The sequence below is a fragment of the Mya arenaria genome, chromosome 10 (assembly GCF_026914265.1).
Source record: "Mya arenaria isolate MELC-2E11 chromosome 10, ASM2691426v1".
NCBI lineage: Eukaryota > Metazoa > Mollusca > Bivalvia > Myida > Myidae > Mya > Mya arenaria.
In genome coordinates this window covers 228,703-300,791 of record NC_069131.1, presented here as the reverse complement: position 1 = coordinate 300,791, position 72,089 = coordinate 228,703, and the positions used below count along the sequence as shown (strand labels likewise).

At 37.4% G+C, this 72,089-nt stretch overlaps 1 protein-coding gene across 1 annotated transcript; it reads left to right on the top strand.

Moving 5' to 3' along the window:
* The first annotated feature begins 20,692 nt into the window (after positions 1-20,692).
* On the top strand, positions 20,693-50,961 carry LOC128206686 (sodium-dependent glucose transporter 1A-like). Its single transcript, XM_052909299.1, has 7 exons — positions 20,693-20,767; positions 30,294-30,425; positions 35,002-35,141; positions 36,914-37,043; positions 46,770-46,925; positions 48,192-48,353; positions 49,064-50,961. The coding sequence occupies exons 2-7, from the start codon at positions 30,302-30,304 to the stop codon at positions 49,897-49,899; spliced, it is 1,548 nt and encodes a 515-aa protein (XP_052765259.1). The 5' UTR covers positions 20,693-20,767; positions 30,294-30,301; the 3' UTR covers positions 49,900-50,961.
* The last annotated feature ends 21,128 nt before the right edge of the window (positions 50,962-72,089 follow it).

Below are 72,089 nucleotides of genomic sequence, written 5' to 3'. Positions count from 1 at the left end.
GATCTTAATTATGTTTACTGTCTCGTTTGCGATAAATTGTTTCAAGGGAACCTTGTAACAAACGTTTGCTTGTTTTGTTGATAAAAAAGGAAACGAATTTGTGCAATTATTCAATTATATGGTTTGTGTTTATATGTGAAGAATCGTTTTAATGCCTGTAGTTTTTTTCCAGTTCGGCCCTTAAAGTGTTGTTTAATGCTAGTATTTTTGTTCAAATTCGGCCACTGAAGTCTTACAATTCAGACCGCACGATTCGTTTTAAATAAGTGACTTAATGGTTTATATCTTATCACATTTATCTTCTTAAGAAAATAAAGCGATACACAATTATATCATAGTATTTGATTCCTTTCATAAAGCTGTCGATAGTTTCTGATAAATATTGTTTCAAGAGGGGCCACTGGACAATGGAGAGCCCACTTGTATACAGTTTAGCTTGAACACTGAAAACATATTAGCTCAAAGTTTATCTTTGCTAACATAATACATATGTTCTGAATTTAAGAATAAATACAATGTACTTAAACCTTTTTTAAGCCGCTAGCAGGTCAAACAAAATTAATCAGCATGTTATGCTTTAAGTTAAAATCTTAACAAATGTCCTGCTATTTTTCGAAATTATCCTATTTTGGCGCAGCAATGACCAAATGGTTATGTCGGTTAAACACAACCAACAATGATATGATTAAACACAGCCTACATTGATATGATTAAACAGAGCCTACATTGATATAATTAAACACAACCAACATTGATATGATTAAACACAACCTACAATGATATGATTAAACACAACTTATATTGATATGATTAAACACAACCTATATTGATATGACTAAACACAGCCTACTTTGATATAATTAACACAACCAACATTGATATAATTAAACACAACCTACAATGATATGATTAAACACAACCTATATTGATATGATTAAACACAATTTACAATGATATGATTAAACACAATTTACATGAAATGATCAAACACAACCTACATTGATGAGATCAAACACAACCCACATTGATATGATCAAACACAACTACATTGATATGATCAAACACAACCTACATTGATATGATCAAACACAACTACATTGATATGATCAAACACAACTACATTGATATGATCAAACACAGCCTACATTGATAAGATTAAACACAACCTAGACTGATATGATGGTTCATTTTGTCATTTCGCATGTATTTAAATGTGCTTCACGAATGGATGCTCAATTAATTGCCTACCAGGTGGCGATTATAAGAAATTACGTCATGGACTCTTATATTGCGGTTTTGCCGGCGCAGATGCGTTCCTGATTTGACGGCCCCACATGGAGCTTTGGTGCCGGCGCGTTTGCGTTCCTGACTTGACGGCCTCACAGAGAGCTTTGGTGCCGGTGCGGAAACGTTCCTGACTTGAAAGCCCCACAGAGAGCGTTGGTGCCGGTGCGGACACGTTCCTAACATGAAGGACCCAAAGAAAGCTTTGGTGCCGGCACGTTTGTGTTCCTAACTTAAAGGCCCCACAGAGAGCTTTGGTGCCGGTGCGGCAACGTTCCAGTCTTGAAGACCCCACAGAGAGCGTTGGTGCCGGTGCGGAAACGTTCCTGACTTATAGGCCCCACAGAGAACTTTGGTGCCGGTGCGGAAACGTTCCTGACTTGAAGGCCCCACAGAGAGCTTTGGTGCCGGTGCGGAAACGTTCCTGACATGAAGGCCCCACAGAGAGCTTTGGTGCCGGTGCGGAAACGTTCCTGACTTAAAGGCCCCACAGAGAGCGTTGGTGCCGGTGCGGAAACGTTCCTGCCTTGAAGGCCCCACAGAGAGCTTTGGTGCCGGTGCGGAAACGTTCCTGACTTGAAGGCCCCACAGAGAGCTTTGGTGCCGGCGCAGTTGCGTTTCTGACTTGAAGGCCACATAGAGAGCGTTGGTGCCGGCGAATGCGTTCCTTATTTCAAGGCCTAGCGACGTTGACGGCGCGGATGCGTTCCTGACTTGAAGGCCCCACAGAGAGAGTTGGTGCCGGCGCGAATGCGTTCCTGACTTGAAGGCCTCACATAGATTTTTGGTGCCGGCGCGGATGCGTTTTTGAATTGAAGGCCCCACAGAGAGTTTTGGTGCCGGCGCGGATGCGTTCCTGGCTTGAAGGTCCCGCAGAGAGCGTTGGTGCCGGAGCGGATGCTTTCCTAACTTGAAGGCCCCACAGAGAGCGATGTTGCCGGTACGGATGCGTTCCTGACTTGAAGACCCACTGAGAGCGATGTTGTCGGCGCGGATGCGTTCCTGACATGAAGGCCCCACAGAGAGCTTTGGTGCCGGTGCGGAAACGTTCCTGACTTATAGGCCCCACAGAGAGCGTTGGTGCCGGCGCGGAAACGTTCCTGACTTGAAGGCCCCAAAAAGAGCGATGTTGCCGGTGCGGATGCGTTCCTGACATGAAGGCCCCAAAGAGAGCTTTGGTGCCGCCGCTGATGCGTTCCTGACTTGAAGGGCCCACAGAGAGCTTTGGTGCCGCCGCAGATGCGTTCCTGACTTGAAGGCCCCAAAGAGAGCTTTGGTGCCGCCGCTGATGCGTTCCTGACATGAAGGCCCCAAAGAGAGCTTTGGTGCCGCCGCTTATGCGTTCCTGACTTGAAGGCCTCACAGAGAGCTTTGGTGCCGCCGCTGATGCGTTCCTGACTTGAAGGCCCCACAGAGAGCTTTGGTGCCGCCGCTGATGCGCTCCTGACTTGAAGGCCCCACAGAGAGCTTTGGTGCCGCCGCTTTTGCGTTCCTGACTTGAAGGCCCCACAGAGAGCTTTGGTGCCGCCGCTTTTGCGTTCCTGACTTGAAGGCCCCACAGAGAGCTTTGGTGCCGCCGCGAATACGTTCCTGACTTGAAGGCCCCGCAGAGAGCGTTGGTGTCGGTGCGAATACGTTCCTGACTTGAAGGCCCCGCAGAGAGCGTTGGTGTCGGCGCGAATGCCTTTCTGACTTGAATGCCTCACATAGAGCGATATTGCCGGCGCGTATGAGTTCCTGACATGACGGCTTCACAGAGAGCGGTGTCGGCGCTTTTGCTTTTGTTATGCGTTAATAGGCCTCAATATCAACCCACATTGCCCATTCCCATGTTCCTTTTCCGTTTTCGCAGAAGGGATCTCTCTATGATACAAGTTCAATGCATCGACAGGTCATTTCTATAGTTAGGGACAGCCACCCCGACCGCACTTTTTGGAGACCTGAGAATGTAATTTGATTTCACGGAGCAACAATTTAGACTTGGGGCAACAACTTATACGCCCGTTGACATGGAGCAACAACTGTGACTAGGAAGAATGTATTTATGAAGCTGCTTTAAAGCTGTACTCACACGGATTGAACGATTTGACAACTCTTTTTCATTTTTTTTTGTTATGGAACGAGCCAATGACAAAAAATCAGATCGTAAATTGTCATATTTAAGTTAATTTTTTTATGTTTTATGCATTTTTTTAAACCGTTAGTAACGCTTTTAAACATTTATTTTCGAACGGAAATATGAAAAACTGCGATCTGATCGTTTGTCAGCAGTCTTATATCACTGGTTTGCAGATATTTACGCAAAAATTGGCTCATTCCTAGACAAAAAGGGAAAAAAATTGTCAAAACGGTAAATCTGTGAGAGTGCAGCTATAACATTATTTTAAACGATACTCATACTTACTAGCCTAGTTGGTACGATATATATTAGATGATTAGACATTTATGTTTCTCTCCTGCACGTTCATAACTTTTCTTGAACCATTTTTCTTCTGCGCTCTTTTGGGTATTTGTGGTTTCGATACTTTCGAAGTCACATTCGTAAACTACACGAATGTCATGCACAAGCTTCATACAAATCCATGCCCATGTATTCTATATAATTATAATTGTATTCATATTTGACTGTTTTACTGAAGCATATTTAAAACCTTGCGTCATTGAAGCAGAAGCCTGGCACAGGTGTGGTTGGTTGGCCGTAGATAGCCAAATCACACGTAAAAAAATATTTATGTACATAACAACTTTAAACAAACACAGTCAAACAGTTATTTAACGACAATAAAATAATTGACTTGAAATTCTGTTCGTGACATGTTTTCATAAAACATGAGTATATATACTCGACCAAAAAGTCTTGCGACATGGTATATAACTGAAAAGTATATATTCAAGTCCATTTTTTACGTATATTATATTACACTAAAAAGTGTTAAAAAAATCCTTCATCGTCGAAATTGTCTGACTTTCTTTGTTAATGTTCCAACAAAGTCAAATTTAAAGTAGGCGTAAATCGATTTAATGACGACAATAAGGTTACCTTAATGATTTGACAGCATTAACAACACTATGTTAAGAATGTTTTGTATGACGGAGTATCCTGCATTCATGACGTCAACGTCTAGCCACATCTGTTAGTTAGTGTTTTAGTTATGTACGTTGAGACACGAAGCCTACAAACTACGCAAAACTATGATTTGTAACGCTCTGTCTAAAATGCGTGTGAAAGCCATGGTGTGTTGACCAAGGAAATAGTTTGAATCCTGAATGAAACGACGAAGGGCGAGCGCCCGTGTGGGGTCTGAATATAAAGACGCAAAGCGAGCGTCTGTGACCGGTCTGAATGTAACGATGATGGGCGAGCGCCTGTGTCCGGTCTGAATGTGACGACGAAGGGCAAGCGCCCGTGTCCGGTCTGAATATAAATACGCAAAGCGAGCGTCTGTGTCCGGTCTGAATGTAACGATGATGGGAGAGCGCCTGTGTCCGGTCTGAATGTAACGATGATGGGCGAGCGCCTGTGTCCGGTCTGAATGTGACGACGAAGGGCGAGCGCCCGTGTCCGGTCTGAATGTAACCACGAATGGCGCGCATCTGTGTCCGGTCTGAATGTAACTATGATGGGCGAGCGCCTGTGTCCGGTCTGAATGTGACGACGAAGGGCGAGCGCCAATGTCCGGTCTGAATTTAAAGACGAAAGGCGAGCGTCTGTGACCGGTCTAAATGTAAAGACTAAAGGCGAGCGCCCGTGTCCCGTCTGAATGTAAAGACGAAAGACGAGCGCCATTGTCCGGTCTGAATGAAACGACGAAGGGCGAGCACCTGTGGTCGGTCTGAATGTTTCGACGAAGGGTCGAACGCCTATGTCCGGTCTGAATGTTATGACGAAAGGCGAGCGCCTGTGTCCGGTCTGAATGAAAGGACGGAGGGCGAGCATCTGTAGCCGGTCTGAATGTAGCGACGAAGGGCGAGCGCCTGTGGCCAGTCTGAATGTAGCGACGATGGGCGAGCGCCTGTGGCCGGTCTGAATGTAACGACGATAGGAGAGCGCCTGTGTCTGGTCTGAATGTAGCGACGATTGGAGAGCGCCTGTGGCCGGTCTGAATGTAACGACGAAGGGCGAGCGCCTGTATCTGGTCTGAATGTAGCGACGATGGGCGAGCGCCTGTGGTTGGTATGAATGTAGCGACGATGGGCGAGCGCCTGTGTCCGGTCTGAATGTAGCGACGATGGGCGAGCGCCTGTGTCCGGTATGAATGTAGCGACGATGGGCGAGCGCCTGTGGCTGGACTGAATGCAGCGACGATGGGCGAGCGCCTGTGTCCGGTCTGAATGTAGCGACGATGGGCGAGCGCCTGTGGCCGGTCTGAATGTAGCGACGAAGGGCGAGCGCCTGTATCCGGTCTGAATGTTATGACAAAGGGCGAGCGCCTGTGACCGGTCTGAATGTTACGACGATGTAACATGTCCTGTCTGTATTTAATAACGAAAGGCGCGCGCCTGTTTCCGGTTTGAATAAAACGACGAAGGGCGAGCGCCTGTTAACGGTCAGAATGTTACGACAAAAGGCGAGCGCCTGTGTCCGTTCTTAATGTTACGACGAAGGGCGAGCGCCCGTGTCCGGTCTGAATGTAACCACGAATGGCGCGCGTCTGTGTCCGGTCTGAATGTAATGATGATGGGCGAGCACCTGTGTCCGGTCTGAATGTGACGACGAAGGGCGGGCGCCCGTGTCCGGTCTGAATGTAAAGACGAAAGGCGAACGTCTATGACCGGTCTAAATGTAAAGACGAAAGGCGAGCGCCCGTGTCCCGTCTGGATGTAAAGACAAAAGGCGAGCGCCATTGTCCGGTCTGAATGAAACGACGAAGGACGAGCGTCTATGTCTGGTCTGAATGAAACGACGAAGGGCGAGTGCCTGTGTCCGGTCTGAATGAACCGACGATTGACGAGCGTCTGTGTCCGATCTGAATGTAACGACGATGGGCGAGCGCCCGTGTCCGGTCTGAATTAAACGCCGAAGGCCGAGCTCCTGTGTCCTGTCTGAATGTAACGACGATGGGCGAGCGCCTGTGTCCGGTCGAAATGTAACGACGAAAGGCGAGCGCCTGTGTCCGGTCTGAATGTTTCGACAAAGGGCAAGCGCCTGTGTCCGATCAGAATGTTACGACAAAGGGCGAGCGCCTGTGTCCGGTCTAAATGTAACGACGATGGGCGAGCGCCTGTGTCCGGTCTGAATGTAACGACGATGGGCGATCGCCGGTGTCTGGTCGGAATGAAACGACGATGGGCGAGCGCCCGTGTCCGGTCTGAATGTGACGATGGGCGAGCACCTGTGTCTGGTCTGAATGTTACGACGATTGGCTAGCGTCTGTGTCAGGTCTAAATGAAACGACGATGGGCGAGCGCCCGTGTCCGGTCTGAATGTTACGACAAAGGGCGAGCGCCTGTGTCTGGTCTGAATGAAACGACAATTGGCTAGCGTCTGTGGCCGGTCTGACAATGGTTGAACGTTGGGAATGTATGTTAACGGCAATGACAAGCAAAGATGTGTCTTCGTCAAAGTATTGGATGGATTTTGAGAAGCATATACGCCCATTTTAAATGTCAACTTTATGTTACAACTTGCAACGCCTTGCCACAAACACAAAATAATGCGTAAATTATACGTACGTATTTCAAATTTGATGGTGGTATTAATTTTAATGATCAAATATATGTAAAATAATATGTTTTCTCCTAATAACCTCACAACCATGGTAAAATTTTGAAATTTGGCTGTTTGATATTAAAATACATGTAACGTGGAAAACTTTTTAGGCAGAGCCGTACACAAATCAAGTATGTTTTAGACGCTTTAGATATTAAATAAATATTATCACACCTTTCTGGTTGATTTGATGTAGGTTAACAACATTCAATGCGAGATAACTGCATTGTAAACTGCACGTAGCGTTAGTAGCTGTTAGCTCCCTTCGCTGAAATATATTTTTAAAGTGATATGGATTTAATATACACATGTACATTTATAACTAGGTTTTGTTGTACAGATATAGTAACTATAGTAGTTCCAATAATAATCTTATAATCTATTCTCATATTTCATCGTGAGAAGTAGAGCATGGAACACAGAAGTAGTGCATGTGTAGGCCATCCGCGGGGAGGGAGGCCTGGAATAAAGTGGCTCCGTCTACGTCCTTACGAGCTATGGTTGAGGCCGCCGAGGCCGGTAGGTTCGATTGGTTGCGTTTCATTTATTTAGTTTAAAAGATTGATAAGTCGTACCCATGTGCAAGTGCTAAATATACATGAATATATAATATTGTTCCGCCGCCGACCAACATTTCCAGGCTATTGTACCGGTCTTATGACAATATATTTATGTGCGTTCGATGTGTAGATTCTGCAGTTTTTTCTTAGTACGCACAAACCAGAACAAGATGTCAACTTAAGTCAAGACATTTATTTCCAAGTCGTACTTAAACATTCAGATAGTTGCAACATGGCGAGTTATACGGATAAATAAGCAGCAAATGAGTATCCTCTCCGAGCCCCAGAATCCAGGAATAAGCCTTAGAGTAATGGTATTTGAATTAAAATCAGGATGGCAATTCAATGCTCAGAATAATATAACGGTATTTCTCCGGATATTTAGTATAATATTCGTAATGGTATATATTTAATGGTAACAGTTACCTAACTAACTATGCGGTTCATGTCCGGATGATCCGGGGAATAAAATTTACGAGAAGCCTAAATAGAAGGGTGGTTACAAGAATTTGTGAAGATTAACAAACCGTCCCTGGATTTGTGGGGTAAATAAACAAAAAGTAGGGTCTCCGGTGACGTCATTGATTAGATGACATACACCGGGGAAAAGAATCGAGCACAGCCATTTCCATCATGCACGGACATTGCCGATTACCACTTCGGCAATCCGTGGTTCTAACGGAGAAACCCGGGGATAGAAAATGGCGCTTGAAATGCTAAACTCTTGGCCCCAATATCACGAAAATACTGAAGTCAAATCTCAGTCTCAGTTTCAAATCTTTTTATGAAATTACAGCATTTCATTAAAATGTTACTTCAGGATTTCTAACAATAACATATCAACGAACACTTATGGTCAGGTAAATAGAAATCTTATAAGTAAGGCAGTTATGAAAAAAAATAGCATGATGTTATTTGTCGATTGGATCTACTTTGTGTATGTACGCAGTGAATGGCAAATTCATTTATATATGCTTGTTGTCTTCATGTCGTCCCCAAAGCTAGGCAGACATAGAGCAATCGTGTTGTCTGGCATTGACGGCATTTTCATTTCCATTCCGTAAGTATTTACTACCCAATGTTAAAATGTTTATTGGCACAATACTTTTACTGAGTTATATGTAACCTCAGATCGCTAAATGAGCTCTGAGTTATGACCCTTCGCCATTTTTTTAAGCTTTTCCCATCATTATTTTACTTTAAGCATTGGCTAGTTAGTATATCCGATTCGCAGAATTCTTTATTTCTGTGTTATCTAGTCGACACCAATGTTACTTAAATGTTTCGGCATTTTCTTCTTCGATGAACAGACTTAATAAAAATAAAGTCTAATCATTATATGATTTTTAATAAATTAACATCAACAATACAAATCAAATTAACGCCTCCGGATTGCTCGTTGATGCTGCCCCATGCTGCAAAAAATAAAAAAGAGATTTTAGAAGTTATTTTATAACGTGTTGCATTGATCATTTAAAGAAATGTTTTCAGCATGGCTAAATTTACCTAAATCCATAATAACCACGTACATATGCATTAATTGAATATAATATATTGTTTTCTCCCACCTCAGATAAATAGATCCAAAAATTTAACCATGCTAGAAATTCTTATCTTGCCCACGGGGAAAGATAAAATGCCTATATGGAACTCCTTTTTAATGGTCATCACATTGTAATTACCTCCCTTGTTGAAGACTGTCGTCTGTAGCATAATTGAGACCTTGTCTCGTGGCAATATTTAGAATACTTATTAATTTTTTCTCGCTTCAAATGTCACCATAAATTAGTTTTCACGCACCTTTCAAGAAATAATGCTTCACTTTCCTCGTGACTATGTAAAGACCGATTTGACTATTAACATAATCAAGACTGTCGGTAAACCTCGTTTCCGCAAAACACCCTGCGCTCTGGTCGGTATTAACCTATCTTACTCTCTCGGCCATGGAAGATACAATGTACTTATAATCTACAGTTTGTGATCAGAATCACCAGTGTTATTAATTTATATTATGATTAATCTTTGAAATTATAGCTGATGTAACAAGTGCTATAATGTGTGTTTTTGAAACGCCAAACCTCTAATATATGCATGAAGAATATGTTTATGTGTTCCTTTCCTTTCCTATGATTACAACTCACAAGATTGAACAGAAATTAGACTTAACTCGTGCATTTTCTCTGGTTCCTCCAGTGACAAAGGCTTCAGCTCTGTAAAAAAAAACATCAAACTTCAAAATTCATTATAGTTTTTACTCTTTTCTATGTTTAAATTAATCATTGACTATTCTTTAAAAACGTACCAACACTGTAATCCTGAACATTAAATAATATTATACCACATTTATAGAATTGTATTTATTTTTATCTCTGGAACTCGGAAGTACATCACAACCTTTTAAAGGAACTCGCTGATTTATTTTTTCAAAGTATTGAAGACCCGTAAGAAGCTATGTATGTACTAATTTGGTTGCAGTTTAGGTTCGTGCACATTACAAATTAACTTTTATTAACTCATTAACACTTAATACAATCAACATCATACCCGTGCTCCTGTACAGAGCCTTGGCTTCATCTATGCTTCTTTTGCAACTGGCCAGCTCCTGAAATGAAACGTCTAAATGATTATTCGTAAGACCAGTGGTGATGGAAAATAAGTGTAGGCTTATATTATATTGTAAATGTAACCAATGAGAGAATCAACCGCCTTTTATTTTAAAAAACCGCCTAGTCACGAACTTAAATGTGTAAAGGCATAGAGTTTTTTTTAAGTAATTGACCAAAACACGAGGATTTCATAACAATCGAACATCAAATGGAATATATTAATAAAGGAAACTTTGAATTTATGAAAAATGCATTGTGACAAGTGACCTTCCTCGTTGTGTTCTGGCTTTGTATTCATTGTTTACAATATTGTATTAACAATATAGACATCTTTCTACCTAGCTGACCACATCCGCATTATGTATATTCAGTACCTGCTTTTCGTGTCTTAATTATATATACATGTGTGGACAAGAGGTCTTACATCTTCCAGATACTTCTGGTATTTATCTATGGCTGCAAGCTTCTTTCTGAAAATAACAAACCAAAACGTCATTTAACAAATAAAGTTGCATGTTATTTAACAGGTCGCTGAAGGTGTGATATGCCTACATTGAATATTTGACTTGATTCAAACTGGTGCTGTGAGTGGTGTCATGTATTTGATACTGTCCATGAAAAGTTAATCCCTATACATAATTAGAAATGGCCCTCTGTTTCTCTTACAGACAGCCCCTGCATCAATACATATTTACTGTACATGTAAATGTCACATTAGTAGCATAAAGAAACCAGGGCTCCACGGAGCAAAATCCAAACGCTCGTCTGTTTGGGCCGGATTACACATGTGCAAGGTGTAACTGGTACGTCTGTTTGGGCCGGGTTACACATGTACAAGGTGTAACTGGTACGTCTGTTTGGGCCGGGCTACACATGTACAAGGTGTAACTGGTACGTCTGTTTGGACCGGGTTACACATGTACAAGGTGTAACTGGTACGTCTGTTTGGGCCGGGTTACACATGTGCAAGGTGTAACTGGTACGTCTGTTTGGGCCGGGTTACACATGTACAAGGTGTAACTGGTACGTCTGTTTGGGCCGGGTTACACATGTTCAAGGTGTAACTGGTACGTCTGTTTGGGCCGGGTTACACATGTACAAGGTGTAACTGGTACGTCTGTTTGGGCCGGGTTACACATGTACAAGGTGTAACTGGACCGTCTGTTTGGGCCGGGTTACACATGTACAAGGTGTAACTGGTACGTCTGTTTGGGCCGGGTTACACATGTACAAGGTGTAACTGGTACTATGTGTGTAATATATGTAATGTATTGCAATATAATGCCATGCGTTTTTTTCAAAGTTGCTTTTTAATTTCTGAAATCGATTTAGAGTTATGGCCAAGTTTGTGCACGATAATACATATGACGACTTATGCAATGCCACTACCAGAAGAGCTAAAAAGACAAGATACCTTGTGTTCTCCACTTCCGTCTTATTTTGGAGCTCGGTTCTGAAATATATAAAATTATAGTGTTCATATGTACGCTGGATCTGACCCATCTCATTATTAACAGAAATACGGTACATATCATTAATTTAATAAGATAAGTTTGTTCTTATAAAACACCCACAAATGCAAATCCACAATGGTTTAGAAACTGCACATCAAAGTTATTTAACCTTGGACATTGAGCTTCCAGAATATAATATATTGGTTTGTTTTGGGGGTTTTTTCATAAATAAAATCACCTTTGCAGCCCTAATTCATACACTAGATATATTTGCAATACATATGTGCATACTTAATTGAGGTCGGGTATGACAATTAGGATGTTTCTTTGCGTGCACTTCTTCTAACAAGCTGTTGATATTTATGTAATTTATAGATTGTAGAATAATGAGTTTACAGTATAGCACACATTCCCGGAACTTACAGAATCGTGTATGTAATGCTATGTTCAATATTTTGTTCAAAGGAGAAAATAAAGAATTATCTATTATAAAAGTAATAATTTAACCTGTAAATGATTAGTATTTAATTAATACCATTAAATGTATACTTGACATCGACAATACTTTCTGGAGAACAAGTATTATACTAAGAGAAACTATAAGAATGATATTAACTTAAGTGGTTGTTTTTGATAAGTCGCCGTATCCAACGCTTTCATTGTCTGATATCGATAGCTAAAATTAAGAAAAAATATTGGAAATAGTGGCAACTGCACATTAAGCATAACTTGAACATGTTTACACAATGGCTTTAAGTTTAAGGTGTTTTTCTTCATCCTTCATTTTTTACGAACGGTGTGTAAGACCAGTAAAGTATAATTAATAGCTTTTTATCTTGCGATTAACTCTTGTTATCAACAGACCCTAATATGTGTACCATAAGTATTTGCGGTATAAGTATTCGTAGAACTGGGGAGTTTTAATAGGGACAGCGTTCTTTGTTATGAATCCCAAAGCCATTTGAATAAAGTAAACGCGTATAAACATCAAATGAATATGAAAAAACGTCGACTATTTGAAAAAAAAATATTGCCAAATTATTGCCCCAAAAATATTTTCAACCATTATTTCCAAATGAAGCGGCGTCGTAAATGATTGAAACGAACTGAACTTATTAAAACAAAAAAAACGCTCCGATACTCCTGTCCAGTGCTACTAATCAATAATTAGCTGTAAGTTTCATATGTAACTAGAACATGTGAGAGAAACAACAGACTGTGTAAACAAAGTGCTAAGATTTAATTGCACTGACGAAAGCGAAGATATATACGAAACACACAACGATGAAAAGGATATGAAATAAAATGTACATAAATGCTAATTCTAGCATGATACTTTTTACAAACAGAATGCATGTAATGGTCAACATCATAAAGATGAATTATTTAAATCTTGACTTAATGTTTTTCATCCCGTCCACAACTCATCATAATAACATAATAAATTATTCGAGAAATAAATGGCCAACCTTGAGTTCTCCATAATCAAATAATGCGATGTAATGCTTAGTGCAGATATCTATATATATATATATATACGAACAATAGGGGTGAGCAAATATTACGTACTTTTTTCATGCCCCTAGTATATTCGTATTTCATAGTGACTACTTTTCACGTGACATTTATTGTGGGAATCCACACAAAAGAGAATGATCTGTTATCGCTCGAGCACTCAATGGATTTATAAATGCAATCTAGAATTATGCCAAACTATTGTACCAATAATAAGCGTCTATTTAAATCAAATCACCACCATAAGAACGTTGAAATCGAATGTAGAGATACAGTTATTTTTACTCACATTTAGCTCACCGATCACAATGAAGGCAATATATTTTATGTTTGGTTAGGGTCACATTTTCCTTGCCTGTTGTCTGTCTGTCTGCCTGCCTGAAAGCCCGCCCGCCCGTCCGCGCGTCCGTCCGTCCGTCTGTCTGCCTGTCTGTCTGTCTGCATGTATGTCTGTAAAGAAATAGAAATAATGGATAACTGCAAAAAAAAGAAATATCCATATTTATTTCCCATTTTCCTAAAGACGTCCACTTGAGCTAAAATAAAATATACGGTCGGAACATTATATTGTGATAACAGTTTACTTGCAAATATATCACGCATCTTATTTTTTTAAGAATCTTAATCGGATTCGAATATTATAAGTTTATTGAACTGAATAACTATTAGGAAAGGAAATTACATACGTATTTAGTTACTTGTTTTCCAATCCTTATTATTTGTATTGTTGTTTAAATATCTTGTATATGTAAATTTGAAATAAATGTTTTTAAAAACTAAATGCGTAATTTTCTTCATCACTCCATTTTAAATATTCGCTTATGTGTGGTATTTCTTTAAATACATGTGAATTGCACGCAATATCAAATGACAATATGGCATGATCACTGAAATCATTAAAATGACCAACAGTAAACTTATCAACAAGATTAAGATTATGTTCAATAAGTATTAAGTAATCGATAACACTTTTATTATTTTTATTATTATTGAAACATGTATAGTTGGCTACGCCAAAGCAAACGGCCGTTTACATTCTTAGTGCAGTGGCCTTTACATAAGTCTAATAGCTTATTTCCATGAGAGATACTGCCCCTGTTCATTTGATATCGAGGTAACACAAAACATATACAGGCAATTTGATAAACAATATGACGGAAAATATCAACTGAGGCAATTTTACCACCGGGTAACTAACAGGCATGATAGAGAAAAAAGGTTTACAACTTAAGAAGTTTGCATGTATAACACTTGTTGATTTGCGAAATATAATTTTCGTTGTTTCAAAATAGTGTATAAGACGAAAAATATTTCCCCTAGTTACGGTCAGTCCGAAAGATAGCGAATGAGTTTTGCACGTGAATTTTGTGCATTTCGAGTATTGTCCATTCAGCCTTCCGGCCGGTGAGCAGACGTGTTTATTACGTCATCTTTTGCTGATGATATAGCGCTTACAGTTTTGACACGTTTATTGCTGATAATCAAATATGATTTCTTTTCAAATGTAATTATCAAGTTTATATAGGTAGATTTCAAACATTACGAAATTAAATTTTCTGATACAAACGTATTGTTACACAGCATGTTGAAAAGTTTGTAACCAAAAATTCATTATGAATGAAACTAGCATGTTTCTCTATAATTATATCATGCTTACGTTAAACGGTACATCTAAATAATTTTTATCTTCTCCTTGTAGAGATTGTGAACCTAAACATGAAACTGGAAGAACTGTTTTAATCCTTTCCCAAAATGGTAGTTTAAGGTGTTTATTTTGTTCTAATTCTTCAAAATATTTAATTTTGGTGCCTTTCAAACTTGCAGTTTTGTACCGGGGGTTTTCAGCGAAAACTGGGTTGTTATACCCAATCACACTATACGAAACCATTTCGACAAACAGAGCGAGGACGCGGTCAAATTATTAATAAAATGCTTTACTAAAGTTTATACTACTACGTCCTCACTGCGTCCCTGTCATGCGCAGTCACTGCGTCTCACACGTTCCAAATACGTTCTTACTACGACCAGGGAAATTGCACCACTCGCTTCCTAAATGCTTATCACGTCCTCATAACGTTCTTATGATTTATTTGTAAATGTGATCCAGGTGGAATTACCGTGCTCTATTTATAACTGGTCCATTTTTCATTCATATCGAATGTTGGTATGAAATGTAGTTAAAGTATTTATACATGATCACTGTTCAGAACCTGACAGGACGTGGTAAGAATCTGATACAAACATGTCTAAGACGTGTTAAGCACCGAAATAACGTATAAACAACCGAATTAGGCCTTCTACAACGTGGCACGAGCGTACCATAGTCGTGGTAAAAGTGTGGAGAGGTTGTGGTGAGAATGCCATTGACGTAGCAAGAACGCAATGACAACCTAGAGTCAACGCCATTTAATATTTCTCGTACAGTACAGAGCTTGTATTACGTCAATCAAGTTCCTACTAGGTTTTAGCTACGTAATCACTACGTGGCCTAGTGGGATGAAAGCATATAATGATGATGTCGTTTGGCGGGTGGACGGGCGAGCGAGCAAGCGAGCGGGCGTGGGGGCGTCAAACATTGGTTTCCGCTGAATAACTAAAGCATTGATAGATAGTAACGCAGGTTGGTATGTAGGTAGCTTATGAGCTAGCTTGGGATTACTTTTGAGGGGGTATGGGTCAAAGTCAAGGTCACTGTAACTTAAAATAGAATATTGGTTTTAGACCTATTACTATAGGCTGCTTCTTTTACCTGACGTATGCAAGAAATTAATAGGCTTTAATTTCTGATTGCCCATATTGAAAACCTGGTCTCGTCGCATAGTGGCGTTTCAAGTTCTATATTCACACTTGAATTTACTAACATACTCGTTGGCGAAGTAAACAAAAACTATTTGTGACATACCGGGAATTGTTTTTGTTTGTGAAACATTTTGAAATTATTGTTTCTCATTTATCGATGTACAATAAGAAACATGATGTATGCATATTTACACATATATAACGAGAACCTAATTCATGCATATTCATGACAGAGGCTCTGAACTATCCTTGAATACGTTGATGATGTTTAGCAATCCGTGATGTCATATTCCGGATTACAATGCTGATTAATGATAAATACATACACATTGATGTATGTTTATTTATTACAGAGGTTTTGATACCGCTTCAAATGGCCACATCCAGAAAATGATACTTCCACATTCATAACTTTACAAAATGTTATTCTTTTGAAAAAATACATATCTGTCACATTCGTTTATAGAACTCAACATAAAGGGAATGAAATAACATTTAAACTAAAATTATACATATTGGACACTCAGCGACACTACTTAACGTCGAACTCTTTGTTCTCCACAAATTTACCACTGTTTCTCTCCGGTACCCCCCCACCCACCCCCACCCACCCCCACCCAATATAGTCAATGCAAAATCCGCAATACAATCAGCAATCTCCTGGCAATGCAATAATGCAACCACCAATTGCCAATAGTCAATGCAAAATCCGTAATATCTTGGCAACGCAACGTAACAATGCAACCATCAATAGCCAAAAGCCAATGTAACATCAGCAATGTCCTGGCAATACAACGCAACGTAACAATGCAACCATCAATAGCCAAAAGCAAATGCAACATGAGCAATGTCCTGGCAATACAACGCAACGCAATCTTGCAACCACAAATTGCCAAAAGCCAATGCAACATCAGCAATGTCCTGGCAATGCAACGCAACGCAATCTTGCAACCACAAATTGCCAAAAGCCAATGTAACATCATCAATGTCCTGGCAATGCAACGCAACGCAATCTTGCAACCACACATTGCTAAACGCCAATGTAACATCAGCAATGTCCTGGCAATACAACGCAACGCAATCTTGCAACCACACATTGCCAAAAGCCAATGTAACATCAGCAATGTCCTGGCAATACAACGCAACGCAATCTTGCAACCACACATTGCCAAAAGCCAATGCAACATCAGCAATGTCCTGGCAATACAACGCAACGCAATCTTGCAACCACAAATTGCCAAAAGCCAATGCAACATCAGCAATCTCCTGGCAATACAACGCAACGCAATCTTGCAACCACAAATTGCCAAAAGCCAATGCAACATCAGCAATGTCCTGGCAATACAACGCAACGCAATCTTGCAACCACAAATTGCCAAAAGCCAATGCAACATCAGCAATCTCCTGGCAATACAACGCAGCGCAATCTTGCAACCACACATTGCCAAAAGCCAATGCAACATCAGCAATCTCCTGGCAATACAACGCAACGCAATCGTGCAACCACAAATTGCCAAAAGCCAATGCAACATCAGCAATCTCCTGGCAATACAACGCAGCGCAATCTTGCAACCACACATTGCCAAAAGCCAATGCAACATCAGCAATCTCCTGGCAATACAACGCAACGCAATCGTGCAACCACAAATTGCCAAAAGCCAATGCAACATCAGCAATCTCCTGGCAATACAACGCAACGCAATCGTGCAACCACAAATTGCCAAAAGCCAATGCAACATCAGCAATCTCCTGGCAATACAACGCAACGCAACCATGCAACCACAAATTGCCAAAAGCCAATGCAACATCAGCAATCTCCTGGAAATACAACGCAACGCAACCATGCAACCACCGGGACGCCAAATATTACGACGTTCCCGGTCTTGTGAAATATACACGCAGCAGACTCGATTTTAGAGTATAAATCCCAATTTGATAGTTAAAGCCAACATTGTTTACATTGGTGATTAAGCGATAAACAAGTGTCAGTTTTGTGTTTGCAAATTCATTTGTTCAGTATTGTTGTTGTATTTAACTGTATCTATGAACTGCAATGTATTTCCAGCAATATTAAATCGGAATTAGTGTGGATAATTGTCAAAACAATGGGAAAACATGACTTTTGCTGTGCAACTGGCTGCAGTCACAACCGATCTCGTAGGGCTGAGTGTCATTTTTACCACTTTCCTAGTGATACCAAATTAAGAACAGCATGGTTGACCAAAGTATCAAGAGTTGTAAAAGTGAATGAAAACGGAAAAAAATGTAACTAAAGAATGGACACCCAGCAAATCATCGAAGCTTTGTAGCTGTCACTTTGAGACTCCCCAAATTGCTAAAACTCCTGTAGCCTAATCCACCTTGCTTTATATTTTGGTACCGTGTTAAATTCAGAGTAAGACCAATCATGTTGTGGCAGTCACTAATGCCACAGTTAAAATTAATAACATCAGAACATTTTCTTGATACATTAGTAAGTATAACATCCAATACCGACTAGGTGTATGATTTGCAGGATAACAAGTAGCCACTTTGACCATGTTAGTCAGGTCGAAATATCACATATATCTTATCTATATTTGTACATTTGTCCTAAGGGCGTAGCTTCCTATAGGCCGTGTAGGCCACGGCCTACACATTTTTCAGAAAAACCGAAAAAATTTAAAATGCCAAATCTGCAATAAAAACTGAAGGCATAGGGGGGTGGGGGGGGGGGGGGGCTTAAATATGAAATTCCGACAAATGAGCTTTCATATATCGGAAACCGGGTATTTCAAATATTCAAGTATATCGTTTTCCTTTGCTCTAAAATACATTTTCAAAGTTGCATATGGTCAGTACTCTGCGCGTTGACGGCATTTCCAATCGGCTTTGTAAAAGTTTGCGGGCGCTTTATTATTTGAAATTGTAAACGGTCTGGCGCCAATATTGCCGGACATAGTCCTACGTATCCTGATTTTGAAAGTCTCACTTTGACTTCAATAGATGAAGATACCAAACAAGAACTGCTAGAAGTGTCCGAACTATGATGGCAACAGTTCAGGACATTGGATTCTTGTTTAATTATTCAGCAAAACGTACCAGTGTTCTAGGACGAGCTTTCCAGAGACGTCGCAACGAAAGAGGAAATGAACCGGTGCGATAAACTTCGCTCGTTATGTGAGACACGATGGTTCAGTCGTGCGGACGCACTCGAAACGTTCTAAAATGCGTTCCCCGTAGTGGTACACGCACTTGAAACTATTAATGAAGACGGAGACGAGAAGGCCGGCCAGTATTTGTCCACTGTACTGCGCTTTGAATTCATTATCTTACTTGTATTGGCGCAACACATATTGGGTACTACCGTGAACCTGACAAATCTTCTTTAGAAGAAAGGCAATGATCTACTACACGGTGTGGAAGAAACAAATGTCATTGTCAAATTGTGCAATGACTGGACGGCTGATCCTGATGTGTGGAATGGACTGTTCATGAAAGCACCGGATACAAGCTCAGGCTCAACTAGGCTTCGACATTCAACCATCACTGCCAAGAAGAGTTGGTCGAAAACAAAACACCAACTGACTACTTCAGAATAACCTTGTACAATGGCTTTAAAGACAGAAACAGTGCACATCATGTATTGCCTTCAAAACTGGACATTCTGCAAGACGACATGCAGCCATCAATTTATGTTGCTAAGGCCGCCCTGATCTCCACGAAACATTTGACACATTTAAAACAGAAATTGCACAATGGAATGTGAGAGGGAGTATCGAGACTACAAGAGACCATGAATTAGACCAACAAGGACCTGTATCCGTGCATATTTTCAATATTCGAGGTTCTTCTTACTATGCCACCTACATCAGCCTCTTGTGAAAGGTCGTTTATTGGAATGAAACGAATATTCTTATCCCTGCGAACGACAATGAAAAGCGACAGGTTGTCATCCTTGGCCCTAGTCCTCAGCCACAAGAGCATGATCATAGATGTTGACCGCGTCATCAATGTGTTTTCGTCGCAAAAATGCCGGAATCTAGAGTTTTTTAATGATCCCGTAAAGTCATATGTGCTGTAGAAAGCGACATAAAATCAATATGGCATTGTTTGTGCAAATACACATATGATTAACTGTCATCAAAATGCATTAATATTGAGTGAAATTTAATTGATAAAATTGTCAATGTTTAATTTCTATGACCTGTCTTCTTTAGCAAAAATATGTACAAAATAAATTTAAGGTAAAAAAAATGATATTGTTGCACTCATTAATGATTTTACAACAACGAAATATACGCTAAAACGCACCTACGATTACCTAGCTAAACAAAATTTCCGGGGGGCGGGGGGGCATGCCCCCCCCCCAAAAGTGGCCTACACATATATTTTCGTCAAGCTACGCCCCTGTCCTTCACAAGGCAGTCATAGTTCAAATCCTAGGAATATATATTGATCATAATTTGCAACAATTTTATCTATGGACTTGTAAAAATCATCAAAATATTCAGTATCGTTCATACTTGGTGGGCGATGAAGTCCTGAGATTAAACACTGAGACCGTTCTATGATTACCCCCAATGCAGATAGATTAAACAGCACTAAATTCTAAATGTTTCTTCGATCGCCTGCTAAGTCGGATCTGAGATAGGCTGCTTTCCCCCACCGTGTGCGTTTTTAAACTCCTATTATTTGAAAATAAATATTGTTCTTGTTATTGGTCGGTTACTTCCCTTAGTTGCAATTTTGACATTTGTTTGATAAAGTAGCGTGAGTAGGTGTGTCGTGTCGCGTGTGTCTGTTCTTCACAAAAACATCAGTTGACCTTCTAAACTTGCAGCTACTTGCATACATAAAGTAAGAAACTGTCGGTGATTAATTTCTTTATAATCAGTGTAAACATCTGATGTGATTTATCATCTGATGTAGCATTTAATAGTGTCCCTGTTGGAAACACAGGCGTCTGGCTCATTGCTTGTTTTTAAAATGTTGATTAATACCTTTTTTGTACGTGTTATGATATAAACAACACATCTGAAGATAATTAATGCATTTTATAAGTGTTTGATGCTTTTTTGTTGTTATTTTACTTTGTAAACAGAAAGTTTTGTTAATTAAAACTTGTTCTTGATGAAACGCTGTCCTAGTTTTTTGTGTCGCCTGAAAAGACAACATAAAGGGGTTACTTTTGTCGGCGGCGGCGGCGTCGGTGGCGGCGGCGCTGACGGCGGCGCTGGCGTCGTCGGCAGCGGCGGTGGCGTCGTCGTCGGCGGCGTCCGCGTCCCATTTTCCCTTGTCCTGGGTATATCTCCGAAACTATAAGTGGTATCAACTTGAAATTTCATATGTAGATAGATCTAATTGAGGGCAAGTGCAGTGCATAAGAACTGTTACTCTTGCTTCCATATTTTTAGAGTTATTGCCCTTTGTTAATTTTCATGCTTAAAGTTTTGTCCGGGGCATATCTTGTAGAATATAAGAGTTATCAACTTGAAACTTCATATGTAGATAGATCTCATGGAGGGCAAGTGCAGTGCACAATAACAGTAACTCTTGCTTTCTTAGTTTTAAAGTTATTGCCCTTTGTTAATTTTCATGCTTAAAGTTTTGTCCGGGGCATATCTTGAAGAATATAAGAGGTATCAACTTGAAACTTCATAGCTAGATAGATCTCATTGAGGGCAAGTGCAGTGCACAAGAACCGTTACTCTTGCTGCCATATTTTTAGAGTTATTGCCCTTTGTTAATTTTCATGCTTAAAGTTTTGTCCGGGGCATATCTTGTAGAATATAAGAGTTATCAACTTGAAACTTCATATGTAGATAGATCTCATGGAGGGCAAGTGCAGTGCACAATAACAGTAACTCTTGCTTTCTTAGTTTTAAAGTTATTGCCCTTTGTTAATTTTCATGCTTAAAGTTTTGTCCGGGGCATATCTTGAAGAATATAAGAGGTATCAACTTGAAACATCATAGCTAGATAGATCTCATTGAGGGCAAGTGCAGTGCACAAGAACCGTTACTCTTGCTGCCATATTTTTAGAGTTATTGCCCTTTGTTAATTTTCTTGCTTAGGTTTTGTCCGTGGCATATCTCGTAAACTATAGGAGGTATCAACCTGAAACTTATTCCGTAGGTATATCTGATTGAGGGAAAGTGCAGTGCAAAAAAAAACGTTACTCTTGCATCTACTGTGAAATCATTAATGTTCGTAGGTCATTAATGTTCGTGGTTTTCGTGGGTTGGGTGACCCACGAATTCAAGATCCCATGAAATATAAACCCTTTATTCACTTTTTCAATTGCCTTGTTACGTACATAGTATATTCTTTACAGAGGTCACAGTATACAGTGTTAAAACCTGTCTCACTGTATAACTTACGATCATTATTCTGTTAATATATTATAACTGCTTTTAACAAATAATGAACCAAATCAATTAAATGTGTTTTATGCAGCAAATGACAGTTATAAGCACGTGTTTAAACGTGTGCTGTTAATGAAAATCTGCAAGTTTACAAGATGTGCGTGATGAGTGTCCATACTCGATTTTTTTATTTAATAAAATAGTTAATCGATTACTAGTATATTGAAGGTTACTAAGCACCGAACGTGACAATATACGCACCTTTTCGGCGTTTTCACAGTTTGCAAAATTCTTAATTGGCATTCAATGGCTTCCCCTATCTGTATTTATGATCAGGGTACATCTTCTTTTATTACATTTATTCCCAATTAAGTCGATAAGTGACATGGGTATATGCACTAATTGGCATGTCGTACCACATTAGCAAGTGTCATAAACCGAGTGACGTAGAAGACGGAAATCACGGGCCAGCGCGTGGATATTATGCAGACGATCTAGGACGATCGCATCTTCGATTTTTTTTTCAAAAATGAAAATCCACGAATTCAAGTACCCACGAAATTGTTTTTTTTCGGCAAACCACGAAATTTCTAAATATGTGCCCACGAACATTAATGATTTCACAGTATATGTTTAGAGTTATTGCCCTTTGTTAATTTTCAAGCTTAAAGTTTTGTCCGGGGCATATCTTGAAGAATATAAGAGGTATCAACTTGAAACTTCATAGCTATATAGATCTCATTGAGGGCAAGTGCAGTGCACAAGAACCGTAACTCTTGCTGCCATATTTTTAGAGTTATTGCCCTTTGTTAATTTTCATGCTTAAATTTTGTCCGGGGCATTTCTCAAAAACTATAAGAGTTATCAACTTGAAACTTTATAGATAGATAGATCTTATTGAAGGGGATCGCAGTGCACAAGTTTATAAATGAATAAAATGCCAATCTAACAGCTATAATGTCGACAGTAAATAATTCGTCAGGGGACACATCCGACTCGCGGAGTTCTAGTTCATATTTAAAATGATTAATGCACCAGTCATTTGTAACCACGCCCCCCCCCCCCAGGTCCGGGGAATAGCAGGGACTTTGACTTTCGGTCCAGCCAACCCCGATGGTAAAATCCCCACCAAATGCCCCCTCACCCCAGGGACCCTAGGTAAGGCCCATTCCCCGCTATATTTTTGCCAACACAAAACCACCACATTCACCCGGCACTGCTGGGCCACCTGGAAGGTAAAAACAAGGCCCATTTCCCGGCTATCCCCGGTATACCCCCGGACCTAGGGGGCCGTGGCTACAATTGACTGGTGTATTTATAAACAAAGCTGCACTCTCACAGATTGAACGTTTTTGACAAGTTTTTTATTTTTTGCCATGGAATGAAACAATTTTTGCGCAAATCTAAGGAAACCAGTTAAATAAGACTGCTGACAAAAAATAAGATCGCATAATTTTTAATTTAAGTTCAAAAATTGATGTTCTATGCATTTTTCTTACACCGTTAGTAACAGATTAAGCTAAAACATTAATTTTTGAACGGAAATATGAAAATCTTTGATCTGATTTTTTGTCAGCAATCCTATATTATTGGTTTGCAGATATTTACCCCAAAATATGCTCTTTCCAAGACAAAAAATAAAAAAAGTTGTAAAAATGGTATATCTGTGAGAGTGCAGCTTTAAATATACAGTACCACTTATTAATAATATTAAATAGCAACGATAAGTAAAACATGAATTGAATCGGAAATAATCGATTTGACATGTTTGATATCGGATTTGAATCGAATCAAGCTTTTAGTGAATTGTTGCAGCTCTACTAATAATTGTGTTTTATAACATGCTGATTGACCATAACTTGCTTTGTTCCTGAAGTTAAATAGTGAACAGAGGAGAGGAGGTCCTTGAGAGGACCCCTTGATAAAAATAGAAAATCATGACGTCACAACAAGTTTGCATATGGGCGTAAATATAAATGAACGATCGGGGAAATAACAAAATAATATTGGATTCATTTGAAATTTTGCAAGACTTATGATATACAGGTAAACAGAAAGTTCAATTTAGATACTGACTATTAATACATGCATTGCAGGCTAGAATACTAGTGGACGTTTATTCATCCCTTAAACTATAATGAGTCATTGAAACATGTAAATGTCTACTGTGTATGTGCATTGAGGCAGTATTTATTTACTACGATGTTTAATAATTTTATAAATGGCATTGTTACGATTTTATGTCCAGTGGAAGCCTGTTTACTACCATATTTGAATGTCTATTCGAAAATGGTATGTACCATAATACCAAACTAGTATCTTTTTCTACTAGTACTAGTATCAGCAGAGATAATGACCCTACATCTAGTCTATGCAAAAACCAAAAAAAAAATACTTACAATCCAAAAAATGTTAATTGACTGAATTCTGTACCGTATGGTATTATTATAAGTACCTTGCATGTAGGGTTTTAAAGAGTTTGGAAGGGGCTGCACCCTGTCCTTTTTTTTGAAGAAACCTTCTGCCCTTATTGAGGCCAACATGGGCACCCTTCTGCCTTCATAGAATTAAATGCTTAAGACTGTCAACCATTTCTCTTGCACAACACAATTCCTTCCATTTTCTGTTGAAAACATAATGTTCATAATCTTCAGTCCAATACATTGCGCCTGTCTTTCCCTTTGCATCTTTTCCTTCTTTTGAAGCCAATCAGATTGCATGGTAAAATAACAATTGGCAATATATTATACAAATAAATGGAACTCAACTCAACTCAGTTCTGAATTTAATTAAGTTTGATTATGGATTGGCAAAGTTCTATAAAATCTCTGAAAATAATTGAATTCATTTTTGTATTTATCAATAAGTGAAAATATTACCGCCAAGTGCAAATGTTTTGAAATGTATTGGTGTTTTTTTATGCTCCCCTTTGAAGAAAAGGGGGTATATTGCTGTGCACATGTCGGTTGGTCAGTCAGTTGGTCTGTCGGTAAACAAAAGCTTGTCCAAGTGATAACTTGACAATTCCTTGACCTTTTGTCATCAAACATGACATGAAGGTTGGGCCTGACCAGTAAATGACCCCTATTAATTTAAGGGGTCATCAGTTCAAATGTCAAGGTCAGAGTGACCTTTAATGGGGAAATTCTATCTAAAGCTTGTCAGAGTGATAACTCAATAATGCCTGGACCTATTGTCATCAAACTTGTCATCAAGGCTGGGCAGTGACCTTGAACACAAAATAGACAATTTCTGGACCTATGGTCATCAAACTTGACATGAAGGATTCGCCTGACCAGTTGATGACCCCTGTTGATTTTAGGGGACCATAAGGTCAAAGGTCAAGTCACAGTGACCTTGAATGCAAAAGGGTTGTTCGAGTGATAATTTGACAATGCCTGCAACCATGGCCCTCAAACTTGACATTTAGGTTGTGGGTGACCAGAAGATGATTGTATGGATTTTGAGGTCATAGAGTTAAAGGTCAAGGTCACAATTCATATTGGTCATTAAAATTACATTACATTTATATATTTTCTGCTGCTAAGAGGATACAAGTTTATCTGCAAATACCAGTCATCATCTGAACATGATTAAAAACTGTACCTACTATACCCACACTTTGAATTATCATAATTTCAAAACTGCCTCAAAGGCATCCAATGTCAATGACAAATCAGCTGTCATTTCGGTCCATGCATATTTCGTTCAATTGTCCAAATATTCTTGACAACATGGCGCTCATGGGGGGCCATAGTGTTTGACAAACATCTTTTGTAAAGCTAAGTATTTATGACCCAAATCCAATGGCACCAATTTGCTCTTTGTGTTATTTAAATCTCCTGAATAATTTTGTGCTGTGTAATCAGGGGATATAACCAGGGGGTCCAACGTGAAATATGTTCGCCGAATTTTAAGTGAGGGAAATTGTGTGAAGCCGAATAAAATGGCGGCGTTGAACTGAATTTTGGTGTTTCAAGGATGTATTTTCACCTGGTAAGTAAGTTATATCACCTTTCTCGCAATATAAATACCCCTACCCGGAGACCACACGTGTAAGCGTCTCTCGGTTTTTTAACCTATGTCTCTAGAGGCATTTACAAAAAAGTTTTTGAATGTATAAGCTGAACGATTGATTGTTTACAAAGTGAAAATAGAAAATTGCGAGACTTGAAACTGTGTTTTCGGCCCAAGTTTACCATTCTTGTACCTGTTTTAGCTAATTGTTATTGAATATTTGCATTATTTATCTTTTCGACCGCTACTGCACTTACATGGGTATTATACGGCCGATTTTTTCATGTTTAAACACCTTTTATGTTGGGCGACGAAGTTTTATGCAGATTTTGTGTGAAGCAGAATCAGAATAAGCGTGCATTTTCACAGATTAAACTGTTTGACAACTTTTTATGTAAGTCCTGGAACGAGCCATTTTTGTGAAATTCCATGGAAGCCCGCTATATAAGACTGCCGACAAAAAATTATATTTAAATTCAAAAATATTTATGCATTTTTTTTTAAATCGTTAGTAACGGTTTAAGCTATAAAACGTTATTATTTATATTTCTGCGATCTGATCTTTGATTAACAATCTTTTAATATCAGTTTACTATTACTTATGCAAATAATTGTTCTTACCAAGACACAAAATGAAAAAAAAAGTTGTAAAAACAGAATATCTGTGTGAGTGCAACATTAATAGCGTTCTTAAGACACATTTTAATATTAGTAATAAAAGAAAATGTGGTACCCGATAAGAACATGCCACATGTTTTTAATGCAAAATTACACACCAGATACACCTGTGTACTATTTTAGCAAGATTGTAAAATTCACCATTTTACACTGACCGAAGATAAATTTATCGTATGGGAAGACCCCACAGCCTCTTTTAATTAGACGATGTTGAGGGTATAAACACTTCACTGCGGTCAATAACTTAAGTTTACTGAAATACGTGTACCAATGTTAAGGTAGTCTTAAAGGGTCTAGAATAAATAGTTGAGTGGGTTATACATTTGCGTGAAATTCCACTATCTATAATCCTGCGTTGATAAGAATACCATATACTCTTAACAAATTATTTTAGACCAGGTTAGACAACATAAATATCAGTACATTTCAGTGAAAGTAAGTCATTGTGCTTTATTATTATTATTATATCATATTATTTATTTCATACATATATTTTGTTATTTAGCGTTGTACCCAAAGATCCATTGCAAGACAACTGCCGGGGTAGGTGGGGTTGGGTATGGGTATGGGTAGACTTAAACTGCTTTAAAACGTATTTCCGTTGGTAAGATAAAATTAGACTGATAACATTGCATTCATTGTATTTGCTGTATTGCAGGACGTTCGTGTTACATCAAGAGTTCTTACATTTATTAACCGACTAATAATTTGATTTCCGAGTTCATATAGATGAATTGCTGGAATACTATACAAGTAATTTTGCATAACAAATACACGGTACATTCAAATTTCCTTTTGTTATAATTATTAACCCTTTACTTCATGTAAACCTAAGCCATTTCAGGCTGCCAGTGTATGGCTTATCAGTTCATATCAGTATCCCTACTTCATAGGAGATTATTGATATTATTGGAATTTTAACCCTCATGTATTACAAACCTATTTTCTTAGTATTTCTTTTGGTTTAATCAATAAGTCATGACATGTAAAGTTTATAGAGATTTAAATTTCCAATCCAGTCATATAAATTTTATTTTGTTATCTAAATTATTTACGCATGATATTCATAAATAAGCAGAAAAATATGTCAAATTTGATGAAAATTAATTTTTATTTCACTTTTATTTATCAAACATAACACAAAATATTATATAAACAACATATTTTTATAATTCATTTAATGCAACCTGAATTGAAACAAAGATGGACAGAATTAAAAAATAATTCACAACAAAGAAGCACGGTATATTTATATATATGAAACAGAAGAAAAAAAAAGTTGATCAACAGTCACAGTACGTATAACTTTCGGTTATTAAACAATACAATGAACAAATAAAGTTATTATTCAACTACTAAATGAGGCCTGCATGTTGTTGTTTTCTAAATTTATATTGTTTATTGCATGTCCAGGTATTGTCATTTGGGTTTGATTTTAAAAATCCTCATTTCTCGTATCCTTGGGTGTGTGACGCTGAGGTCCGAATTCGCCATCTCGACGTCGTACTCAAACTAATTTTAATCGAAGCCAGAATGTTCCGATTCGTCAGACAAACACTGAAATATAAATGACATTATTCAGGAATGTTGTTTTAAACTGAAGTTAACAAGGGCAGAAATTAGCTCTACATTGCATTCTTGTGTATTCGAAAACACGTGTTTCAACAGCTGATCGATGTTAAATTGGGTCATGTCACAGTTTAACAATAGGGATAGTCATTATTTTATAACACATTTGTACTTACTTTCAATTTGTAGAAGCAGATGCACATTTTTATGACCGGATTAGCGAAACAGAAGTGGCACATATGTCCCATATAATGATTTATGGCCTTTGTTTATACAAGCCAGATGATTTTTTGTTTATCCAACATGGCCAACATTTTGACACGTTTTCGAACCATGACCTGTGACGTCAGGCGCGTGATCAATAAAATATAGTTGTATTATTGGTAGTTAATTATAATTTGCAGTATTGTGTAAATTTCCACGAGGAAAACGAGACAGGAATGCCCACAAACCTGCGCAGTCAACGTTTTACCCATCTTTGATACCAGTGACCTTAATTCGCGATTTTCCGAAATTCTTTAAATAGTAACATAGTGTTTTTTTTAGTGCATTGTATTTATCGATGTTTATACTTCATGAATATGAATTCATAGCGAATAAACAAGCATAAGGTATAAAAATAAATGCCCCTACATTACGAATACTTAGGATTACGTATCTATGAAGCTATGGATAAAACGTTAAGATCCGTATCTATGAAGCTATGGATAGATAAGTAAAATTGCGTATCTATGAAGTAAAGGGTTAACATGTGTTACAGCTCATGTCTTAATTAAACTTTTATTAACGCATGTATATTCTGATTCAGCTTCACACAAAATCTGCATAAAACTTCGTCGCCCAACATAAAAGGTGTTTAAACATGAAAAAATCGGCCGTATAATACCCATGTAAGTGCAGTAGCGGTCGAAAAGATATATAATGCAAATATTCAATAACAATTAGCTAAAACAGGTACAAGAATGGTAAATTTGTGCCGAAAACACAGTTTCAAGTCTCGCAATTTTCTAATTTCACTTTGTAAACAATCAATCGTTCAGCTTATACATTCAATAACTTTTTTGTAAATTCCTCTAGAAACATAGGTTAAAAAACCGAGAGACGCTTACACGTGTGGTCTCCGGGTAGGCGTATTTATATTGTGAGAAAGGTGATATAACTTACTTTCCATGTGAAAATACATCCTTGAAACACCGAAATTCAGTTCAACGCCGCCATTTTATTCGGCTTCACACAATTTCCCTCACTTAAAATTCGGCGAACACATTTCACGTTGGACCCCCTGGTAATATCTCTTTTCTTAAGTTGAATTGAAATACCCCTGGAAGAATTCTTAAAGTGGAAATGGTTGTTATCGTCCAACTTCCTTGTTCTTGTCCCATTTAACTGTCAACTTGTTTCATATTTAATTTGAAAGTAGATAAAGGTACTTGTAAATCTTAGTTGTTTGTAACTTAACTCACTAATGGGAAGAAATATAAGAATTGATACATGGTCAGTAAAATGATAATGCATTAAAAAAAATCTAGAAGCTTTATAGGTCAATATTTTTAAACTAGTTTGACTGGTTATTTTATTTGGTTAATTAACCCTAGCCTAATAACGAAATAAATGAAAAATAGGCTTCCAAGCTGACCAAACAACCGCTATCATTGTGATCTGTGTGTTATATGATTAGTTAAGAGCTTGAATTTGGTGTAAATGCAACAATTTGTATCTTAATACCTGTATAATTAATCAATTGATATTGGTAGCTGGCACCATGACCCAAACAGAGTTGGACTGTGATGTTAAAGGGAACGCCATTGATGAGGAACAGAATGTTGGGGCAGTTGACACAGACTCATTTCTGCCAGTTCCAGAAACTGAACTCAAAGGTGTAAAAGGTGAGGTACAGACAATGACAGTTTACATAACACTGCAGATATATATTGAGGTACAGACAATGACAGTTTACATAACACTGCAGATATATATTGAGGTACAGACAATGACAGTTTACATAACACTGCAGATATATATTGAGGTACAGACAATGACAGTTTACATAACACTGCAGATATATATTGAGGTACAGACAATGACAGTTTACATAACACTGCAGATATATATATAACCCTAACCCTGCAGATATATATGGGCAGATTCAGTCTTGATATACGTTCAATTTTGATGTAGACACTAGCTCGAGTATTTTGACAGTAGCTCGAGTTTGTAGACACTAGCTCGAGTATGTAGACACTAGCTCGAGTATTTAGACACTAGCTCGAGTATTTAGACACTAGCTCGAGTATTTAGACACTAGCTCGAGTATTTAGACACTAGCTCGAGTATGTAGACACTAGCTCGAGTATTTAAACACTAGCTCGAGTATGTAGACACTAGCTCGAGTATGTAGACACTAGCTCGAGTATTAAGACACTAGCTCGAGTATGTAGACACTAGCTCGAGTATGTTGACACTAGCTCGAGTATGTAGACACTAGCTCGAGTATGTAGACACTAGCTCGAGTATTTAGACACTAGCTCGAGTATGTAGACACTAGCTCAAGTTTGTAGACACTAGCTGGAGTATGTAGACACTAGCTCGAGTATTTAGACACTAGCTCGAGTATTTAGACACTAGCTCAAGTATGTAGACACTAGCTCGAGTATTTAGACACTAGCTCGAGTATGTAGACACTAGCTCGAGTATTTAGACACTAGCTCGAGTATTTAGACACTAGCTCGAGTTTGTAGACACTAGCTCGAGTATGTAGACACTAGCTCGAGTATTTAGACACTAGCTCGAGTATGTAGACACTAGCTCGAGTATTTAGACACTAGCTCGAGTATGTAGACACTAGCTCGAGTTTGTAGACACTAGCTCGAGTATTTAAACACTAGCTCGAGTATGTAGACACTAGCTCGAGTATGTAGACACTAGCTCGAGTATTTAAACACTAGCTCGAGTATGTAGACACTAGCTCGAGTATGTAGACCCTAGCTCGAGTATGTAGACACTAGCTCGAGTATTTAGACACTAGCTCGAGTATGTAGACACTAGCTCGAGTATTTAGACACTAGCTCGAGTATGTAGACACTAGCTCGAGTATGTTGACACTAGCTCGAGTATTTAGACACTAGCTCGAGTATGTAGACACTAGCTCGAGTATTTAGACACTAGCTCGAGTATGTAGACATTAGCTCGAGTTTGTAGACACTAGCTGGAGTATGTAGACACTAGCTCGAGTATTTAGACACTAGCTCGAGTATTTAGACACTAGCTCGAGTATGTATACACTAGCTCGAGTATTTAGACACTAGCTCGAGTATGTAGACACTAGCTCGAGTATTTAGACACTAGCTCGAGTATTTTGACACTAGCTCGAGTTTGTAGACACTAGCTCGAGTATGTAGACACTAGCTCGAGTATTTAGACACTAGCTCGAGTATTTAGACACTAGCTCGAGTATTTAGACACTAGCTCGAGTATTTAGACACTAGCTCGAGTATGTAGACACTAGCTCGAGTATTTAAACACTAGCTCGAGTATGTAGACACTAGCTCGAGTATGTAGACACTAGCTCGAGTATTTAAACACTAGCTCGAGTATGTAGACACTAGCTCTCGAGTATGTAGACACTAGCTCGAGTATTTAGACACTAGCTCGAGTATGTAGACACTAGCTCGAGTATTTAGACACTAGCTCGAGTATGTAGACACTAGCTCGAGTATGTTGACACTAGCTCGAGTATTTAGACACTAGCTCGAGTATGTAGACACTAGCTCGAGTATTTAGACACTAGCTCGAGTATGTAGACACTAGCTCAAGTTTGTAGACACTAGCTGGAGTATGTAGACACTAGCTCGAGTATTTAGACACTAGCTCAAGTATTTAGACACTAGCTCGAGTATGTATACACTAGCTCGAGTATTTAGACACTAGCTCGAGTATGTAGACACTAGCTCGAGTATTTAGACACTAGCTCGAGTATTTTGACACTAGCTCGAGTTTGTAGACACTAGCTCGAGTATGTAGACACTAGCTCGAGTATTTAGACACTAGCTCGAGTATTTAGACACTAGCTCGAGTATTTAGACACTAGCTCGAGTTTGTAGACACTAGCTCGAGTATTTAAACACTAGTTCAAGTATGTAGACACTAGCTCGAGTATGTAGACACTAGCTCGAGTATTTAAACACTAGCTCGAGTATGTAGACACTAGCTCGAGTATGTAGACCCTAGCTCGAGTATGTAGACACTAGCTCAAGTATTTAGACACTAGCTCGAGTATGTAGACACTAGCTCGAGTATTTAGACACTAGCTCGAGTATGTAGACACTAGCTCGAGTATGTTGACACTAGCTCGAGTATGTAGACACTAGCTCGAGTATTTAGACACTAGCTCGAGTATTTAGACACTAGCTCGAGTATGTAGACACTAGCCCGAGTTTGTAGACACTAGCTGGAGTATGTAGACACTAGCTCGAGTATTTAGACACTAGCTCGAGTATTTAGACACTAGCTCGAGTATGTAGACACTAGCTCGAGTATGTAGACACTAGCTCGAGTATGTAGACACTAGCTCGAGTATTTAGACACTAGCTCGAGTATGAAGACACTAGCTCGAGTTTGTAGACACTAGCTCGAGTATGAAGACACTAGCTCGAGTATTTAGACACTAGCTCGAGTATTTAGACACTAGCTCGAGTTTGTAGACACTAGCTGGAGTTTGTAGACACTAGCTGGAGTATTTATTAAACAATTGAAATTAAATAATCTTTTAGTATTTTGATATAAACGCTTACTTTTTTTCTTTTGTTTTTCTAATAAACATAGAAAACAGTGCTAATCAATCAGTTAGACAAAGGCTGTTTGCAGCATTTTGAGTATTTTGACCTGTTTATTGTTTTCCCAGATGAAAATATGTATATCACAAGTTTTATATGTGCATTTGTTGTTAAAGACTGACATTGGTATCCTTGTATTCATAAAGCACCTTAAGTCATATCATAACATTTTCTTAAGTTAAGTATCTCAATCATCATTTGCTATAATTACTTCATTATATCAGAAATAATTTATAATCATTGATCTGATTCAAAATGTATACTTTCATGGAAAAATCACTTATACCTTTTTTATTTAGGAAATTGACTTTTAGTTAAGAAATGTTTTATGATACCTGAATGGGAATAACAACTTTTGACTGACACTATTGACCCAGGTTAACCTTTCAGTGATCAGCTGCAATGGCCAGAAAATGTTGATTATTTTTTCTCTAGAGACTTTTTATTATTTTTATCATTTCCAAGGAATCAGTCAGATAGTCTATTAAAAGTTTGGGTTGGTGAGACTATATCAGCACTTTCTACACAGAAGCCTTTAGGATTGTCAATCAAAACTGGTTCTCCAGAAGAACCAATGTCAGTCTTTAAACTTGGTTTTTGTCATAGTCGCAGGCCCCAATTTCTTGAAAATTCTTAAGCTTAACATGCTTAAGTAGCTTATATCAATTAGGCAAAGTACATTCTTTGGAATTGGATTAATAAAAAAAAGTTTAGTGTGATTATCATAATGATAATTTCCATCTAAAACATAAAAAATTACTTAAAGAAATAAATATTACGCAAATTATTGAAAGACAACTACAGTGAGCTTAGCTTAATCCTGTTTTAAGAGACTAGAGAAGTTTTGGGAAGTTTGGGCCAGGTGATGATGTTCTAATTAATCTAATGGTGTATTGTTACACATATGGATTTAAGTTTTAATTATTATAAACAGCAATGAGACTGTCTCTTGTTAGTCGTTATCTAGTCAGCCACAGAAAGGTTTGATAGATTTTTGTTTTCAATTTTTGAGAACACTTTCTATAATCATGGTTTTAATCACTTGTTTCAATTTTCTTTCCTGGAATGGCATTTATCAGCAGAAAACAATATGTTTTTTCAAATTATAAAAAAAATGCAATATGGATTTTGGCATATTGTTGAAGTCTTTCCAGGAACCATAACTCTGGATTCAGTATTTTTAGTTATTGCCCGTTGTTAATTTTCATACTTAACTTTTGTCCTTAACATAACATGAAAAGTTTATACTATTCGCAGGGTTCTAAAAAAATTTGGTTGAACTATCATATATAGTAAATTAACTGACCATTTTTTAAGTTTATATATAATTAAATATAAGAATTTTAGTGGTCAAACAGGAACCTGTTAAATAAGATATATTTTTCCTAAGCTTAACTCTTTTAAGAGAACTCAGGGGACATTGGTTTGGTTACTGCAAAATCAATGTGATAAATGTCCTAACAATATTTTTATTGAAGCGCAATTTACATCAAAAACAGGGTTATGCCTGATATTTACAAACTAAACCTTACAATCCTCATTGAAAGTGTGCCGAGGTGATCAAACCAGTGGGTTTACTTGTTAGTGATGAATTGTTATGCAGCCATAGTCATTCAAGCTTGTTTTACAGACCTGCCATCCACTGTGCCAGATGATGAAGAGGCAGTTGACTACAAAAAATTAGATCTCTGTCATCGACTCCGAGTTGATCATCTCTTCAGGAGACGATTTATCCATTCATTTTGGCTGTTCTGGTCATGTTTTGGACTGGTAAATTATTGTTTAAACTTATTTGTCATGAATGTTTTTTGGAGGCTATATTGGGAGGATAACTTATACAAGTTAAATTGTGCCATTTGTCCAGAACCTATGGAGGGAAAAAGTTGATGCATACTAACAGAATTGAACAGACATCCACAAAAGGTTTTTGCCTGTGGCTTGTCCATCACCCGGGTAACAGACTCAAGTTCCATCACCCAGGTAACAGACTCAAGTTCCACCACCCAGGTAACAGACTTAAGTTCCATCACCCAGGTAACAGACTCAAGTTCCATCACCCAGGTAACACTCTCAAGTTCCATCACCCAGGTAACAGACTAAAGTTCCATCAGCCAGGTAACAGACTCAAGTTCCATCACCCAGGTAACAAACTAAAGTTTCATCAGCCAGGTAACAGACTCAAGTTCCATCAGCCAGGTACCAGACTCAAGTTCCATCAGCCAGGTAACAGACTCAAGTTCCATCACCCAGGTAACAGACTAGAGTTCCATCAGCCAGGTAACAGACTCAAGTTCCATCACCCAGGTAACAGACTCAAGTTCCACCACCCAGGTAACAGACTCAAGTTAATTCAGCCAGGTAACAGACTCAAGTTCCATCAGCCAGGTAACAGACTCAAGTTCCATCAGCCAGGTAACAGACTCAAGTTCCATCAGCCAAGTAACAGACTCAAGTTCCATCAGCCAGGTAACAGACTCAAGTTAATTCAGCCAGGTAACCTACTCAATTTCCATCACCCAGGTAACAGACTCAAGTTCCATCAGCCAGGTAACAGACTCAAGTTCCATCACCCAGGTAACAGACTCAAGTTCCACCACCCAGGTAACAGACTCAAGTTAATTCAGCCAGGTAACAGATTCAAGTTCTATCAGCCAGGTAACAGACTCAATATCCATCAGCCAGGTAACAGACTCAAGTTCCATCAGCCAAGTAACAGACTCAAGTTCCATCAGCCAGGTAACAGACTCAAGTTAAGTCAGCCAGGTAACATACTGAAGTTCCATCAGCCAGGTAACATAGTCAAGTTCCATCAGCCAGGTAACAGACTCAAGTTCCATCACCCAGGTAACAGACTCAAGTTCCATCAGCCAGGTAACAGACTCAAGTTCCACCACCCAGGTAACAGACTCAAGTTAATTCAGCCAGGTAACAGACTCAAGTTCCATCAGCCAGGTAACAGACTCAAGTTCCATCACCCAGGTAACAGACTCAAGTTCATTCAGCCAGGTAACAGACTCAAGTTCCACCACCCAGGTAACAGACTCAAGTTCCATCACCCAGGTAACAGACTCAAGTTCCATCACCCAGGTAACATTCTCAAGTTCCACCACCCAGGTAACATACTAAAGTTCCATCAGCCAGGTAACAGACTCAAGTTCCATCACCCAGGTAACAGACTCAAGTTCCATCACCCAGGTAACATACTCAAGTTCCACCACCCAGGTAACATACTAAAGTTCCATCACCCAGGTAACATACTCAAGTTCCATCACCCAGGTAACATACTAAAGTTCCATCACCCAGGTAACAGACTCAAGTTCCATCACCCAGGTAACAGACTCAAGTTCCATCACCCAGGTAACATACTCAAGTTCCACCACCCAGGTAACATACTAAAGTTCCATCAGCCAGGTAACAGATTTATATTCCATCACCTAGGTAACAGACTCAAGTTCCTTCACCCAGGTAACAGATTCAAGTGTGAGTCATATCAGCTTAGAGCATCTTTAACTGATAACTAAAACATTTTTTTTTTCTGACAGGGCTGGATGGTTGGACTGTATGGTCCGTCCTTTGCTGATTTGCGCCAGATTGTCAACCAGGACCTTGAAGCTGGTTCCTGGCTTTTCACCACTGCTGGTATTGGCTACCTGGTTGGCTCCTTGCTTGGAGGTATGTGTTTGATGTAGTGCTTTCAACTTTTTAGCTCGACTATTCGAAGAATATGGAGAGGAAAACTACTCACCCAAGCGTTGGCTTCGGCGTTGGCGTCGGCGTCACACCTTGGTTAAGGTTTTGCATGTAAGCAACTTTAAGTCATTATCTAAGTAAACACATCATGTATAGCATTGAAACTTTAAATATGTATTCCTAACTATCTAACCTACTAAATTAATGAAGTTAGATAACTCTACTTTGTATTTAATGCAAATAAAGGGCCTTTATTATTTGACTAAGAAATTCTGGTTAAAATTTTGCATGTAAGCACATATAGGTTAATTTCCCAGCATTTACTTGATGTATTGCATTAAGACTTTATACAATGGTACGCAACCATCCAACCTACTTAATTAACCAAGTTAGATAACTCTAGTTTGCATTTAATGCAAATAATGGGCCTTTATTATTTGACTTAGAAATTCTGGTTAAGGTTTTGCATGTAAGCACACATAGGTTAATTTCTCAGCAACTACTTGATCTATTGCATTAAGACTTTAGACAATGGTACTCAACCATCAAACCTACTTAATTTATCAAGTTAGATAACTCTAGTTTGCATTTAATGCAAATAATTGCCCTTTATTATTCAACTTAAAAATTCTGGTTAAGGTTTAGCATGTAACCACATTTAAGTCAATATCTCAGCAAATACATCATGTATTTCATTGAAACTTCAGATATGTATTCCCAACTATCTAACCTACTAATTTAATGAAGTTAGGTAACACTTTTGGAATATAATGCAAATTATGGGCCTTTATTATTTGACTTAGAAATTCTGGTTTATGTTTTGCATGTAAGCACACATAGGTTAATATCTCAGCAACTCCTTGATGTATTGCATTGAGACTTTATACAATGGTACTCAACTATCCAATCTACTTAAATAACCAAGTAAGATATCTCTATGGCACCACTAGTTTGCATTTAATTCAAATTATGGCCCTTTTTTATTCATTTTTTAAATTCAAATACATCATGTATTGCATTGAAACTTCAAACACAGGCTCCCAACCATTCAACCTTCTTAATTAATCAGGAAAGATAACTCTATCTTGCATATTATTTAATTTTTGCCCCTTTATTATGCGACTTAGAAATTATGGTTAAAGTTTTGCATGTTAGCACATATATAGGTTAATATCTCAGCAACTACTTCATGTATTGCATTGAAACTTTATACAATGGTACTCAACCACCCAACATACTTGAATATCCAAGTTTGATAACTGTATTTTGCAAATAATGGCCCTTTATTATTGGACTTAGAAATTCTGGTTTAAATTTTGCTTGTAACCACATTTATGATAATATCTCAGCAAATACATCATGTATTGCATTGAAATCTTATCTAAGTTTACAGTGATCCATATTTTGCCAAAACTTTTCAATCCTTACACTGAAAAGCGGCGGAATAGTCGAGCGCGCTGTCTCTGTGACAGATCTTGTTTGTAAAAGAAATGATGTTATTTTGCCATTTTGAAAGAAGGCTTGGCTAGATTTTATGGACCAGTGCTCTTTTTGAAGGATGCATTGACTCAATTCAATGCATTTTTATATGCAAATGATCAAAATCAAATTAGTTGTTCATGATTTTCTGCATATTTACACAATTTCATTTCTTATCTGGAACTATTTTCAAACTTTATAAATCTTAAAGATAATGAGATTGAACACTGAAGTGAACTGAGTGAGTAACCTGTGATATTATTATCAGTGTGTGTATACCACGTGATAAATTGTGTCATAAAGGATAAACAGCTGGCGACTGACTAAACAGCTGGTGACAGACCAAAATGCAGCTTGGTGACAAACCAATCAGCAGGTGGTGACAGAATATATGTTGGTGACATTCTTAACTCCTGGTGACAGACTAAACAACTGTTGGAAGACCAATCAGCAGCTGGTGATAGACTAAAGAGCTGGTGAAAGACTAAAGAGCTGGTGACAGACAAACAACAGCTTGGTGACAGACTTGAGAATTGGTGACATACTAAACTCCTGATGACAGACTAAACAGCTGGTTGCAGACCAATCAGCAGCTGGTGATAGACTTAACAGCTGGAGACAGATTAAACAGTTTGTGACAGACCAAACATCAGCTTGGTCACAGACTCAACAACTGGTGACAAACTAAACTCCAGTTGACAGACTAAATAGCTAGTGGCTGACCAATCATCAGCTTGGTGACAGACAAATCAGCAGCTGGTGACACTGCCAGACCGATCAGAAGCTGGCGACAAACTAAACTCCTGGTGACAGACTAAACAGTTGGTGACAGAACAATCAGCAGCTTGGCGACAGACTTGAGAATTGGTGACATACTAAACCCCTGATGACATACTAAACAGCTGGTTGCAGACCAATCAGCAGCTGGTGATAGACTTAACAGCTGGAGACAGATTTAACAGCTGGTGAAAGACCGCTCAGAAGCTGGTGACAGACCGATCAGAAGCTGGTGACAGACCGATCAGCATCTGGTGACAGACTGATTAGCATCTGGTGACAGACCGATCAGCATCTGGTGACAGACTGATTAGCATCTGGTGACAGACCGATCAGAAGCTGGTGACAGACCGATCAGCAGCTGGTGACAGACCGATCAAAAGCTGTTGACAGACCGATTAGCATCTGGTGACAGACCAATCAGAAGCTGGTGACAGACCGATCAGAAGCTGTTGACAGACCGATCAGCATCTGATGACAGACTGATCAGAAGCTGTTGACAGACCGATCAGAAGCTGGTGACAGACAGATCAGAAGCTGCTGACAGACTGATCAGAAGCTGGTGACAGACCGATTAGAAGCTGCTGACAGCCCGATCAGAAGCTGGTGACAGACCGATCAGAAGCTGGTGACAGACCAAACAGCAGCTTGGTGAAACACTGAACAGCAGGTGACAGACAGATCAGAAGCTGTTGACAGACCGATCAGCATCTGGTGACAGACCGATCAGAAGCTGCTGACAGACCGATCAGAAGCTGCTGCCAGACCAATCAGCAGCTGGTGACAGACCAAACAGCAGCTTGGTGAAAGACTGAACAGCTGGTGACAGACAGATCAGAAGCTGGTGACAGACCAATCAGAAGCTGGTGACAGACCAAACAGCAGCTTGGTGAAAGACTGAACAGCTGGTGACAGGTCGATCAGAAGCTGGTGACAGACTGATCAGAAGCTGGTGACAGGCCGATCAGAAGCTGGTGACAGACCAAACAGCAGCTGGTATCAGATGGATCAGCAGCTGGTGACAGGTCGATCAGAAGCTGGTGACAGACGAAACAACAGCTGGTGACAGACCGTTCAGCAACCTGGTGACAGACCAATCAGAAGCTGTTGACAGACCGATCAGAAGCTGGTGACAGACCAATCAGCAGCTGGTGACAGACCAATCAGAAGCTGGTGACAGGCCAACCAATAGCTTGATGAAAGACTGATCAGCTGGTGACAGACCAATCAGAAGCTGTTGACAGACCGATCAGAAACTGGTGACAGACCAATCAGCAGCTGGTGACAGACCAATCAGAAGCTGGTGACAGGCCAACCAACAGCTTGATGAAAAACTGATCAGCTTGTGACTGACCGATCAGAAGCTGTTGACAGACCGATCAGAAGCTGGTGACAGACAGATCAGAAGCTGCTGACAGACCAATCAGAAGCTGGTGACAGGCCAACCAACAGCTTGATGAAAGACCGATCAGAAGCTGGTGACAGACCGATCAGAAGCTGGTATAAGACCAAACAGCAGCTTGGAGAGAAACTGTACAGCAGGTGACAGACAGATCAGAAGCTGTTGACAGACCGATCAGAAGCTGGTGACAGACCAGTCAGAAGCTGGTGACAAACCAAACAGCAGCTTGGTGAAACACTGTACAGCAGGTGACAGACAGATCAGAAGCTGTTGACAGACCAATCAGCATCTGGTGACAGACCGATCAGACACTGCTGACAGACCAATCAGAAGCTGCTGACAGACCGATCAGCAGCTGGTGACAGACCAAACAGTAGCTTGGTGAAAGACTGAACAGCTGGTGACAGACAGATCAGAAGCTGGTGACAGACCGATCAGCATCTGGTGACAGACCGATGAGAAGCTGCTTAAAGACCGATCAGAAGCAGCTGGCAGACCGATCAGCAGCTGATGACAGATCAAACAGTAGCTTGGTGAAAGACTGAACAGCTGGTGACAGACCGATCAGAAGCTGTTGACAGACCGATCAGCATCAGGTGACAGACCGATCAGAAGCTGGTGACAAACAGATTAGAAGCTGGTGACAGACCGATCAGCATTTGGTGCCAGACATATCAGAAGCTGGTGACAGACCGATCAGAAGCTGGTGACAGACCGATCAGAAGCTTGTGACAGACCAAACAGCAGCTTGGTGAAAGACTGAACAGCTGGTGACAGACAGATCAGAAGCTGGTGACAGACCGATCAGCATTTCGTGCCAGACAGATCAGAAGCTGGTGACAGACCGATCAGAAGCTGGTGACATACCAAATAGCAGCTTGATGAAAGACTGTACAGCTGGTGACAGACCAATCAGAAGCTGGTGACAGACCGATCAGAAGCTGGTGACAGACTGATCAGAAGCTGGTGACAGGCCGATCAGAAGCTGGTGACAGACCAAACAGCAGCTGGTAACAGACCGATCAGAAGCTGGTGACAGACCGATCAGCAGCTGGTGACAGGTCGATCAGAAGTTGGTGACAGATGAAACAACAGCTGGTGACAGACCGTTCAGCAACCTGGTGACAGACCTATCAGAAGCTGTTAACAGACCGATCAGAAGCTGGTGACAGACCAATCAGCAGCTGGCGACAGACCAATCAGAAGCTGGTGACAGGCCAACCAACAGCTTGATGAAAGACTGATCAGCTGGTGACAGACCAATCAGAAGCTGGTGACAGACCTATCATAAGCTGGTGACAGACCAATCAGCAGCTGGTGAGAGGCCAAAAAGTTAGTGAAATACTAAACAGCTGGTGACAGACCAATCAGCATCTGGTGACAGACTAAACTGCTTGTGACAGATCAAACAGCAGCTTGGTGACAGACTGATCAGAAGCTGGTGACAAACTTAACTCCTGGTGACAGACTAAACAGCTGGTGGCAGACCAATCAGCAGCTGGTGATAGAGTAAACAGCTGGTAAAAGACTAAACAGCTGGTATCAGATCAAACAGCAGCTTGGTGACAGACCAATCAGCAGCTGGTGACATACCAAACAGTGTAATGCATCAAGAACATTATAACTTCATGGAAGAATATCCATAATGGTCAGAATTATATAATGATTTTCATGGGGATTTATCGTCCTTGAAATGTTTGTTGATAATTACAAGGATGACAAAATTAATGCATAGCATCTAGTTGGCGCAATAAATCAGAAGAAAAACGTGCATGTAGATAACCAGGTTATTTTTTCAAAGATAACATGGCGGGCATTAGTGACTTTTTGGTGCAATTTATTGCCTTCTAATGGCTGTTTCCCATAGCTAAAAAATGTCCATTTTGTGGGGTTTTTTCCGAATTTGATAAATGTAGACTACATTTATAAATAAAAAAGCAATACATTTCTTGAAAATAAACACATTTTTACTTGACAATACTAACTCTTTCACACGTTATGTATGCATAAAAAAGAAATAATGTATATTTGACATTATATTAGCTATTATTGCCTGATTTTGTATTTTTCTCAAAGTCAGCATTTTTCCCAATTTGCAAGGAACAGGCGGTAAAAAATAATTAAAAAATAATCACGTATGTCCGAAGGACATTATGGTTGATAATATTGTTACAATAGTTTAAGCCCGGAATTATAGATATTCTGGTTTTCCCCAAAAAAATTATACCAAAAATATACATACGTTTAACTTCAGAAATAATCGAGTCAATGGTCTAATACATGAATTTCAATAGCATGAAATTCACCTTTTATTTGTACCGGCATGTTATGTGAATCGCGGGCTTTATATAGACTTTATCAGCCTTACTGATGATAGCTTGTTTCTGGTCCATATCTTAGTGATACAAGGTCAGATTGAAAATGATTTCGTATTTCAACATTTGGGGTCAAATTCAATGATTCATCTAGTTACATGATTATTTAATATAGGTAACACAAATAGTTCTTAGTACTTGTTAATACAGTTTTAATGAAATTACATGAATAAGTGTTTGTTAATTGAAAGTGTTCTACAAGTTGCACTGATTGATACTTTGATCACTCTGCCAAGCATTATCATTATGTGCAACAAGTTAAATATTTTGATATACAGTGGGCACAAATGTGATATTATATTTAAAGCATGTGTTTTCTCTTTAAAAGCAGTGAAACTGTCGCTGCTATATGAAAAACGAGTACCATGGAGAACCGATAAAATGTACAAGCAGAATTTGTGCGATAAATGTACTAACAATATCATTGAGCTGCCATTTATACCCAAAATAAGATTTAGCAACTAGAATTTTACGTTCTTAAGAGGGCTTATAAGTGTCAGCCTTCTTTAAGTGACCCCCTACCCCTCAAATCAGTGTACAGTACACAATTTGTGTTTATTGCCTCTGCGATGTATCAGATTTCAATTCTATATGTTCTGCTGTGCAGTACTGAAGGTTTTATTATAGAAGTGAATAAAACATCTTGTCTTATAGACAAGGACATCTCTTATGTTGTAAGTTGACTGCCCAACTTTTACATGTAAGTAATTTTGTTGTAAAAAGACAAAGTTTTTCGTCATTTCTTCAACAATTTATTATTTTGTCTACTGAATTTCCTTTTTCTGATGCGTTCTTTTTGTTTTATATTTTTTGTATTTTACAAGGGATGTGATTTGTTCGCTGACTTGTGGTTGTCAATGGACTCAAAAAGGGTTTTATTTTTTATGGGGTTAGAGCCTAATAGAGGTGCTGATTAAAAACTTAACTGGTGGTTTTGGGTAACTTCTAAAAATGCTTTTTTTTGCTTCTTGAGGAGAGGGCATTGCTCGTTCGACCCCAATTGGGAGCCTATAAAAGCAGCCCCAAAAGCCCAACAAATTGGTTTCAGCCATTCGCATTTGGATGTGAGGTCAATCAAATTTAAGTTAATGTTCCTTCATTGTTTTTCATTTTATCTAGTTGCCGAAATCATTGAAAGCTTGCATGTTCATTTTACTTTTCAGTGAAGTTTTACGATGGTTTTCGAAGGATGTGTTTTTTCTCCTTCATTAGGCCACACCAAATTGATATTTCGTTCCGCGGATTTACCGCTCCTATTTTTTTGAAAATGTAAAAAAAATTTTTTTTATTTTTTTTGTGCGCCCGCACCTTCATTTTGATCGCCAAGCAGATTTTTTTCAGGTAATAATTTATTAAAAGGTTAAAAATAATCAAGTATAATTTTTCTACGCTAGTTTTCGTGTTTTTATAAATGGAAGTTACCGATGCGTAGTGTTTTTATACTGTATATCGATCGGTTTAGCATGGGTTTCAATAAATTCAATCAAAATGGCGGCTTCCGGTATAAACAATGTGGCTCGAATACAATGTGGCTCGAATTTTGGAAATTAAATCTTATTTTTGACAATAAATATGTTTTGAGCATGCTTGAAGTCATTGTTGATCGTTGCATGCACTAAAGGATCATTATTTAAAGCAATCATTATGCAATAAAGCATGTGTATCTGAGACTGGTAGCGATTTTATTGCGTAATTAGTGACTCGTTTTGAATGGAAATCGGACAGGTCAACTTAACTGTAACATGAGTTATTGTTTGGTCCAAATTGATGTATCAAGCTCATTTTTGATCAAATTCTGACAAAACAACAGTTTTGAACAAATATTTTTTCACAAATAGCGATATAAACACTGGTCTGGATATACCTCAACATAAGTAAGCCTAAGTTTATCACCTTATATTTTGTTTTTATTTGCAGCATAATCTGGGATTGTAATGCACTTGTCAATTGTAACCACTGCCCCGCCCACCCCTCGCCCTTGTTCCAGGAGTATACCGGGGACAACAGAGACAATTGGCTGTGTTTTGACCTTTCAGGTGGCCCTGCAGTGCCTAGTGAATGTGGTTTTGTCTTCATATTGAAAATAGTCGGGAATGGGCCTCACATAGGTATTCGGGGTTGCGGGGCCATTTGGCAGGGATTTTACCAGCAGTGTGTCCCTGCAGGTCGGGTATTTTACCGGGTTTTGAGAGACCGGAAGTCAAAGTCCCCACTATTCCGGACTTAGGGGGGGGGGGGCATATACAATTGGCTGGTGCATAAAAACATCTAAATAATAAAAAAAAGTACTCTGAAAAATACCCTTGTTCTTTTTGTTTTAATAAGCACATGTCATTGCATTTCCTGTGACAATAAAAACAAAATTTAGTCAATGTTATATGGAGTCTGATGTTTGATGATGCCTGTGTAAGTGATCATTTTTTACAAATCCAAAATCAATCCTAAGTTATGTCTAAATACAGTTGCATAATTATGATGTTAAACTGATTCAGGTAGATTTATTTTAGTCGTTTCAAACTTTTTACTAAAAGCAGGGTTATTTACTATTATGAATGATCGTCATATTAAAGTACGTTTTAATTATATAAGAAATTAGATTTATCCATATAATGTTTGTACTAAACACGGATGAATAGTATGTTTTCTGACATTTTCCCAATGTCCATTAGAGGTGCAGTTCAAGATGGCATTACAATGGGTTTTAGGGCAATTATTTTGAACAATCTTTCTTATTTATATTGAATATAAGGAAAAATATATTTTTCTCTCTTCGCTCGCTTCGGTTTTTATGAAAACTGACAAACTTTTATTTTTATTTTTTTTTGCTCGCTCGCTCCAATTTTTTTTGGCAAAAATCCGAGGAACTAAACATTAATTTGGTGTGGCCTTAACATGTTTTTGAACGTAAACTTCTTAATCTACATATAATAATCAATAATGTTTACCTTTTACCAAAGCTTCATAAAAAAATCTAAGGTCTGCCAGTGCTTGTCCTAGAAGCAAAAAGATAAGGACCCCTATGATTTCAGGAATGTTAAGCAGTATGTAGTTTGTGTGTAGCTGCATCTTGTAAGTCAAGAGTGATGACCCTTGACTTATGTTTAAGAAATAACCATAGCATGCATTATTTTTTCATGTGAAACTCCATAATAGTGTGAGCTACTGTCATGAAGGTTTATCAGAATGGTAAGTTGTGCACCAGAGATTCTGTTAAATGTGATGAAGCCCAGATACAGCATAGTTACTGACCCTTGTTTAAATTATTACAAAGCGGTGTTTGGTGAAAATTTTCTTTTGAACATTTATGGATGAAATCATTTCAATTTTTATTTTGGTGAAACGGTTTTACAGTTTTTATTTCAGCAAACATTTGAGGACTAAAGCCACATAGTATTGACACTATTCTTTTTATACAATAATAGTTATGAAAATAAAGGGATGATATATTGTGTAAAAAACTAATATCTAATGTGTTTTGGGAATCAATACCATTGTGCCTACATGTTTGTTTGTTAAAAGTTTGCTGTATAATCTATTATGTCTCTGACAATGACTGACCCAACATTCCAGAAATGCTCTCTAGGATTTTAGCATCTGTTTGCAATGCTCATGTTGTAAGAAATCCTTTAAAGAAAGAGATGTTAGTTGTAATGGGACCATATTTCCATGTTTCAGGGATCCTATTTGACCGCTTCAACAAGCTGCTGATCATAGGGGTTTCCTGCGTCACAATGGCGGTGTTCACTGGGTTCCAGCCGTGGTGTAGATCATACCCACTCATGCTTGCACTACGATTCCTGTCAGGCCTCGGAGGAGGGGGCCTTGATACTGGTAAATTCTATACTAAAAGTGTAGTTCGATATTCTAAGGTAGACTGTGCTTTTCAAGATAAAAGACAGGTTAATTTCAAACATTTTGTTGCAATGGCTTCTCATTTGGCATATAAAAGTTTTAAAGCTGCACTCTCACAGATTTACCGCTTGACAGCTTTTTATTTTTGTCTCGGAATGAGAAGATTTTAATGGTAAGTATCTGCAAGCCACTGATATAAAAATATATGACTGCTGAAAAAAGATCAGGCACAAATTTCTCGAAACTTTTAAGTCTCTTATAACAGGATTAGGCTAATCTCACTATTTTTGTTGTTCTATAGAATATGTTATATTTACTTCTTTAAGAATTTTAGAAATTATGTATGAATAACCTGTATGATTATCAGAATATACCATTTTTATGCCCCCGAAGGTGGGCATATTAAAATCGCACCGTCCGTCTGTCCGTGTGTCCAGCTCAATAACTCGTGTCTGGGCTGTAATTTTCCCTTGTATGGACAGATTTTAAAATAACTTGCCACATGTGTTCCACATACAAAGACGATGCGTCACATGCAAGACCCGTGTTCCTATCTCTAAGGTCAAGATCACACTTAGTGTTTATTCACAATGGAATGCTGAATATAAGGTCATAAGAGTATAGGTTGTCAAATATGGGTGGTATGTTTTATGTTCAGAGGCAATTTAAAATAACGTGCCATATATATTTGACATGTAAAGGCAAGATCAACTTTTCATGTACTGACCTTGTTCATAGGTCAATGTCACATTCGGGGGCATTTGTCACATATTGTGACAGCTCTTGTTTAAAGCTGCAGCAATGATATTTTGACCATGTGTACAGATTTGCAAATTAACATCAATGTTGTCCTCGGATGACCTTAACTTTGACTTTTGACCAACTTTTTTTATTTTTAGAGCTACAGAAATTTTGACAATGAATACAGTTTTGAATGCATTTTTTTCGTCAGATGACCTTTACTTGGCATATATTAAAATAAAATAGTTAATGCAACTAATCTGCTTACAACACTTTCTGTCCTCAGATGTTGAACGTGCAACGTTTTCAGGTAATCCAAACACAAAACGTGAACTATATGTTTGTTGCCTTTTACCCATATATACATGCTCTGGATTGAAAATGATCACAAGAGCCATGCCAGTAGAGCATAGGCCCTTTTTGGCCTCTTCTTTTTAAGTTTTCAGATAATGCTCATCCTGAAAATATTTCCACTGACAACATAATTCTTATTTCTTCTACCAGGTGCCAATGCTGACATGGTCTCTATTTGGGATGAGGAAGGTCGGCCTTACATGCAGGCGATGCACGCATCGTTTGGGGCTGGTGGTATCGTCGCACCACTTGTGATAGAGCCATTTCTCTCGGAAAAGATACTGGAAAATGTCACCAATGGCAATACTTCAGGTTAACATCTTTTGTCGAAGAAAACAGTCAGTGTTACAACCTTGATGTTGGTTTTGTTAGTGTCAATGCTCTTGTACAATTTGCCCACAGTGGAAAACATTCTAATTTTAAATTAGATGAATTTTTCTACTGAAAGAATAATATACAATCATTTATGTTAATTCTGCTGTGCTCTTGGGATCTATAGCAAATTTTGCTGATTTAAAGGTAACACAGTTCATGTGGTCATTCTCTTCCATACTTTTTTCATTTTAACCTATAAGAACAGTCATTTTTGATTGCATAGCTTCGTTTCACGAAAAGTGTTCAGGGATGTGATTTGTACGTGGATCTGATTGCTCCAGGGTCCATTTTTTATGAAACCCGTGAATCTGGAAAAAAATGGGGTGGGGGGGTACAAGTCTCTGAGCTTTTTACCCGTTACTGCCTGGGTTACATCTAGAGCCAATGCTACACATCTTCTTATTGGTTCAAGCCTTTCATCTAGTCCAATCAAATGGCTTTTGATACTGAGAAGCCAAAACAATACACACTTTATGTATTTTGTAACAGAATGGAAAAAACAATCAAGTGGCGTCAGCCTTTAGCGGCCCAAAAACCCTTCCCTGAAATGCCTACCAGGTCAATCATATCCCTGAAGTTGATGTCATAGATGATGTGCAATGAAACTGTACACATTTGCAGTTCTCATAACTATGTATCAATTACAGAGCTAGTGACAGTGTATGGAGAGACCAACATCCACTCTGCCTTTCTGATAAGCCTTGCTGTTATCCTCACTGGCGCTCTACCATTCTTCTATATGTACTTCCGAATCTGCTGCTGCGGCATCAGTCACAAGATGGCGGCCAAGAAAATTGACCATAAACGTCCTGCGAAATTACCGGTGGGATTAAAGATTGCATTGTGCATTCTTTTGTGTGCATGTATGATGTCTTATTGTGCTGTTGAGGACACATTTGCAGGTTTTCTAGCCACCTTTTGTGTAGACTATTTACAGTGGGATAAAAGTACAAGCAGCTATGCTACCAGCCTTTACTGGGGCGCTTTTACTGTAGGTAGATTTACAGGAATTATTTTGATTAGGTTTTTAAGACCAGTACAATTACTTTGTGGGTATTTGATATGCCTGATTCTGGCATTCATCGGCTTGTTCATAGCATCTATAACCATGACTGAACCAGCTGTCTGGGTGTTTATACCGGCACCTGGATTTTTTATGTCTGTTATTTTCCCATGTATATTTACTTGGACCGAAGAAAGTATTCTCGAAGTGACAGGAAAGATATCCTCAATGTTTCTCATATCAGCCTCCACAGGGACGCTCTTGAACCCGCTATTCGTCGGATATTTAATGAAAAACATTGCGCCTATATCTTTCCTTTACGTTTTATTGGTAGAAAGTTTCCTTTGTTTTTCACTGTTTATAGTAATTTATTGTCTACTCAAAGTTTACATTAAGACAGGCTCAAGATCTCAGACCTTCGAGATAGTTATTCCTCCTCCAGAGGAAATGACAACACTCAGGGTTCAAGAAAATTCATAACAAAAATATTCCTTTTTTTGTGTCCTGCGAAGGAAATGACAACACTTACTGTTCAAGAAAATCCATAACAAAACTATTCCCTTTTTTGTGACCTTGAAAGGTTTTTATATGATTTACTATTATGTAAATGACTGCATATACAGGTATATGGGTGATACATTTGTTCAGGTTTTGATACACAATGCTATTCTGTATTTTTAGATGACATAAAACATATCTTTGTGAAAAGTACACAATTGAATTATGATTGAAATTGTGGTATAATGCAGAGGCATATCGTTACCTAATGTCTCGGTAATAGGGATTCAGCTGCAGATTACTATGAGTTCATTGCACACTGCTCTTATGGGCGATCAATCGCACTCTTCTGACTTCTTTGGATTGAATGTTTGATGTAATGAAATAGTTTCTGAGTTTTATAAGCAGAAGGATTTTTTGTGGTGTAAATAAATTATTTAACATGATGCAAAATATGGTGCTTAATATTCATCAGTGTTTTTTTCAACATTTTTTTTTCTTTATTCACAACCCAAAAAGTATATTTTTGTACTAATTTATCCAAAAAGAGAACAACACTTATTAAATAACAACAAGTCAAGTAGTACAAACATGTTAAGATGAGCAGTTTTATTCTCTTTAATTTTGCTCTAATTCTTTGTTTGATATACAATAAATGGTAAATAAACATATCTAAGCATTTCATTGCTTGGGCCCTTGGCCCAATTCACACAAAATGAAAAATCAATGTGTATGTCTTTGAAAGAAAGTTTCAATTTCACCATTTATTGGGTTTTGTTAACTATATTTGTATTGAACACTTTGTTTAAGGTTACACAGAATCTTATTTACCACCTTTGTGATTTGATTGGAACATGTAGGGTAATTATTATTTTTATCACATGAATAGCTATACTAAAGATTTGAAGAACATTCTCATTAGACCGTTGGCTACAGTACACCCTTCACCAAGAAATTATGCTATGACAGTCACTGGTTAAGATAATACATTGTTTAAGTGTTAGACAGCACTAATTCGTCACATAATGTCATTTATCAAATTCATATACAGAAGTGTGAATAGTTTAAACTCTTGATATCAGAAATGTATACGAGTCAGCAGTGTTGTATACCAATGATTGAGCAGTTTTGTGTAGGACTTATGAAGTATACATAGGGTTGTTTCTTGTAGATTTGTATGTAATACTTCAATGTACATATATAGCAAAATATTTTCTCACACCAGACTCCATACCAAATTGCCTTCTGAAACATAAAGTTAATATCAGGAGATCTCCTGCAGCTTGTCAACTACACGGTTGTTTTTCTTAACTTGACATGATTTTGATTGGTTGTTTTGCAACCAACCAGGTATTGCGTAACCTCAGTTCATGTCCTTATGGCCAAGTGCCTCTTACACATGGCCCTATCCCATAATTCAGCACGGTATTAAGAATGTGGTGCGATGAACTCGCTTCCATATGCTTACGCAGATCATCCATACAATAATGCCTTACAACAAGTACTTACCCCATACAACCCACATTCCTTTATGGCCCCTGTTGGCAGGAAGTTGTGCTGTCTCTTACCCCTAAACACATGAACTCCTACTTGACATCTATTGGATCTTTACATGTTAAATGTTTAAATATATTTAATAGTGTTAAATATTTATATATAATCCTGTAGTATGTATCCATTATCAATATTTTTACTCTCATGTAAAACATGCTATCATGGGTATTGCATAAAATCATCATAATTGTAATATAAATTAAACCTACAAGCCCTCCTGCCCTTGGCTAGCAGTAACGCGTGTTTGGCGTTAGATCATCGCTGGCTATCAGCGGTTTTGCTAATACTTGCAAAATCATAAACTTCCTACTCTGCTTTCGGCGTTGATGCCCCTTTACTCTGCACCATCAAAGGCTACGAAAGGCCATCCATGGGGGCAGCATCCGAGTCAGCAATTCTACCATATGCCATGACCTTGTCGGATACCAACCCGAGAAAAGACGTACTTCCTAATGCAACATGGAGATGGGGTTGCCCGTTTGCAGCCTACTAATATTGTGGTACCCCTTTTTAAGTGCTACTTCTTGTTTAAATAAGCATGCCAACAACAAATAGGCAGTGTATAAACACTACATTTTAAAGCAAAACACATAATTTCAATCGCATAATTAGTATTTAACAAGACAATATCTATTTTTTTGGTTCTACAAAATATTCATTGCTCACATTCACATCTTCCATTCATATTCAATACACTTCTCCCCTGTTGCTGCCCTAGCCACTTGTGCCTTCTTTTTGCTCTCTTCGTAGTGGTCAATAAGTCAAGTGAATGATGTCTTGCTGATCTTCAGCCTTGTCAGCAGACTTGACAATGAAACTCCTTTATAACAATGATTCCTACCAAAAGATCTAAGAAAACGTCTTGAAACAAGAAATAAATCATTTTTTTATTAAAGTGAAATAAAATAGCCCTAGTCCTAAAAATTACAAGATAAAACACAAATATAATACTGCCAACCCTGAATTGTCTCATATCGAGGATGGACATGTTACAAGTTGCAGCTGTTCTCCTTGATCATTCCCGCTCACGCAACCTGTATATGATGGCGTGTCCTGTAAGAAAGCAGATCCTGGTGCTCCTTTAAGGAGAGTAGTTCGCTCTCTTTAGTTTGCGCTTCAGAACAGGCTTTACTTTAATTTCAAGGTTTGTGTGATTATACAGTCTTCATTTGGGCTCTTATACACAGTTGTCATAGGCTCAGTCAGCAAGTCTGGGCTTCCGTGAAGGTTTTACGTTTAAAGTGGGTGTTATGTTCCAGTTGTTTTTGAAAACTGAGTGATTTGAGTAGTCAAAATGTTATATGATATTTAAGATGCACTCTTACTCCCAAAAAAGATTTACCACGATTACTATTATTGTTTTAATATACCAAAACAGATGGATAAATGTCGAAAACAATGGTTTTAATTATGGATACCGCGTTTAATTTGAAAGAAAGATGCAGAAAACACGGTATTTCTACCTTATGGAACGATAGTATATCGCAGTAAATCCTTTAGCATTCACCAATAATTTAATATTTTGGCGTTTTCTGCTATTAAAAACACTGCTACAATCTTGTCATCAGTAATTAATATTTTCCTTAAATGCATTATTTAGTAAGTAGTTTAAGGTTTATCACTCAAAATTTATGTTTGTTATACATGTGTATGTATTGATTTTGAATAAGAGTGTCAAACAGCCAGAATATTTTAACAATTATTAAAACTAAAAATTAACAGAAATATTTAGAAATAATTCCGATTATTTCAGAAGTAGTATAAAGCAAAGAGATAAACGACACTTGGAAATATTCAAAGTATACTTTTAAACAATTGTAACAAGTTAAAAAGTAGCAATAATCTAGACAAATGGCTATGGCAAGACAGGGTTCTCAAAAATGAATGATTTGAGGAGCAAAAGTGTCCAGCTTATACTCCGAAACATACTGTTTTAGAACTTATTTGTTTCTTTATCATTGCTTTTAATATGTTCAATGCCATGGATGCCGGATCCCTTGACTTTCAGTATTTCCACGTTATCCAGTGTTGCACCCCAGACATCTGATAGTATGTCATACTGTTGCGCACAAGGATAACTGCATATTTTGGGGTACTTGATAACCTGCATTGGTTTTGTTCGATCCGATACTGAAAGTTTAACAAACTAGATTTATAATATTTATTATTATCTTTTTCATTGATGTAAATAATAATAAAAAACACATGCACTGTAAAAATTAAACTGTTGACTTTGTAGTGCTGGTTAAGGAAGGACTAAATCTTTCGAATCTTCCTAACTAGTCTGTCACACCGGTCTTTAGCATCGACATCACAACAAGGACGCTCCAATCTCCCTAACCTGTCTGCCACACCGGTCTTTAGCATCGACATCACAACAAAGACGTTCCAATCTCCCTAACCTGTCTGTCACACCGGTCTTTAGCATCGACATCACAACAAAGACGTTCCAATCTCCCTAACCTGTCTGCCACACCGGTCTTTAGCATCGACATCACAACAAAGACGTTCCAATCTCCCTAACCTGTCTGTCACACCGGTCTTTAGCATCGACATCACAACAAAGACGTTCCAATTTCCCTAACCTGTCTGCCACTACGGTCTTTAGCATCGACATTACAACAAGGACGCTCCAATCTCCCCAACCTGTCTGCCACACCGGTCTTTAGCATCGACATCACAACAAAGACGTTCCAATCTTCCCAACCTGTCTGCCACACCGGTCTTTAGCATCGACATAACAACAAAAACGCTTCAATTTCCCCAACCTGTCTGCGTCATACAGGTCGTAAGCGTCGACATTACAATAAAGAAGTTTCAATCTTTCCAATCTGTCTATCACACTGGTCGTAACCTCACAACAAGGATGTTCCAATCTTCCCACGGGACGTATTGATTTATAGTGTTCCTCTATGGGTGCCGTTGTGGTCCATTCCTCTGCATGTATCAGCTTGTCTCCGCTTACGTCCAGCAAATGGCTTTGATGAACGTCCGTTCGTAGACGCTGCATTTATGTTTCTTCCTGTCTGTTTACCTGTATCAGTCTGTACAAATTTACTACCTGATGAAATATATTCACTACCCGTATTTCCTTTTTATCTGTATGTTTTGTTTCCACTGTTCAGGATTTCTTTTCTTTTTTATGGCTTGAAACGGTTTTCTTTGGACTTTGATAAGCTGCAAGTTTATGTGGTGCTGTTTGATGTAGTCATCTTCAATATGATCAGGCAATGTTGGTGATTCTATTGACATGTCATCGTGTGCCTCCTTCCCCAAAGTATTGCCCACCCTATCTACGGCAATATTATGTGCATATTGTTTTGTTGCATAGTGCTGTTCTCTTATTGCCATGTATACCTTTTCAAATGCGATTTCCGGCCAATAACTGGTGTAGATAATGAATTGGAGAATATACGAACAGCACATTTGTAGTAATTTGCCAAAGGCAAAATATCACCTACGCTGAAATTCAATTGCCCACTGGTTTTTAACTTTTCACTTGATTTGTGATTTTGCTTAAACAGAATGAAATATAATGCTGTTTTCCGACATAAAGTTTCACAGATTTGTATATGTTTCTGATACAACATAATCAGTAATTAATTTATTTCCACTCTCTCACTGAAAAAGCAGTTTCCATCTCCACGTACGTTAACTCGCTTAAGGTCGTTGCTTGCAAGCAAATTATCCAGTCGTGATATGTGTGACCATCGTACAATTGCTTACACTGTATGTATATTTTTACTTATACGCATTGCTCTTTCCAAGGTGCTTGAATCACTTGTCTTTTTGAGTCTCTTATTTTGGAAGAGTTTGATTCTATTCATTAGTTATTGATGTACATCTCTCTGTGTTTTATCGCGTCTCTCTTTTATTCCAGTTTTAATCTACTTGCTTTTGGTTTGTTCTGGAATTATCTTCCATGCCTTTTCTCGCTGAAATCTGCGTTTTCCTGTTTGTTTATTTTTTCCTAATACAATCTCGTTTTCTGATTCAGTGGACATTATAAAGGACAATGGTGAAAATGCCATATTATGACCTATTAAAATCCATTAATAATGGCCTCATTATTTTAATAAATAAGTATTTAAGAAAATGAAATATTTCAAAAGCATGATATTTTTGTTTTAGATAATGTAAGGAATTAGTATAGTGTTTTTACAAAAGGTTTTTTAGCTCGACTATTCGAAGAATAGGTGGGCTATACTACTCGCCCCAGCGTCGGCGTCGGCGTCCGGTTAAAGTTTTAGGGCAAGTTGGGATTTTCACTTATAAGTCCAATACCCTACATTCAATTGACTTAATACTTCACACAGTTGTTCAGGGCCATCACATGGTGAGGTTAGATAACTCCATATTATTCTTTACACAGATTATGGCCCCTGATTGACTATGGAACTTAGGTTAAAGTTTTAGGGCAAGTTGGAATATTTATTAATAACTTCTATATCCTTTGTTTAATTGACTTAATACTTCACACAGTTGTTCAGGACCATCACACAATGAGGTTACATAACTCCATATTATCCTAAATACAAGATATGGCCCCTGATTGACTCAGGTTAAAGTTTTAGCTAGCTGGGCAGGTTAAAGTTTTAGTGCAAGTTGGGATTTTCACTTAAAACTCCAATACAATTCATTCAATTGACTTAATACTTCACACAGATGTTCAGAGCCATCACATAATGAGGTTAGATAACTCCATATTATCTTTTATACAAATGATGGCCCCTGATTGACAATGGAACTTAGGTTAAAGTTTTAGGGCGGGTTGGGATATTTTTTGATAACTTCTATACCCTTCATTCAATTGACTTAATACTTCACACAATTGTTCAGGACCATCACCCAATGAGGTTACATAACTCCATATCCTTAATACAAGTTATGGCCCTTGATTGACTTAATAGGTTAAAGTTTTAGGCAAGTAAAAGTTAAGGGCAAGTTGGGATTTTAATAAAAAAAACTTCTATACCGTTCATTTAATGCACTTAATAAAATTCAAAATTATTTACGTCCATCTTACAACAAGAAACATAACTATGGCCCTTGATTTTTTTAATTGATTTTTTTTTATTTCCTTTGAAAGGCATATTTGTATATTCTTATCCACATTTTCATAATGGGAGATCAAGTTATTTCAATGACTTGCGTCATTGTTTGGGCGGGCTTGTGGGAGGGCAGCATCAAAGTCACCTTATGTATCAAATAATTTTAGTTAGGTTTGACATAAAGAGACCAAACTAAGTATTATTACATTGTTATTGTATTCTAAGTCAAAGTGGCGTAGTCGAGCCCGCTGTCTTACGACGGCTCTTGTTTGAGTTGAGTTGTTATCAATAACATGTATTGGAAATGTCAAGTACAGCAGCATTTGTATTTAACTTATGGACACCATTTAGAACATAAATATTTTTTTAAAGATGCAACAAAACATCATAAGAAGCCTACTTGAAGCAATGAAGATTGTAAACACTAGATGTTAATGCAGTATGAAATAAGGTAACACTTGTTTTAAATCCACCATTAGAATAGACTTAACAACGAAATCAAAAATGCTAGGCTATATCAGATGGCATAAAATTCTAGATTCAGTCCTACCCAGTTACTCCAGTTCTCAGAATTTCCCCCTCAGATCTGAGCCTAGTGGGCTAATGGTTAAGAGATATTATCAGGTGAGTGTGAAGAAATGTTCACCCTTGGAGGCCATAAATCTATGGGTTAAATTGGCCTCTCTAAAATAAGGAATGCTGATACATGAATGCATGTCCAATTTACATTTCAGAGTTAAATTAGAAAGGCAAACTGGGTCTACAAAAAATCACATAGCTATTTGATGCATTTTTAATTAGTGTAAATGTTATATGTATGAACACAATTTACAGCAATATACTGATCAACATCCAATGAATTAGTTTCTTGGTTATAGCAACATTTAATTGAACATATGTGGTAATATTGAAAGAAAAAGAACATTAACATGCATACAATCTTTCATGATACATTTTATTATAAAAGAGACTCACTCAAAATGTTTAACTTTCAGCATTAGTTTTAAGTTATTTGATTAACTTTTAAGAACAGACCGTAATCAGTCCAGCAGACACATTTTTATAAGCTCGACCTTTGTAAGAATAAAGAGGGCTATACTACTCGCCACAACGTCGACAAGTTGGGATTTTCACTTATAAGTCCAATACCCTTCATTCAATTGACCTAATACTTCACACAGTTGTTCAGGGCAATCACATAATGAGGTTAGTTAACTCTATATTATCCTTTATACAAATTATGGCCCCTGATTGACTATGGAACTTAGGTTAAAGTTATAGGGCAGGTTGGGATATTTATTAATAACTTCTATACCCTTTGTTCAATTGACTTAATACTTCACACAGTTGTACAGGACCATCACACAATGAGGTTACATAACTCCATAATATCCTTAATACAAGTTAAGGCCTATGATTGAGGTTCAAGTTTTAGGGCAGGTTAAAGTTTTAGGGCAAGTTGAGATTTTCCCTTATAAGTCCAATACCCTTCGTTCAATTGACTTAATACTTCACGCAGTCGTTCAGGGCCATCACATAATGGTTAGATAACTTCATTTTATATTTTATACAAATTATGACCCCTGATTGAATATGGAACTTAGGTTAAAGTTTTAAGGCAGGTTGGGATATTTATTGATTACTTATATACCCTTCATTTAATTGTCTTTATACTTCACACTGTTGCTCAGGACCATCACACAATGAGGTTACATAACTCTCTATTATCCTTAATACAAGTAATGGCCCCTGATTGACCAAGTTTTAGGGCAAGTTGGGATTTTAATAAAAAAAAACTTCTATGCCTTTCATTCAATGCACTTACTACTTCGCAAAATTATTGACGACCATCTTACAACAAGTAACATAACTCCATTTTAGCCCTAAATACAAGTTATTGCCCTTGAATGTTTATTTTTATTTTTTATTTTAACTTGCTTTGAAAGGCATATTTTTAACCACATTTTCATAAATGGAAAACAAGTTATTTCAATGACTTGCGTCATTGTTTGGACGGGCTGGTGTTAGGGCAGCGTCAAAGTCGTCTTATGTATCGAATAATTTTAGCTGGGTTTGACATAAAGAGACCAAACTTGGTATATACAAAGAGTTTATGGAGACCTTTTATGGGAATGTGTTTGAGGCCCCTAGGATCAAGGTCAAGGTTACTATTAATAGAAAAAGGTTGGTATTGAATAACTTAAGTTAGGGTCTTCATATTGTTACCAAATTTGATATATAGGAAGAGTTTATAGAGACCTTTCCTGAGATTGTGTTTTGGGCCCCGAGAGTTATGGTCTAGGTCAAGGTCAAAATAGAAATATGGTAAGTACTGAATAACTCAAGTAAGGGTTGACATAGTGTGACCATGACAAGTTTATGCAGAGCTTTCATGGATTGCCTTTTGGCCCCTTGTGGTCAAGGTCACTGTCACTAAAAATGGATTATTGTTTTAGTTATGGTTGACATACTGTGACCAAACTTGATATGTAGGAAGAGTTTATGGAGGTCGTCCATGGGACTGGGGCCCTTAGGATCAAGATCACTGTTACAAAAAATAGAAGAAAGAGTCGAAACTAAATCTCTTCTGCCGATCATTACATCACATTGCGATTCTTGTTCACTTTTCAATTTGATTGTTTTATTGCTTTTGACAGGCACATCTTACATCGTTATTGTATTCACTTCTAAGTCAACGCGGCATAGTCTTACGACAGCTCTTGTTAAATTTTGTAAATCGTATTGCAAAACAGTTCGTTAAATTGTTTTACTGTACATATTTTAACTCAGTAAGCTGAAATATATGCTGCTTCAATCACGAAGCCAATTTTTTTTCTAAATCACTTTTTCATGAGATAAATTTTCAATTAGATATGTCTTATTCAAGTCTGAATAAGTACCTTTACTTTAAGCTTGTTGAAACGAATATACATTTGCGTCATTATAATATGTAAATGATATATTGTTGTTAAACTACTGTTAATACATTATGTTACTTTTAAATGCTACAAACTAGTGTATATTCAGTGTCATGTTAACATGTTAATTCTGATATCACACTATTGTCAGCAGGATGTCCGTCCGTTTTCCCTCTTCGAGATGTCGTGGCAAACCACTGCAGCTACCTGGGTGACAATATTCAAAGCAACCGAAATTAAATTGAATATTATATGCATATAATGTGTAGTAAGAATTGCACGGAACTCAATACAATGATTGTTTATCACATATTTATAATTTCTAAACCTACATCCTACATCCAACGTACATTCTGGTAGATTTGGTGTGCGCAAATTTTATTTTAATCGGCAATTCGTTGTCAATGGGTGTTTATACATATATGTCTGACATATATGTCTGACATATATGTCTGCTGCTCATGATTCTCAAAGTCTGAATAAAAAGTTCACACGAATGCCAATTTACTATGTTAATGAAATGAATTCAGCTAAGAAATGAGGTAGTTCGTAAGGCAAACTGCCTTATTTTCTTTGCATACACGTGTTATCATAAAGGTATTATTTATATGATTTTAAAACTGAATACCTAGGCGTTGAAGAAGCCTGTGGTCTGAGTTTTCGCCTACTTCCTCTCTGTGGTGCTTTATCCTGTCTCCTTTTGCCACCTTTCTTCAGTCTTAGAGCTAGCACTTCAGGATCTGCGTGGTGATCACGTGCGTGTCTGGACCAAGATCAAATTATCTGACTCCTGTATCGGTTTGAACCAGACTGCCAGAAAGTAGAAAATTTGGCATTTGTTTTAAATGGCCACCAGCAGTCAAATAGTAATCCAAGAGACATCGGTCATTCTTAGACATGTTTTCAATGGCACTTATTGGTGGCATCCAAAGCTGTGGGTTTCTGTAATCCTCAAACGACTTTGCATTCAGTGACAGTATCGGAAACTGCCTTATATCATCATATCTAAATACTTAAGGTGTTAACTATTTAGATTTTAAAACTTTCAGTTTTGTGCAGTCCGGTTTGGACTAATATGGTTTGGCAAGCATTCATTTCTGAACTCGGGAAATGAAGGCGCTAGTCTGTCTTTTTTCGAGATTCTTCTCTTTTTTCCCGTTATATTTTAGTCTGATTAGCAAGTTTTCAGACATTCGTTTTATTGTGACTCACATTGTTAATTTAACTTTTTGCTGCAGCAGTTTTGGCCCTACAACATCACTTATATCGGGTTTGTCTGTTTTAGAAACGTTGCACAATCCTTCCTGTGCACCATACTTTAAAAAAAAAATCCCCTCCCATTTTCATCAATGACAATTGAGAGATCTTTTAAAATAGGGCTATTGAATATCATCTTGACAAATGTTGTTTTCAGATCTGAAAGAACAATAAACATTATATAAATACAGCCAACTATTTGATGATGATGATGATGATGATGATGATGATTCCTTAAATTAAAATCTATAAGGACACACATTTACAATTGTATTTAAACGCTAAAAGTGCTCTTAAAAGTACTAGATAATAATACATAATTATTTGTATTGTATTAGGATAGTACATGTATTGAAATATATATTTAAATAAAACAATGATTACGTACCTTTTTATACTGGGTCCAAAATGAATATAAATCACATTTACATACTTAATTTGACCGTTCACTTTCTAGAATCCTAAATCAATGGCCATTAATTATTTGAATGTAAGGTTAATGCATGCACTACATAAATCACTTGGCAGCAGTTCATTTTCACCTTTTAATGTTTTTGTTTTAAATTACTAACATGCTCTTGAAGAGTATTTGAATTGCTATCAAAAAGTCATGGAAAACAACATGGTACAAAAATGTGACGTGATCTTCAATTTGAATTATATACCTGTACTATTTTCCCTGTTACTGTTGAAGGGGATGTCCCAGCAATTGCCTCATTAAAGGGTCTTGTTGAGATCTTGATTTCTTTTGGGGTTGCTGCGCTGCATCTTTAACATTGTCTGGCATAATAATATCCATACAAGGACGAATATTTGTTGTTCCTGGACAAAAAACTATGCAAAATAAAAACTACTGTAGTAAGACAAACCAGAATGGCGGTGCTCAAGATTTTCTTAGAATTCCTCTCAACAGAAGGCTTGTTCCGGCTGGAAACTGGATAATCTTAGGCACCTGGTACACCCTAAGCCACGCACAGTCTGAAGAATCGCCAACCAGGCAGGACAAGTATGACTGCTTAGTGTCTTGGGCATTAGTGTATGACTGGACACTTTCCACTTGCAGCACTTGTACTGCCATTGTTATCTACATGTAGGCATCTTGAGGCATTTTCAACAGAGGTGACTTGAAGGCTTTCCATTTCCTGAAAAACAATTTAAGTGAGAAGTTGTAAATGGAAATGTTAAATAAAGCAGCAGACATGTATTCATATATCATAATTTATCACATATATTTTCTGTGCCTGTTCTTTTGAAACAATCGTTGACTAGCTTTTTAGCAGTTCTGCTTTGGCATTTGCAACAAACTTAATGCTCTTGATACAGAGGAATGTTTGGTATTCTGGAAATAACAGACCAATTGTTAATGTCAGGCTCACTATGGCACACTTTATGAACATTATAACTATATTCATTGTACATGATTTGCAAAGTCATCAACTCTTGCATACTTTTTTCTGAACGTGTTGTGCTGAGGAAGTGTGAAAAAATATTAATATATTGCTCCTAATATTTTTCAAATTGATCTAATAGTTCTTTTTTCTTCGTTTCATCAAGTTCTCTAACAGACTAGATACTATCAATAACTTGGGTGAAATTGTTTATTTTTTCATAATAAAAACTGTGTTTTCGCTCGAAGAGTTCATCTGCAGCTGGTGTTAGTTTTCGAATCCTCGTCCCGAGTTGTTGAGTGCCTTCACTCTCGATGGGGTGCTCTAGTCCCTCTTTCCCGTCGTCAGACATTGTTAAAAGATAGTTGTCTATTGTACAGTCAGATGTTTAAAAGTTAGTTTGGCCGACGCATCAAATACAAACTGAAAGTACACAAATATGTGGCATGTTGAATACTAGTACAGAAATAGTCAACCTGTTTCTTTTCTTTAATGACATGCACATCGGGTTGTTATTTTCTGCAATGGCTTTATTATGGTTATTTTTAGTTTATTCGAGGTGTGGAAGAAAAATAGTTCTTTCAACACCTTAATGACACTTGGGTTGCTAAGCTAATTTGCCACCACCTTTGGGAAAGTCCTGTTCAGCGACCACATGTTGGACATGTCACAAATCTCGTGACATAAAACACACGGTGCTGTAGTGAACGGTCTATTGATAGAGTGTAGGTAGAATGTTTGTTGGGTAAAAGAATAATTTATAATTGTTAAGTTTTGTCGGAATTAAAAATATGTATTATTCAGGTAATTTTATATAGGATTTATGTATGATTTTGAAAAGCATTTTGTTATGTCATTACTTTACGAGTATGCCCTTTATGTTTTATTTATATAACTGCTATAAAACATTCCATTTGGTTTCATCAAATGTACACATGTTGTTTTTTTGACGATATTGCATGTAGAATTATGCTACCATTGTCTGTGTTTACTGTACGAAATAGTTCAAGTTTGCACCTAGATAGCATTGTTTTGTGTTGAACTACATGTACCTTAGATGTTGAGCACTATTGCTGTTTTTGTAGAATATCAATCACTTTTTATTTTTAAATACGATTTATTCACTTTGAAAATGCACGTAGTATGATTCTCTTTGCCATGATTGTATTAGTTTATGTAATACATTAAATGTACCTAAACCATTACCACATGAGTACCACGCTCCCTGTATATCTTTGTTGACCATGTGATTTGTATTGTAGAAAAGTGAATTTATTTTTGTATTCTTTTTGTGAAATAGAAATATAATATATGGTTCGTTTTCTTTATGATATATGTATACTTGTATATATCATGTTTGCTAAATAATAATTATGATAAGAATGAGCTTGTGCCAATCCTACAAATTGTTTTCATTAAATCTAAAAAACAAACATTTTACTTGTGTTTTACTTCATAAGGAAGTTTAATGTTTTATCGCACTGAAATGCTTGTCAGCAGGATTTTTCAATGAAAACTTACTGGCTATTAGATGGGCAAAACCTGGCCGCCTGTTGTACGGCGGGCGGGAGCTGTCATAAATAATTTTGCGTTTGAAGTTTTTATTCCATGTTACAAAGTCAATATCTTTTCATCCAATTTGTATAAAACATTGACACAAAACTAGACTCTGCATAGTGTCTTTAACACTTGTAAATATGGGTCAACTCAGGTCAAGCACAAGGTCACTATGTCTAATCTTATGAAATGTTTTCCCATGTCATAAAATCATTTCTTTTTTATCCAAACGTTATGATTCCGTGTTAAAATTCTTAAGAATATGGTTCACCTCAGATCAAAGACTAGGTAGTAAGGTCAAATATTAGAAATTAGTTACCAAATGTCATAATTAAAACAAATCATGAAACTTTTATATTGTTTTTGTTTGCAGGATAGCTTGGGCACGTCAAAGTAAAATATAATTTTAACCAAGAGAATGCTGTTGTTTTTTTTTCTGCAAGATATTTAAAATAATATCTTGATTTGACATTTGGTCGGTTTACATACATACTCGTACATGCTTCATACTGGCACATACGTCATTCACCCGTCAGCACCACAGTCAATGATTTATTTTCCGTCAGCACCACAGTCAATGATTTATTTTCCGTCAGCACCACAGTCAATGATTTATTTTCCGTCAGCACCACAGTCAATGATTTATTTTCCGGATCTATAATTTGCTTCTTTAGTGTGTCATCTAGGGTCAAAAACTAAGGTCCCTTGGACTTAAGGAAAGTTGATGTATGCATAAAATGTTCATTCTCCCCACACAAATGGCAGTTCCTGTTGGTATTCATGAAATTTAAACAGGTTATTTGTTTGAACGATTTCTCTGGTAAAAACAGATACGGATTTTCTTGGTTAAAAGGCTAGGTCACTTGTTTAAAATTACGTCGTCAAATTAAAAATCCGGCTTAAATGCGGCATTGGGTGAAAACAGTGTGTATGTGATTTCACTGCTCTATGTTCAAGGATATAAATTGTGGCAAACTTTGTGGGAACCCATTGAAATTCCTTTTTCAAAATCATTATTGGCTTCAATTATCCATTGCACAAAGAAATGAAACTTAAACCAAACAACTCTTTTGGCCTCAAATGTGATACCAGTTAATTGGAAATAACAGCTTATTCATAAGGATATTCTATTGATTTTATCAACATCGCGGTATAAAACTCGGGTTTCCTTTACCTATTTAGGGGTTTGAATATAATTTCAGAGAATTTTAGTGGTTCTTCTAATAATGGTGATGGCAGAAAGAACCAAGATTTTTTATGTCAAGAAAACACTCAAGATATTGTCCTGGATATCGTCAGTAGCGGAATCGGCAAGGCCAATACAATCGTCAAGTAGTCTGTGTACGCTTGATTGTATTTATGAAGTAAAGGTCAAGTAAAATTATGAGTCACGCGGTCATACAGTTCACTACATCCAATGCTTGATCATGGATCTCATCTAGTCTAAAATAACACCTTCCACACGGGATTCATTTTATTCCTAAAGATTTCACTTATAAAACATCGTAAAAATCCGTCCAAGTCAATAATTTTCTCTAGATTTTCAACATCTTTAGGCTTGCCTTTTTCTCAAATTAAGTCTTGTTAAAATCCTGCCAACTTGTATGTGCACAAATGTTTTCAACGAAAAGATACATAATATTTATACATGTGTATGTAGATTAAACGCCAAAGTTACTGTAAATGTCAATTTTAAGTATTCTTGTAGTTTTGGTCGTCCTGCTTGTACCTTTGCCATTCATTGTTGCAAAGTAATCTTCCTTTTTCCTATTGATTTCCTTCAAAAACGTTTGTACATAACAATGCTTATATGAAAACCTACAGAAACAAGCTCAGTAGCCAAAGGTTTAAACATAAACTCTGTTTAATGACACAGGGTAAAAAAAAATCACAAACAAGAAACACAGAACAACAGCACAACACACCATCAACAACGTATTGCATATATACTTTATAAAAACTAGGTGTGTTTATAATAAGTGTGGTTATAAAAACTAGGTGTGTTAACGATCAGTAAAATAAACTTTTTTAAAGCCCGTTTGCGTGCACAACCTCACTCTTATCCCAACAATCCTGAACAAGTAAAAACGTAAATCTTATCAAAGAGGAATCTTAATAATTAAAGAAATTATAATAAACTAATAGGTAAACGCCAAATATGTTTGAAATTATGAACATCACACACAGTCTGCCTTAGCAAATAAAAGGTTTTAAACTGTGTAGAAAGCTTCTTTGTACTAAAATCGGGAGCAAACAAAGAAATGTTGTAAAAAATAAAAAGGACTTGTATTAGCTAAACTTTACTTGCAAATGATTACCTAAGTAATATTTTAAAAGAGAGACGTCACATGCTGGAACATCCGTAGCCAGCAAAAAGCGGCGTTAAAGATAACATGACTCTGCAAATTTTTGTAAAATCAAAGCACTGAAAGTTTTGTAATGTAAGGACGCCATATTCAACCTTATATCATTATAAGGAATTCATCATCAAAAACAAGAAGGTAAGAACTCTTCAAATTATTTCCATTATATCCACTTGTAAACTTCTAAATGGAAATGATTAACATTGAACTTAAGTGAAGAAATGTCCCCATGTATTATTTTAAATCATCAAAAGTAACTACTAACAAAACATAATTTATGACATTAGCTCTTTGTTTTAAAAACAATTCATACTAACCATACTTGAGTTCTACCCAACATATCGCGCCATGTCTTCTATGTTTCACTATCATTGGTATTAAATAGTATTACTGATCGCTCTAAACATTTGCTTTTTAATGACTAACAAACACTCGATGTTTTATTTTTCAGCGCTTAAAGAACTATATTTCCATATGCAACTACAACTTCAAAGTGAGCAAATACCAGCTTAACATCTTGAAGGTATGCACGTGACGTGGATGAACTCAATTTGTTTGTTTTTAGTTTATCAAGGTCTGCCCTGGTTGTTGCATTATGACCTGACCTCGCTGTTACGCCATCACGCCTTAAGTCGTGTTTTTAATGCAATAAGTGTTCCCAGTCATTACATGAAACACTACAAAAACAAGCTCAGTAGCCAAAAGCTTATACTTTGATAAGATTTATCTTTTGCGTTTTATCTTTATTAAGAATTGTTGGGATAAGAGTGAGGTTGGTGCACATAAACTGGTTTAAACCCCCAGTAAATTTACATTTTACTGACCGTTCCAAGGCGGTACATAACAATTCTTGATAAACATACCAATTATTTATATATATATATATATATATATAGTATTTATGCACTGTGCTGTTTGTAGAGTTGTGTGCTGTTCTATGTTTCTTGTTTGTGAATTTGTGTTCTATGTCTTTGGCGTTGCCCATTGCCACTAAACCGGGTTTATGTTAAACTTTTTGCTACTGAGCATGTTTCTGTAGCTTTTTGCATATATATTTATAGACAAACCCCGTTCAAAGGCAAAATTATACTAAATACTCACTCGTAAGTGAATACACGTTTGAGGCACTTCTTTTGCTGATCGTCAACAATGCATTAACAGATTTTGATCCGTATCACACAGGCGACGTTGATCTACAACACTTTCAGTATCCGCAACACGACAACATTATGTAAAAATACTGCCGACCATCAATGGGTATCATGTTTTATGCGCAATGTATTCAAACATTAAACATATTGACGAGCAATTTTAATTTTAATCTGTTTTGTTTGCGGTTACATTTACAGTTGTTTTGTGACAAGTTTTACCCTTTAGCTATTTTAGGCAAGACACCCTATCATATGTAAAAGTGTTCTCTTACCATTTAGCGTGCGATACCAACTGTAAGATAATAATTCTTGGTTACGTTGTATTTTTCTCAAATGATTTTCGATGACTGTTTTTGTTTGATTTCATAAATACATTAATACTACGTTATCTAAATCAAATATATTAATTGACTTGAAATAACTGGTCATGTTTGCGGGACCCTGGCAAGTTCGAGGTCTCTAGGCCCCAGCGTTTTTTCAAATATTGATAGGAAACTGCGTATTAAGCTTACGATCACAGCGACCTTGACCCACTGATATCAAATACAATATGGTTCATCTGCTGGTCACGACCAACCTGCCTACAAAGTTTGATGTCAAAGCGACTTTAATAACTACCTAACATTTGGTTCCCTGATTGAATACACCTTAGTTTGCCTTCTGAAGTTTGGCTGCGTTTTTCATATAAATATTGACTAAAATTGTATTTAAATGCAAAACAAAAAGTGATATGGGTAACCGCAATTTCAAGGCACAAGTAATATCAGCAGATGTAAAGAAACCAGAGTTAGGTATTAAGAAAAAGGCAGCGACACCCTAGCTCTTTTTACAATATATCTCCTGATATCTCCTGATTCTTCAACGTGCTATGTAAAGCACCGATTTACCTTAGAGAATTTTCCGAGGTTTATCCAGTACGGTATATTTATATTTTCAAGTTTAACACTATTTTGCCGAATGCATTTCAATGAAACTTCTGGTACCTTTATTACGTATTTCGGAATCACAGGATTTTGGATAAAACCCGGGACCTTCCGTACCTAAAACGGACGCTTTTACGGCAGTCGTCTGATAAAACACTATGCAAGGCGCTTATACACACATTCCAGTAAGATGTCTTCGTTCTAAGTAAATAGTGTTTGAATAGTTTCGATGAACATGCAGACTGTTAGAATTTCATTTGCTTTATTACATATAGTTTGTGTACAGGTTGGTATAAATCCATTCCAAGTTGATATCTTCTGCCTTTCACTGAAAAAGAAAAATGATACAACATTATTAAAACGCATGCATAATCTTTGACTTATAGATACATCTTGTTTTTTTATGAAACTAAATATTGACTGTGCATAGTTCGTTATAAAAAATTCATATACGAGCATGGTAATTGCGCATTAATCAGGGAGTGCTAATTAAATATACTTTATGATGTTATAAGGAAATAGTATGCAAAATGTGTAATGTGGTTATTAAAGCCTGAACAAAAAATGTTTCTTTCCCAAAACGGCTATCAAGATTATAAGCTCGATTTCTCTTTTTTTATAATAGACTGAAAATGTGCTTTTATTTTTTGTTCCATTCTTTTACGCGCAATATGTTGTTCTAGTGTAACGCTATATATCAGCATTCAAAAGGTTATTTTATTATTGCGATATTTGATATAAAGAAAGCGTTCCCTTTTTGAGTGTTATTGGATATATATATTTCGGATATGCTGTCAAGTTCGGACAATATATATGGAAAACGGATCTGACTCGCAATACAAAATCAGTTGACTTGTTAATAACAAGAGCCATCATTGATTCAGAATATACCCCGACCGATAGCGTGGTTTGAAGGGATGGAAATGGAAGGAATTTAGCTCTTTTATCATGAACATTTTCTCTGAGATATTTAAATTTCTATTCAATATATAACTGCTTATTTCCTACAAGCTTACTTTATGCAAAGATTAATGAATGGGAATTTATTTTGATTAAACAGATATGTTTAAAAGTATTGTATAAAAGAGTTCTTGCACTGTTGCCAAAATCATATGCCGTACATCCGAAGCAACTGTACACCAATATAGTTTTCTATAGCATAGTATATATATATATAAGGAATTCGTTTGGGATTTATGGCTCAAACAGTGATTGTTTAAATACATCTTATTTACACTGTTCTCTCTGGAAATGTTTAATAAAAACAATCTTGTTGTCAAGGGAGCCAATTTATGAATAAAGTTCATATTTCCATAACCTATCTTTCACTTTTCATTCACTTTGTTGAAATAAATAAATGATGCATTTGTATCATATGAAGCAACCAGCAAAGTCAATCGAAAGCTCTCCAATGAAAACGCTTCTTACATTCAAGACAAAACAGAGTGCGCGGTCAAGGTCAAAATTGCAAGATGGTGATTGAAAGTGAAAGAAAATTTACCACAACAAGAGCCCTTTTTTTATAAAACTCTAGTTTATATATATATATTGTTGTGCCCGGATTTTGGGACACAAAAGACATTAATTTAAAGTTAAACTTGTTCTTGTTATTAACATAAATACATTATAAATGTAACCTATACTATTTAAAGTAATCTTATTTAACACTTACCCGATTTTATTCAGAACATGATGATATTCGGAGGGGTAAAAGTATCATGAACTGACTCTGTATTTACATTTGCCAAAAGTGCATTTCAGATAAACTTTACCCCACCCGGTAATTGTAAGCATTTAGTGAACGTTTTCAACAGATGCATGCTTTTAAATTTAAATCGTTCAACAATAGCTTTCCTCGATATGTTGGTTTTAAGATGCATTTGTTTTCCTCACCGCTGGTGCGACGTTATATCCATATTTCTTGCATTATTTATCGTAAAGTTTCTGTACTCGCACAATGTGGTCACACATAAGGAAATGTAACACAACATGCATGACTTGAAATAATATTGCCTTTAAATGCACAAAATAAATTTCAAAGTAATCGGATTTAACAGTAATCATTGACCTTAAGGTTAGGGTTAGGTCTAGTAACTATGAAATAAAACATATATAACGAGATACAAAGATAGGCTTATCCTTCAACTCAAATCATATTTAAGTCATTGTTAAAATTACCTCCATCGTTGTCACTTTTGCCGTTATCACCGTTGTCAGCGGCCTGCACCACGGAAGTGGTCGCCAAAGCGAGACTGAAAACAAGCAGCAACGTGAGCAGCACGGCCGCCTTCATCCTCGATATCTGAGGAAACAGGAAGAATGCAGTTTGTATATATCAGTCAAGAAGAATAGTGAACCTTTTATTTTTAAGTGTGTTTCAAAAAATCCGTCAGTTACCGATATATGGCGGAGAGATACGATTGCCGGTAGTAATAATAGTAATAAGTCGTTTTCATTTAAAAAAAAAGTATATAACTTATGTCGATTTTATATAATGTGTATTGGCAAGGGACAGTTATTTGTTCACTTTGAACATTTGTTCAGTCTGTAAAACGTTTGGAATTTTTAAGGTCTGCGTGCAGTTTTAAAGAAGAATTAAAGAGTCCAAAGGTTGTGGGCATTTATCCTCATCATTGAATGCGTCTTTCCACAACTGAGAGAAGAGAAGAAATATTGGTGTGCACCATCTTGGTTCAGTTGCAATGAATCACCCCCTTTGCGATGAGAGCTGTTTTATTCGAGTATTTTAAAACCGTTGTTTGATAATTATCTTTATTTCATTAATGAACGTGTTCAAATTATAACCAAACAATGGTTTTAATCAATAAATACCCATACTTAAAGTCTAACATATATGAATTGTGTCGATGTATAGCATATATAACTTTATTTAAAGTAAAAGCGGTAGTAACCCAAACAAACGTTTCTGAATTCAACGGCAAATAATTCATCTCAACGAAAATTTCTTGAAGGAGCAATGTGTTTAATTTTCTTAAAAGATAGACCGAAAACAACAATTTGCTTTATACTGTAAGTATTTGATGAGATTTCGTGAATAATGACAAATTTATGATCAGTACAGTGTCAGTGTGTTGATATTTCGAGCAATGAATTTTACTGAGAACGTTCGGCACATGAATAAAATAAGAATAAAATACAAATCACATCTGATTGAAATTTTAAACTGAGGTTTCATGTTTTCCTTGTCAATTTCATTTGTGAAATATGCATTATGATCTGAGAGATTCATGACAAAACTCCATTTCCTGCCGAAAAAAACATGAGTCCATTGTTATTTGAAGTACGACTTGATTATATTAATAATATATGTCATGTGTTCCCGTTCCGGATAAAAAAAAATCCGACCCGAGGGCTCCTGCGTTGCCAGGTAACGAGGCTTGCCGAGTTACCGGCTACGCAGCGTGCCCGAATGTCGGATTTTTCTATCCGGAACGTACACACATGATACATATTTTTTGTGAAGAAAATACATAAGAAAGCGCGTTTTTGTACATTTCTCCAAAAAGCGCGTGCGATGATGTTTACTGACGTCATGACGCGCAGTAATTTGTATTCACCGCATACGTCAATAAGTTCCTTCGAAATCACGTCTTTTAAGGGTTATTTTGTTTTGTTTTTAAGGAATATTTTTGTAAAGTTAATCGAATTCATCTATTGAAATCCTATAACTATGGTTACATTAAGTGTTTAATAAAAGAAAATGAAATTATTACGTCACAGCGTGTGAGTCATCTGGCATGGGGGGATGCCAGATGGAGTTTTCCAGCACGGCTGAATTCACCGGAAATGCCTATCCGGTGTGCTAGAAATATGTAGTGTGTTGATTGTGGAGTTTTGTGTTGTTTTCAAGTTCAAATTAAGAAGTATACACGTTGGCCATGTTTGTTCAAATTTGTAACATTATTGTAAACAACAAATGTAAATATCATCAACAAAACCGCAACTTATTTATATCAAGCTTTTAAACGGCGAGGATAATACATTTGCAT

Excerpts from the sequence above, each read along its gene's own strand:
- LOC128206686 (XM_052909299.1), top strand. The coding sequence starts at position 30,302 with ATGACCCAAACAGAGTTGGACTGTGATGTTAAAGGGAACGCCATTGAT. Across the intron at positions 35,142-36,913 it reads TCTGGTCATGTTTTGGACTG|GGCTGGATGGTTGGACTGTA; the intron begins GTAAATTATTGT and ends TTTTTCTGACAG. Across the intron at positions 37,044-46,769 it reads GGTTGGCTCCTTGCTTGGAG|GGATCCTATTTGACCGCTTC; the intron begins GTATGTGTTTGA and ends TCCATGTTTCAG.